Consider the following 72089-nt stretch of genomic DNA (forward strand, 5'->3'; position numbering starts at 1 on the left):
GGACAAAAGGACAAGTCTACAAACTTGCTTTACTTAGCAAGATTCGGGAGAAACGCGCCGACTGTACATTCTCTACCCTCATTATATTCTTGGAGTTTTGACTTCCTCTGCTGCTCCCCAGCCACAGATAGGTATCTAAACACGGGGAAGGCAGAGTGTTTTCACAGCTGTGAGCACCGTGTTACACCTATGGGCTGCAGGCCACACAGGGGGAGCACAGCCGCTCCACTATTGAAATAATAAGATGCTGCTTAAATCAAAAGGTTTTAATTGTGTTGCTTTACATTCAGTTCTCTACCTAGACAGAAAAAAAAATGTTGTTAGCAAAAGGAGAGTAGTTAGATTTCTTTGGGGGAGTCAGAGCAGGAAAGAATGCAATCTTATGAAACCACCAACACTTTGCAGCTCTTTGTCTATACTTGACAGTGTATACATGGCTCTGCATTTTGCAATTACCAATGCTCCTCAGAAATCTAAGCACCTGGTGGGGCAAAATGGAACTTCAGGAATTATTTTTTGTCTCTTCTGAAGTATCACTAAGAAGATGAAGACAAAAGAGAGGAGTCCAAATTCTGAGATTTCAATTTTTTCCCAAATGAAGATGTCATCTCCTTCACAACTGAATATTGCACTTAAAATGTCTGAATTTCATCTGAAAAACAAACTACCTGTATTTGATCTGAATTTCAACTGAAAAACAAATTACCTGTATTTGACATAGGGTTCAATGTATTTTTAGCACATTCAGAATCTCACTTCACTATCTTAGTTTGGCTCATATTGGCCAATGTCATCTGTCCAGTGGCCTTAGAGAGCACTTACTGCCCTTTGTCTATGGAGGGGAAGATCAGCACCACAAAAATGATCTTGCAATTGGTACTGTTTGCAGTGCCAGATGAAAGACAATGATTCTGAAACACTTAGGAAGCTATTGCCCAAATCTACAACTTCTGGAAATTCATGTAGATCCATTACAATGAATGGAGTTTTGCCAATAGGCCAACTGATGACCTGCCTGTTAAAACAAAAGAAACCCAGCCTTGATCATTCTTTTATTGTTCTGATTCTTTTGCAGATTTAGAAAATGTAACAAAACTTCTTAAAATAACCCCACCATTTATTATTCCAGGAGCAATGTTTTCTTAATAATAGTCAAAGTGTGTCTGGAATTTTGAAACACGATTTATTTTCCCACAACACGCCAGGCAATCAAAAAAGTTACATTCCATATCCAGAAAAAAAATCGTGGCTGTTACAAAACAAGAAAAAGTAAATCATTAAAAAAAAAAAAATATTGCTAAGCCTAAAAATCTATAAAATAACACTGACCTTTTTATATACCTCATAAACAGCACAGAAAAATTCCTGCTTCTGCCAAACACTCCAGTTTGCAACCGTGTTCCAAATTTTCATTAGCACAGCAACCATGCTGCCTGATACCCACTGGCCCAAACCGTTTTCACATTCTTCCTTTGGAAAAAAAAAAAAAAAAAAAAAAAAAAAAAAAAAAAAAAAGAGAGGGGAAAAGTAACTAAAAACCAACCAGACAGGTTTATTCTATATCAACATGACTCCTCTAGTAGTGAAACATCTACAAGTGATGCAGTTAGAGCTGAAATGTGTCCAAGCCAGAAGCCCAGGTTATTCAGATTTTGGAAAAGATTGTCTTAGACATAAACCCTTTCCTCTAAGGTTCTTCAAACCTGGTATCTGTTGTTAGAACAGCACGTGCATGGACTGGTAAACAAGGAGAGTATATTTAAGACAATTTTGAGAATAACTTAAAGAATAAATATGTTTGTAGATTATTATTTTCAGAAGACTGCAGGGAAACATTTGGAAGCTAAATTGTTATGTTAATTATGCCTATTTTTTTTTTATAATACTCAGTCCAAACACATTGAAAAATTTCTCAGTTTCTCTACCATGACATGAAAACAAGATGCCATAGAAAGCCTCTGGGTTTCTGAGTTTCTTACTATAAAAAGAAATTTAGGGAGCAGAAGGAAGAGATAAAAATACTGACTGTATAAGATTCAAATTAGGATTCTGATTTTACCAATCCCAAAATTCCAGATCATTTGATCTAGGATTTTCAACCAATAAGCAGATATCCCTTCCAAATACACTCTCAGTTTGAAGGTCATGGTAATTACCTGTTTCTCTCATGAGACATTTTGATATGTGAGATGTTCCAGAACAAGAAAAGTAGTTGGTGGCTGTTCAAGTTTTTCATGCTGCTCATATTGGAATAAAAAAAGAGTGTGCTAGAATGATTCTTACTAAAACAAAATAGGAATGAGATAGACTTCCCTTATTCTTTTTCTGATGCAAAATATGAAAATCAATCCAAACTAACAACCAAAAAAACCCCCAACCAACCAATTAAAAACAACCCAAAAGATGGGAAATAGGAATAGACAAGAAGAGGAAAGAAAAACCTGTTGGTTCAATTTTTTTCCAGTTCTCTTCCCTGTAATATATAGATGGAAAACAAAACTAATGAAGGGGGCTTTGGGTTGCTGTATGACATTTAGGTGTCACCAAAAAAGTCTATTAAATCCTCACCAAATATTGTTTCAGCTGCCTCAGAGCACAGTCTGCAGTCACATAATGTTGAAGGTACCTGATTCCTCATCAGCAATGTTCGACACCTCTTGGGCCCGGGTCCTGTTACAAGAGAAACAGTTTAAAGGAACTGGAAGTGAAAATAATCTTTGTAGCAGATGATGTGGACAACATAAGCTCATTGTTAGAAAATACTGGAAATTAACAAAAGGGAACCAAAACCGCACCTTTGTATAAAGCGAGCTAAGGATTATGTCAGAAGACAAAGAATGCCAAATAATGGGGAAAAAAAAAAGGAATAATCAAATTTAATTTAAAGGTGCAGTTTTAAAGGAAAGAATTTCATCTGTTAGACTAGTAAGAAAAAAGCATGAAATTCATAATTACATATAAATTTATTCTAGTCAGAAACATATTTAACAATGCCATGTAAGTGAGTAGCAGGATAATTGGTAATATGTGGCTAAATAGGTAACAATTTATTATTTCAATATTAAATACAACCAAGATTTCTTGTTTTCCTAGTTCTTTCTTTCACAAGGACAGTCATAATCCATCAAGTCCCAAATTTGGCATGGGTCTCTATGCAACTTTATGATTAAATTCCACACTCAAAATTCACAAAGAATAAACCCGATGAAGTGCACGTGCATCTTAAGAGAAAGGGACAAATGAATCCATTGTCTATTGAAGCAGTTTTATAATATCTAAACATATGCTGAAAAAAGCTGCAAGCCATTAAAATAAATCATACAGGCTTTAATTACAATCTAAATCTGCATTATTAAAGTAATAAAATGACCCTAAAATAAATGTTATGGAAGTCATGTTGTCCCTACAAATGAACACAGCATGACAGAGTGATACAATAAAACACCCTAACATTAACATGTTGTATGTAGCACTGTGGCTTCCCACAGAGCTAAATCAACAAGACCTAACTCTTCACTTCCATAGCTGTGGGCAAAATTCTCCTCTCCCTTAATTTGCCTGTGTTGGCCACATTCATCAGAGTTTCAGGAGCCTGTGTGGGGCAACATGACCCTGCAGGGCCCAGCCTCCTCCCCAGGGTCCCTGGAGACCTCCAGTTCTGGGGGATGTCAAGGCACAAACCCCACCAGGAGCCAGATGGGGCAATGCAGAGCTGGGGAGTAACTCAGCTTAACTGCAAAAAGAGTCCCAGTTTAAACAAGAAATTTTGGCTTTACTGTGTGGCAGCCAATTACAACGGTGGAGTCATTGTTGAGATTATACATGTGAAGAACATTATTCATATGACATTTACATATGAGAATTTGGAGGGTCAGCCATAACTGTGGGTTGGTTTTTTTTTCTTCTGGGCAAGCAGTGATCTCCAAATGCATGATCTGATATTATTTCCTAAAATAATCTGCTATTTTAGAATACTCGATATGCGATCATGATATTTATGATCTGTTGCAGAGCATCTACTGAAGTCTAGAAGCATTTTAACCACAGTATTTGCTGCCATTTCCTAAATCATCACATCCCACATTGATTCTGACAATAAAAGAAAGGATGACAAGGGCACTGAAATACTTGAATGGGAACAGAAGGACAGAGTTCTTACTTAACCATGTATTTGCCATGGACTATGAGATAGCACAAATAAATAATTTCCCCTCCTCTGCAACCCAGACAGGGAAATGTCCAAATCCTTCAGTCCAATTTAAGCACATTAGGGCAACTCCTCAGGAGGGTCCCTTTACAAACAAACACTCACTGGTGTAGTACCTTCTGCCAAACCCCACAAGATCCTTTCTGGATTCCTTCTGAGCACTCATCCTTTCACTTGAGACATGGCAAACGAGACCAATCTCACCTGGCTACATCTGCCTCTGAGGTACAAAGCCATAAGGTCTCCCCAAGGTTCCTTTTCCCCAGATTAACACCCACAGCTCCCTCAGCCACTCATCAGAGGTGTTTTCTAGATCCTTCATTGCCCTTCTTGGGACAGGCTCCAGCACATCAAAGTCCTTTTTGAAGCCAGGGGCTCAAAACAGAATGCAGCACTCGAGGTGCAGCCTCCCTGTACTGCAATATTGGCTCAGAAAGAGATTTCTGACTTCTCCACTGTTCCCTCCTCCCCTCCAAGAGCAAGCACATGAAAAATAGATGAGAAAAGGAGCACATATCCTCTGTACCATAAAACATGAGATTGAAACAGACATCAGACCGCTTAACCTTGTTGAACACACAGCAGAGATCAGCAGGGTTTTCTGCCATATCATACTGGGCCTAAAGTGCTCAGGCCTGAGTAGAACAAAAAGCTGCTCATAGCTCCTGCACTAAGTGTGGCAGCCTTAATTGCTGATTCCTTGAATCATGTTGGGCTTCCACTGAGGCAGGCAGGACACTGGGCATTCATTCTTCTTCAGATGCATTGGTAAGAAAAATATGAGTGTGTGAGAAAAGAAAGGGAGCAAAGGCTGTAAAGAGGCTGTGAAAGTGTGACTGACAGATGAGCAAACTACCAGAGCATAATTAAAAACTACTACATGGTGAGGGTCCCAAAACTGCACACCATGATACAACTGTATTCTATATCTTCATTATAATTTTAGGATATTGATTAAGATTATTGATTGCACTTGAGTGAGAGTGCAGACTGATGCCTATCTGTTTAAAATATGCTAAAATTCTCATCAGCTTCACTGAAGGCACAATGGTTAGGCATAATTAAAACATTTTCATTTCTCACAGTAGCATATAAGTCTTGAAAGTTAAAATATATTAGAAGGCTGAATGCTTAACAGATGGCTTTTATAGCTACATTCATAATTGAATGACTTGCAAAACAACCAAGCCTTAGATTTTGGACAACATGATCAGATAAAATATTTTTTTTTTCTATTGAAATTGCTGTATTTACTATATGGTAAAATGTTGATTTTTCCAGTTTCACTCCGGAAAAATAAAACCATTCCACAAGATTCAAATATTATGTTTTTAATGTGCTCAGATTATCCTACTTGACCTTGCAATGCAAGAGGGTAGGGGAGCTCACACACTTCATCCCCACTGCACAATTCTGCCTTTGGAAAATGTCTCTCAGCAAACTCCCAGTCTTTTTCTGTGCAAAGTCAAAATGCTCTGCTTAAACCACAGGTGACCACCTCAAACCAAAAGGCAGCTTTACAAATTTCTACCTCTCTTCTTCCTAATTACCACACCCATGTTTCTGTAGGTTTATAACTTTTTCATGACCTGAAGGACAGAGGAATCACAAGTTCACCAATGCTAGCTGGCTTTTCTCCCTCTCCAGGGGTGATGTAAGGGGAGGCAGAGTTTTATATGTTGGTCAGTAAATTAAAGCTCAAGATCAGATGCCAGCAGAGGCTCTGTGTAACAGGAGTGTGCAATGCAAGAGCCTCTGTAAAAGGCACCTTACTGAAAATAAAATGTGTAAATTAATTCCCATGTTGGAAGCTGGCTCAGAGCAGCAAGGATACTGCAAATTCACACTGCTGTTCACTGCACATTCATTTTTTAGGTGGAGGACTCTAATTGAGTGCAATCTTAGAACACACATACTGTAATGATTATGGCACCCTCCTAGAAGGGGAGAGATCAGATTTCAGCTGGGAGCTGTAACAGGGGTCTCCTCCTTCCATGCAACCATTCCAAAATGCCAAAACACAAACTCTGTGTGCAGTTCAGTCATGCTCTGTGGTGCCTGCCAGATGAACTCCTGAAGGTGAGCTGTGTGAAGTACCAAAACTGCTCACTGAGACTTAGGCAGGAATTAGAGGCAGCTGCATTCAACTTAGGTGGCTGAGAGCACGTCTAGGAACAGAAAGAGAGGCACTACTGGGACTTTCCTAGAAAGCTTTGGCACCTGGAAGCATTACACACTTCTGAGGGCAGGTAGAATTGAATTTTTTGCAGACAAAAGTACATGGAAGTGTTGAACCTGCTGCCCTATGTAATTTGCTTTAGTGATGGCCCATCTATTAAGGCATGTATAAAACAGCTGAAACCTCATTTCATACCTGATGCCTTTCTCATTAGTGTTAACTTACAAAATCCTGCTCATGTCAGCCCTGCAAATGCAGATTTTGGACAGATGACAGTGTCTAATTAATGTTAGATGTTACCTAACCTTTCATGGACACATTAGTAGGAAGAATTCATTCTTCTTTACCTTTTAACTTGCTAAAGAGAAAACAATCATATAAAAATAAATATGCCTGTCATACTTTAGAGACCACTTTTAATGGCTCTGATTAACTTAGTCCTTGTTACTTTTTTTTCCAAGATATTTACGTAGATTAGACATTTAGATAGAAATTTTTTTCATTTTAATCTCTGATAAATGCTTTGTAACATTTTAAATGCACAAAAGCATTTGGATTCCCTTTTCTTTCATTTCACTTAAGATTTTGGCAAAAGTCTTCTTCTTACTGCATTGTATCTATACAGTCTATCATTTTATTCTTTGGAGAAATGACTTCAGTCAGGTCTCAGCAGCTATAAAATCTGTTCTTTTATAATTTCAGGGTATCAGTGGGATTAATCACTCTTAACCAGCTATTTTATAGCTGTGGTGTGAGAATGTCTAAGGTTTATTTGGAGTATTGCAGTGTTTTTGTCAGGATAAAGCACAGTAGACCATGTCAGCCATAGAAAAATATTACTCACTTCCTTCTCATCACTCTTAATTGGGATCAAGTGGTTTCAGGTCAATCACTTTGGTCAAGAAAATTTATGAAAAATACAGGTCTATTTATACTTGATAGAGGTAACTAATGTTTTTTACAGACAGTCATTATAATGAAAGCCTTTTATTCCTCATCCCTCACTGCATCACTGTGAGAGATTCTAGAGAGGAGGTGAATGTCAGGATTGTAATATTGATTTCCCTGGGTTTTCTGGCATATGCTCAGGGCAGCACATAGCTCAGTACCACTCACTTGTTAATCATCAAACAAACACATACAACACAAAGCTTGTTTCTGTTGCTAAATTTGTGAGATTTGACCAGATGGCAATCTCAGCCTGACAGGTGTGTCCTGAAAATTCATTTAAATATTTGTAAATAGTGGCACCATTCCTGCTTTAGGTGATTAATAACTGCTGATCCTGTCACTCTCTTTAACATCATTTCAGTTAACAAATGTTGAACTTCATAACTCAAAGGAAACTTTAACAAATATCTTTTCAGCCTTAACTTACCTGTCTTCATTAATTATCCAGCAACTTCTTTCCCACAAGCAGTGAACAGCATTTATTAGGTTGTGAAAATTCCATCTCTAATTCACACAACTACAGGAAGTCAGGTTTTGCTTATCAGTCTAGCAAACATGAGTCACTGGGCTGAAAGTTTTGGATTTCTGTCTGCATCATGGTGAAATATCCAACACAGTTCATTAATTTAAAAAAATATAATTTAAATACATTTAATTCTTATTAAATATCTATTTCTCTGGGAAAAGTTGTGGGGCTTTTTATATGAAGGGAAGGGAACTTCTGGGAAGGGAAGGGAAGTTCCGTGAGGGAACTTCCGTGAGGGAACTTCCGTGAGGGAACTTCCGGGAAGGGAAGGGAAGTTCTGTGAAGGGAACTTCCAGGAAGGGAAGTTCTGTGAGGGAAGTTCCGGGAAGGGAAGTTCCGTGAGGGAACTTCCGGGAAGGGAACTTCCGGGAAGGGAACTTCCGGGAAGGGAAGTTCTGTGAGGGAAGTTCCGGGAAGGGAAGTTCCGTGAGGGAACTTCCGGGAAGGGAACTTCCGGGAAGGGAACTTCCGGGAAGGGCAGAATGACTTTGGGAGCAGAGGGCAGGGAAGAGTGCAGAACCAGGTTTTGAGAATAGAAGAGCAGAAATGGAAGGGAAAAAATTTGACACAAAAGGAAGGGTATTACAGATGATACAAGAGGACAATTTGTGGGAAGGAGCAATAGAGCAATGGGAGAGACTTTGGGACAGAAGTGGACACCTAAGTTGGGCAGAATAAATGGGAGAGAGAAGGAGCAGACAGAACTGTGAGAGAACAGGCACTTCCAAGACCCAAGGCTGTAACTGGGACATCACTTTTCTAGGGGCAAAACATGTGCTTCCATTCCCCTCTAGTGGCAGGTACACTTTAAAATACCACACCCATCAGTTAGCATTTTACTCCCGTGGGGTTCAAGGTGACACAGTCACCGAATCTTTAAAACCTGCCAGTGACTTATGTAGGGTGATCGTACTGCTTGCATTACCCCCTCATCCTTCCTTATTTTTTTAACCTTTTAAAAACCTTTGAAACTGCAATGAAAAAATTACATTGCTATTAAATATGCAAAATCAAACAGGAGAAGTCAGGAAATGAAGCCTGTCTTTCAAAACCTACCAAAGGGCATAGCTAGGGAAATGCACTTTTTAGTAATGCACAGACATTTCCCAAAGAGTGACAAATCTGTGTGGTTGCAGACTGGTTGGTTCCCACTGAAAGAGCAGCTAATTATTACTGCTATCCCATAACATATATTGGGAAATTGCCACTTGGCATTCTGGCACTATGCCTTCTGTGCAATGATATCTTTAATTTGCATGTTAATAAATGTCAAAGCATGCCTTCTGCTCTGATTTGATTTCCACTTTTTTTTTGTGATCATATTCATATTTTTCCACATACGTATTTCCTGCATCACACCAACCAAAGTATTCATCTGGAAAAGTCATAAAAAATTAGTTTATTTCACTCAATTTGGATTTTTTTAGAGAAATAGGTATTCCAGTATACACAGGGATTCACATTATGGAGGACTTAAACACTAATCACATCAAATACAAGATTTTTATATATCCTGCACATTCCAGAGAACCACTCTTCAATAAGTCCTTTTGTTCTCTTCTTATTCCAGATCTTATTTTCAGAAATAAAATTGCTTAAATGAAAATTGCAGTAAAAGGGGAACTATGCTGCTTACTCTTTCTATGTATTATGTTGATATTTTTACTGAGATTGAATAAAGCACTTCAAAGTGAGTTAATTTTTGCCTTGGAGTTTTGTGTGAAATTAAAGTGAAAGTAATTATTGTAATCACTAAAAATTAGTAACTGTTTGCATTTTACAAATGACCTGATTTGAAAGTTAATTGAGAGCAGGCATAATTTGTAGGGTTTATCAAGTGACCCAAACTACAAGCTCAGCCTAATAGCTTCTGTAGGAATCCCTACTTTTTTTTTCTTTTCTTATTGTTTAAAGAAACTCACCAGGGGGACCATATTCTAAGAGTTAACAAACCATATTAATTCCATTCACCGTAATTGTTCTTATCCTGAGTTTCATGACAGACATCTAGAACCCTTGCCTTCACAAATCTGAGTAATTGTGTTTTGATCCCAGAAAGCTTTTTGAAGCAGTACTTTATACTTCAGAACACTACGTTTTCTACTTGAAACCCTGATTTTCACTAAGCACACAAAATCACTGCCAAAGGCTGCACCTGAAGTTGCAGCACAGTCAGAAGGTCGAGCTTAGCAGTCTGATTTCTAAAGTTCAGGTTGCTAAGTCAACCAGAAAAGAGAGCTTCAAAGACAAATGTGATAAATGGTTTGGAAAGCCTTAAACCACCAAATGTCAAGATTTTAAGAAAAGTAAACAGAAAGGAAGTTCATTTTTTCTGAGACTACTATGGCTTACTTTCAGTTGTAAGGCAGGGAAAACACTCTCTGCTCTTTAATTGTATGCTCATAAAGTTTTAATTAGCAAAGTTTCAAAACATGGCAATCGCACTGCTGAAAATCAGCCACAGTTTTGATTTATAAGTCTGTAAAGGATTACTTGGTAGCAATCAGGATGGATTGCAGTGCTTAAGCCCAGAAAGCTCTAATATGTTATAAACACAAGCAAATGATGCAGTAATTGCCCTTGATTGCACTACTTAGAAGATTTCTAGAGGCAAGCCAAAGAGAAGTTGATAGTACCTATGTGCCTATGGCAAACAGTTTGTAACAAGATCAAATCCATGCAGGAAATCCTGGAGCACTGTTTCCTTTTTCCTCAATGCAGGTGATACTCAAAAAGCCAGCTCTGGGACAGAGCATCATCAGATGTGAGGACTTGTGAAACTATCACCACCCAAAATGGGCAGTGGAAGGAGAGAGTGGGTTTCCACAGGTCTGGCAAAATCAAGAGAACCATGAATGCAGATACCACAGTCACAGAGGAGTGGTTTTCCTCCCTACCTTGTCTGTCTGATGGGAGCAAGCTTTCCTTTTATTATATCCATAAACCTTGTCATTAGCCAGCAAGAGAAAGGGGATGGGTGAAAATTGGGAGGGAGTTGTGCAATCTGTTAGGCTATGACAATACATTCAAAGCAACTTCTGTGCAAGCAGTAAACAAAATAGTTCACATAGCCATTATTTATCAATCTGAAAAATCCGCACTACTAAAGAACAAGGTAAAACTCTTCCTTTCCCCTTTACAGATACCCACTTACTAAGGAAGGACTTCCATAGTGTGGCCATTTCCAAGTTACAAATATAAATTTCCATAAGCTTACACTGCATGAAGAGATTACTAATTTGCCTCTGTGTAATGACCTTTATAATTTATTTCCTAATTGAATTTCTAAGAGCAAAATTTTCCTGAAGCCTGGGGCTGGAGGGGGCTCTGCTCAGGAACCTGAGGCAACTCCTCCTCCTCCTCCTCCCCTCCATGAATTTACCTCAGAGGCACCAAACTTTAGGAAATCACAGCTGCTCTGGAGACCTAATATCCACACGTGTTAAACTTAGCAAATAATTACACACAAATTTGCAATTCCTTGAACTGCTGCTCTTTCAGGTGGCTGTGTTTTCAAATATTTCACAAGCCATTGGAGATATTGGATTTGACACACAACTATCAGTACTAACTTCAGTGGTAACAATACTGTTTAATTTCTTACCAGCATATTAAATCTCTGGGCATAGTTAAAGCTGATAACACAAGTCAGTCTGATGGAATTCCTGATGACATCATAAGGAATTCTGATAGCTGCAAAAAACTTTTTACTCTGGAACCACATGCTTCCAGCATCAGATAAAATGCCTGTTCAATTTTACTGTCAGATTTGAGAATACTATTTCTTGAACTGATATTGGGCTCCTTAATGTTTCTAAAGAATTATTTGAAATCAAGAAAGAGTCATACCCCAGCAAATTCCCAGTGAAGAGCTCCCTGTGGAGCTACAAGGATTTCCCTGCTATAAGAATTTCACAATCTCATTAGAAAGCATTTCCACAGCTCTTTGAGCTCTAATCCCAAACGTAAAGAGCTAGATAAAAAGAATGTGGATTTAATAATTTTTATGTCAGCCATTCTCTTTTTTTATAGATCGTTTATATTGACCCAAAAAAAGATTAAGGTGGCCAGTAAACTCCTAAATTCAAAAGTAGCAGCATTTCTCAGGTGGCTCAGCTCTTGGCTAAGTTTGCAGAAATCTATAAATTTATATTTTTTTAGGACAAGTCACAAAGACTCAATTACATATTTCATTGTTTATTCTTCTCTTCAAAGCCTTAAGTAAAGCCAATATGCATATCTATAAATCAAATGCAAAAGTACATATCAAAAAAAAAAAGAAAAAAGAGACATTGCTTTTAATAGCCTTAAAGAAGGCTTAAAGAAGGACAAATAATTGCCTTAAAGAAGAACAATTATTTTCCTCCAGTTAGTATCTGCAGCAATAAAATAACTAAGATCAAACATGCTTCATGTCCTGAGAATCTTGTTTAATATTAAATATAAAACATTTGAGAAATGCACCACCTTTAGTATCTCCTGATTATTTTCTTTTTCCTTCTTTTGGTCACCACAATAAGTTACCAATTCAAGATCACAAACATAGCACTCCAGCTTCCATTTGATTCATGTGTATACATAAAGCAGGCCAGTTCCTGAGTTCCTTTATTTAAGGATAACTGGCTGCAGTCCCAGAAGGAAAATGAGTAAGTCAAATCATATCTGAAGTCTTATGATCTTGTTTATGATGACTATGATCTTGGACAAGTGGCCTGGTGGTGCTGAACAAAAATTATATAAGTGGGCATAGTTATTCACTTCAGCATTTATCTGGAAATGCCATAATCTTTAAAAAAAAATATAGTCACTTTTATCCTTAAAATAAAATTTTAAAATAAAAAATACATAAGTGGCCATAGCTATTCACTTCAGCATTTATCTGGAAATGCCATTTTTTTTTTTTAAATAGTCACTTTTATCCTTAAACCCTGTTTGATCTATATTACTGTACATGCACACAAAGGGGAAAAAAGAGAAGTTTTATGTTCTATAAATGTTATATGTTCCTATAATACTATATTCCGCTGAGGTTAAAGAAATGATTGTAAATATTCCCTTGAAAAATTTAAAGAACCCTGTCTTCAAAATAAATGGATGCATGTTTATTTGCTATGAAACACAGAAATTTGTTTATGTCACATATATAAAGTGATTCTCTTTTGATTTAAACACAACTAAGACCTACTCTCAGTCTGAGGGAGTTCAAAGGAGCCACCAGTTACCTCAAACACAATCAAAAAATGTTCTTTGGAGGGATTTGTACATTTTGAGGCCAGAATTACACTTCTGATTATCTAGTGTGATTTCCTGCATAACAATTAAAACACAGTTTCCTGTACAGACCCTCACCAAGTGATTTCTTCATCAAGCCTTTATTTTCTGATTTAACTAGACCACACAGTTTATAAAAGAATTGGGTTCATTTTATTCAATATTGACTTCTATTTAAAGTTCTCCCATGTAGGAAAGGAACCAGGTGACTCCTTTGAGTACCAGATTGAAAATGAGATGGTCAGCACAAAGCACCCCTCAGAGCTTTGCATTTTCCTGTATTGCTTCTCCTCTGAAGGAACAATCAATGCTAAGAATTTCTTTGGCTTGCTTTCAGCTGCAGCATGGGCTGCTCTGTGCACTGCCCTGCAGTTCTCTTTTTGCATTCACTTTCTGACTCTTGCTTGTACACACATACCCCACCACTAAAAATATTCCCTGTATGTACTCAGACCCCAGGGAAAAGTTCAGAATCCAGCCTGGTGCTCTGGGCACTTGCAGGCTGAGGAGAGGCTCCCTAAGTAATAGGAGGATAAAGTGCTTCTGACATTTTGCTAACTGACCTCTCATGCTTATCAGTTCCAATGAGATCTCCAGCTCCTAACATCATAACAGTGAGATTCAGTCAAAAGTAAGAGTAATACATAAAAATCTTAATTTTAGACTTTTTAACCTATGTCTATCCCATTCCAAAGCTTAAGCAATTGCAAAAGTGTTAATAAAAGCATTGTGCTTTACTTTTAGTGGTTAAATAATACTGAATAATTATGAAATAGACATAAATACTTCAATACTATGAAATATTTACTGAAATAAATAAGACCAAAAAAAACCCATAAAACAATGCATAAATATCTCCATCCATAAGCTAAACAATGTTTTTGAGGCAGATGTTTTGGTTTCCCAGAATGAAACTTGGGAAACTACAGTCTTTCCTTGAAGACTACAGTTCTGTCACTTTTTATTTTACAATGACAAGGGGAAAGATAACACTTGGGTTAGAATCTGATCTTCACCAGAGAGCACAGATAACAGCCAGAGGGAAGGCAATAGCTGAGATTTGTTTCAGAGATCTTCCTAGCCAGCAATGGGAACACCCTTGCTTACCAGTAGAAACCAGGAGAAAACAAAACACACCCAGTGATGAGCACTGTGAGAGTGAATCTGAAGCTACAAAACTTTCTGACATGAATTTAACTGAATTTCAGACACTATCTGGGTAGCTTTATATTTTTCTGACAAGCACCTTTTTCTCTTTGCCCACAGCTGCTGCACAAGCTCCAGCTGCAAAGATGACCCTCCATCTCACTTGCTGCTGAGAAGATAATTCAGAGCTCAGTGAGGTGGGTCACAATGACCCGAAATTTCAGACCTTCCAGCACTCTCCAAGTATTCCCAGCTCCTTCACCACCCATGGGGGTATTTGACTCCAGTAAAACAGAGAATATCCTGAGTTGGAAGGATATAAGGATCATTGGCTCCAAGTCCTGGCTCTGCAGAGGACAAGCACCAAACCCAGTTTGGGCTGTCTGCTAATGGCCTGACCTTTCATCACACACTCAGCTTCTTTCACCACCACTTGTGACCCAGCCCAACCAAAACTCACCTGCACTTGTTCAGGACACCTCAGCAAACTCTCTCCTTCCTGCTTTCAGCTCCTACCATCTCTAGTCAGGTTGGCCTTAAAGCAGATCAGCTGATTTAAAAAGTACTTTCTTCTCTCTCCTCAGTAATTTAGAAGCTTTGCCTTGCTGGACTCTCTTATTAATTTCAGGCCTTGGCTATCAACCTATATTAGCATCAACAACAGCCTCTTCCACAGCTTTTAAAGGATTTTTTGTTCAGTTGTGCTGTAACATTAACTATTTCCTTCAAATATGGGTACCCTCAAGTCACACTTTGCTAGTGTTTCTATTAACAGCCTTAAAGGCTCTTGTTCTGATTAGCAACCCAAATAAAATTTCAGCTTCCTGTTGCTGTTGTTCAGTTCTTGACAATTTTTCTCACACTTTTGCACCTAAGAAAATAGACATGTGAGCAGGAAAACATTTCAGAGGCTATAGGAAGGTCAGCTGGAGAGCAGATTACTGGAAAAATCAAAGACAGAAGAAGCATTAGAATTGAGTATCAGTAAGGCCTCAATGTCAACTTCAATGCTTTTTGATATTTAAAACCCTCACCCCAAACCCCCTCAAATTTTTTTGTTTTATTTTCTGTTTTTCTTTTGACTTCTTTTATTTGACACCTCACCTTTTTTTGTATTTTTCCCAAATGAGAACTGGAAAAAAAAAACAGTCACTTGTACAGGGTCTTCTCCCCAGATCCCCAACCCTGGGGGATCTTCTGGGACTGGGGACTCCCCTGGGCAGACAAGCACTTTCCCATCACCTGTAAGTCTTTGAGGCAGCAAATTCTGTTAAAAATTTATTTCAAAAGATCTGGGGACCTGGACTGGGGGCAGTCAAACCCAGAATTAGAGTACTTTGGTGCTATTTCAAGAATACCACTGGGATGGCACCTGCTTACCTTAGCTTAGCCTGTTTTTAACTTAATTCAGCTGGAGAGCAAACTTTGCTGCACACAGATCTGTCTCCAAAAAAACTAACATAACATTTAAAAAAGAAACAAGGTAATTGGAAATGCTTCTCTGTCTGGTTATTTGCTGACTTAAACTAATTTCCAAGGAGACATTCTGAAAGCTGTCCAATAGCTTCTGGCATTTAGGAGGGAGGCCACACTTACTTTATATGGGTCAGCTCTGCCCTCAGATATGTGATTTTAATTTCAGTGAGATTCCTATGCTATACACCATCGTCCAAGAACAAAATTAATTAAGCCCTTTGTGCCCAATTATCAGTTCTCTTAAGCTGTGCTGAATTACATCTCTTCTTCCCAAAAATATCTGTACAGAAAATTAGGAACAAATTCACTGACAGATACTTCTCTGGGAAAAAAACAAACACATGAACAAAACAAATGAACAAAAACACCCACCAAAAAAATCCCAACATGCCCCCCAAACAATAAAAAATCAAACAAAACCTACAAAAAAAGACAGGAAAACCCTCCTCCCTTCAATCCCATTATATTTCAATGTGAATAGAACTAAACCCTCACTGTTTGTGCACAGTTGAACTCATTGTGATGAGAATAGCAGTCCTGTGATTGCCACTCTTGAGTCTTATTTTGAATAATTTTATTGGCAGTCTGGTTGCTGTCTGTAAAGATGAGGCCACATCTGGTCAAGTGCACAGTCAGTGGGTTCAAGGCTCCAGCTCCCAAATGAATATTGCTACATTCAGACACTTTAGTGACCAGTTTCTCTTTTTCTAGACCCTAGATGTAGAGAATTAAAGAGCATTTACCTCCCAGAAGCTGTTGCCTTCTTAGCCCATCTGGGTAATGGGATGTATAATTTACACCACATAAAACTGTGACATCTGGAAAGGAAAAGGCCAGGCTGATAAGATCACACATACAAGCAGAGGGAATCAGCTTTTGATCAGCCTTTCACAGTTTGTGGGCTGGCTTGGGGTTTTTTTTAATAGTTTGTTTTGCCTTTAAATAGTGGAGTTGAAGTAAATGAGTGTTAAAAAGAAGTTGAAAAACAGACAAATAAAGCATTTCCAAGAAATAAAAGCATCTTCAGTTCACACTGCAAACAATTTAAAATGCGAGTGTGATGAGCAACCACAGTCAGGGTTTCTCTAAAAGACAAGCATGAACAACCCAAGAATATAATGCAAGCCTAAACTTCACAGGCATAAAGATCTGTATTTCAGTATTATCAGAGGATGAATGCTGTTATGTCATTACCATTGGAGAGGCTCCTACTTTCTAACACTCACATATTTATTACAGAATGTAAAGATGATCTTTAAAGTAACGGCATTTTACTAAGAGGGTTACATCACTAATAACTCCAAAAAACCCACACAGTTATTCCAGTTCTGTTCCTCACAGTAAATTAACATGCACACTCAGTTTCTTATGTTTATCAGTCCAAGAGTAGGCATTTTCTGGTTATTTCCCCTCTTTATTTTATTGGAGATGACTCACAAGAGACACAAAAACCCTCTCATTGTTCCCATGTCCAGCATCCCCTCTTTGCAGTCAGACCAGCTGGACAGTGACATGAAAAACAAGTTAATACAAGTTAGTTCCATGTTAAAATTCTTCCTTATCTCATGACAAGCACAATACCAGAAATCTTACAGGAAATGCCACCACCTCTATCATTTTGTTTCTACCTCTGTCCAGTATCTGATTTACATCAATACAATGTAATGAACATCAGAATTCTTAATTATTTAGGTTTATCTCAAATCTATTTTATTTTGTTATTGAAACACCTCCCTGACGACTACATCTTAATATATTTAAGGGCATGAATAACCCAAGTAAATAGTCCCAAGGGACATCAGAGACACATGAATTTATTATGAGTTAAATACAGCCTAAAACAAGATAGGAACTTAAATGGATCATAGAAATAATAGAAATATCCAGAAAATTCATAACCAATCCTTGAAGTGCCCATATGCCTAAATAATAATAATAATAATAATAATAATAATAATAATAATAATAATAATAATAATCCATCTTTTTCTCTGCATGTTTGGGTTCTGTATCTGTTCTCATAAACACAGACATTTAATGCCATCTCCTGTTCCCACACTGATGGTTATATTTGCTGCATAATAATTTCTTAAACACCAGTCCAAGAGATCAAGAGTTGAGTGATCAAGATCACCCAACAAGAGTTCTTGTTTTATTAACAACAAGAACTAATTGCACTGACACATCAAATACAACCTTGGCTTTCTTGACGCTGTTTAAATTGTTTAAAAGCAGTAATATTTCTTCCAGCTGGGGAAAAGCAAGACCAAGCTGTACCTAGGTTTTCAAATATTTTCTTTATATAAAAGCACAAACAACTTTTTCCTCAGAGAGTCTAGAATAATTGTTTTGGAGAGTGAACCAATCATAAAATCATTGTGAAAATTATTCCTGAAGAAAGAGCACTGATAGCTAGGACATGAGCCCTACACCAGGGTCAATTGTAACTAAAGCCATATCCTGGCATCCAGAAGCATCCTTGGCACATCCTGGCAATGCCCTAACTTCAAAACAGGGAGCCTAGCATGAACCATTTCCTCTTCCCATCTTCCCACACCCTGCTTTCTACAACAAGTGAACTCAGATTGGGTTTAGAAGGTTTCCTAAATGAATAATTTTTGCTATGACAGAAAAGTTTCAGTATCAGAAGATTAAGTAAATATGCAATAGTTTTTTAACTCATTCAGAAAAATGCTGGTCAGCTACAAAGATCTTTACAAGGGCTACTTAATGACAATATGTGCATCAGGATGCAGGTAACTATTGCACAGAGAAGTTATTGTCCTTTTAAACCATCAATACTGAATCTGCACAGGCACAGCAGATATTTGCACCAAAAGAACAAAAATCTAGGGAAGATGTAGCAGATACATTTCTGCTTTTCTGTGTTTAGGGTTCCACATCCACCTATTGATTTCAACATGCTGCTGATTTAGCTTTAACTTTTTTTTTGCAGAATTTTTTGCCCCTGACTGACCAAAATCTTTGGCAGCATCGCTGCTTGGAAAACGGAAATTGCACTGCCAAAATAATTGCCTAGGATAAGGATAGATCCAGTCTCTGGAAAAAGCATCATGCTTGCAAATTGCCAGTTTTCACCTGTCCAATACACTGTGCACTTTGGCTTAACACAGCCTAAACTGACTCCAGTGAAAACAGAAAAACTCAAGACCAAAGCTCTGACTTGGGAAGGCAACTAAGAGTGTCCTGTCCCATTTGGGAATGGAGGCCTGGAGAATAAAGTGTGTGCTGAGTGTACCCAAAATAGCTGTGTGCAAGTAGGGGTGAAAAGGGGGTTTACTTAGTAAGTGCTAAGCTCAATATTTTAATAATTCCTTTGACTTTTGTTGGCTACTTTAGGGTAGTTTGGATTTGCTTTTTTGAGGTCCTGTGCAATTTCCGTTTGTCAGGTGCTTCAGATTCCTAAAAATAAGCTCTTCCTGTGGCTTAAATTATCTTTTTTTTTTTCCTTCACTATTTAAGTGTTGGAATTCTGCAGAAACTAGAACTTGGCTTATACTTTAGTATAGTCTCCTTTCAGAAAATCTTTCATTCACAGAATGTAAGGAAAAAGGGTCCATGCAGTTATCCACACTCATCCACTGTCACCTCCTGTAAAAATGGTCCTGTGTTAATGTCAATAATTTTCTTCATTCATAAGTTCTATGAGAAGCAGCAAAAAGGGACTGTTCATATCCTCAAAATGTAAGAATTTGGGGCTCTGGTTCTAGAAATCTTTTCTTTAGCCCTCCACTAAAAAAAAGCTGTGCTCAGGTGAGGTTTTCTTCCTCCTCACCTCCCATTGGTTCAGATGCAGTTCTCGTTTCCAGTCATACTAAATGTTCACAACTATTTCTGGAGATTCTTTTGGGACCTTATCAAACATGAACTGCCTCCAGCATCTCAAGAGAGCTGGAGTTCTCAAGTCACCTCCCTGTTTCATTGCTAGTCTGAGCAGGATAGAAGCCCCACCTGGAAATTAATCCCAACTTTAATTATCAACTTGCTTTAACTGTTACATTATTAAACAGAAAAAGTTAACAGAGCACCAAAGTTCCTGGCAAATATGCTGGTTCTCAGTATAGGCAAGATTCTAATATGAAGCCTTTTTTGAAAATGCAAATTTTGAAAAAAGCAGAAATCCGCAACTCCGGCTCGCTCTCGCTTAGCAACTTTTCAGCTTGAGCCCAGACAATGCAGATATTGTTCTACCTTCAGCTGACAGCAGGAATATCTGGGATGTTCAACAACACATGGAGCCATCTGATGAGAGATTAGCCAGCCAGCTGAAGGCAGACAACCTCCTCCAAGAGCAACCTCTGTGAGCCTCATCCTGCAAGGTGCAGAGAGCCTCGACTCCCGCTGGCTGCAGTGGGAATTGAAAGCAGACAAAAAGTTGCAGGAGATGATCAATATCTCTGAGACATGGGCCCTGAAGGGGCTCAGATTTCAAATGCCTGGCTCTCACTGCAGATGTGCAACAGGAATAAAACTTCCTACAGCTCTGAGGGGCTGTTACATTGGAACAGAACGTGGCCAAATCTTAATGGTTAAAGGGACATTAGATCCCCCTAAAACGTAGGAGCCAGGGAGACAGATGAGCAAGTTTTAAAACTAGGTTGAAAGTAAAGTTCATAAATGCACTGGCCAAGAGTGATAGTGAATTTTCCTGTGGTTCAAATTACAAAATCTTCTCTCCTCAAAGGAGCCATGGAGAAAAAACAGCTGCAGAAGCCACCAAATGGAAGGTACACAGCAAACAGAGCTCTCAGGCAGTTTTAAACACAAGGCCAGCACTTCTGTAGAGGTACATCTATGATGCCAGCAGCATAGGCAGTGACAGAGTTAAGATAATGTGCCTTCAGCTGACAGGGACTCCATCTAATTGTGGTGCTCAGGGGCGTTTCTGTCTCTCAAGGCTTTGACAGCAGAGAGCAGATGCTGCTCACACAGCCCTCTCCTTCCCTCGGGGCAAATCATGACAGAAATGGGATTCTCTGTTTCAGGAGGATGCCCTAGTCAAGAGCTTATTTAATCTTGTTCCCTTTTTGGCACTTCTACAGATTCTTGCACTACTCCTGGTTGTGTGTGGCATGACTTCAAGGAAAGGATTAAGACCTTCCCCTTCTCAGCCCATTTCCCACCATTTTGCTACTGTATTTCAGCTTGGTTCTCAAAGCACAGTCCTTCAGAAGACAGATTGAAGACTTGAGAACACAGATGAACCCTGCATCTACTTCTTGGTTTTAATTTTATTTTTTCCCCATCCAAGAGCTCTATGCAACAGGCTGTTATACAAAAGATTTGCACTAAAACTAATTTTTATTAAAATTAGTATGACCATGATACACTTAGATAAGCTCTGTTCTCCTACCTTCTGTCAGCTTTTTATCTAGCTGGTTTTTTGGGGGTGTTTTTTGTTTTTTTTAATCATTTGCACTGTTAAGTCTGTACCTAGTCACATTAGTTGGTCATTTCTAAAACATGATAATTTTTTTGTTTATTTACTTGTTTTGAAATGTTATGTCAACAACTCTTGGATATTACAGAAGACTTTCTCTTAAAAAGCTGCATAAATAAGCAATTGCTCATACACATTATTTGAGGGCAGGACAAGGATCCACTTTACAAATTCATGACCCAACATATAGAGAAGTGAAAATAGGTAGCTAAGCAAGGTATATGAAAGAAGAAAAATGACATATGAAACCAAATAAAAAAAAAGATCCTTTCAACAAAAGACCACTAAATATGTATGGCTATTCCAGATGTTTCCTGAGATGAAACAAAACATGCAGCCATTGTTAACAGATTGATGATAGAGGATTAAAATGGATGGAAAAAAAAGAATTCCAAGGCACTGAATATATGTGACACCTGAAGGCTTCAAGGTGAGGCTGGGAGCCCAAGAGAACAGAGGTTACAGGACACTGATCATCCATCAGGTACAAGCCCAGGGCTAAAGGAAGCCCACAAGCAGGGAAAACATTAAGGAGCATTCATGGAGAGGAGGGGAATGAGCATGGCCAAACGCGTGGAAGAATTACTGCACTTTCTTCATGGATTTACTTTTACCTCCAGGAAGATAAAGAGCAAGGTCCCAGGGCATTTGAATGCCTTGTGGCTTAGGATCCAAGGTTTTGGAACTGATTAGAAAGCCCACAAAGCCTGCATTTTTCACCTCTGCAGTAATAAGAACCTAAAGTTACAAGCAGCTGAATTGATTCTGTAACAGATAAAAACCAGCATATGGCATTTTGATGTCTTTGTTTTAATCCTGCAGTTCCCACTTGTAACATTACAATACATAAAGTCCTCTAATAGTTGTCCATCTTTGTTCATTACTCTTGGAAGTGTTTAGCTAAACGAGAAAAATGCACATTTTTTACAAGTTCCCATCCCGTGTTTCAGCACAAAAGAACAGGCTTGCTTGTGTCTCCCAACCAAACAGGGCTTAACTGTACTGCAGCTCCTAAATTTTATCCAGCTCCCCTCCTGCCCTCCACATCAGGATTGAAATCTCTACTGTTTAACTTCACTTGTTGCTGTGACTTTCCATTTTGGGTGTTGAACAAATTTAGAATCTCTGGATTATTTTTTTTTCCACTTTCATCCACTCACCAGTATTTATTTTGAATCCTGGCACTTTGATACTGGGGGAAAAAATACTAGACCCCAGTAAAATCAGAGGTATTAGATTCAGGGACACCACTGTTTCCCATATTCTGTCTATTTTTGCCATGAGGGTAAGTTGCAGCTGAGTGAAAACAGACTCAAATTCCTATTCCAGAACAAACAGGTCTTTCTGTTCCCAAATACATTTTTAGCTTATCATGAAAAATGATATGATGATATGAGACTCCTATCCAAGATAATAAAGATGAGCTCCAACTATGTAGAGCCAACTTGAGAGCCTAAATGAGTAGGGAAGAAGGTGACAGTTTTTCCTCTGTGTGCTATATTCTACATTTATATATATTAATATTATTCTATCTTAATTGTTCACAAAAAAATGGACTCTGAAGTGGTGATTACCAGTCAGGACTGAAATCTTGAAGCCACCACACACATTGTCATGAAAATGAGCTCAGGAGCTTTAAAAAGCCCCACCAAACAAAACAAATAAAATTCCAAGGAACAGCCTCACTAAGCCAGCATGGTACTGGAGATCCAGAGAAAGGTAATGCAACCTCTTTCACCTCAACATTTATTTCAGAATGCTTGCAAAAACCTGAAAATTCTTCTAGATTGACCAGTGAGTACAGAGCTGCTGATTCTCTTTTCCTGACACAGAATCTTGATTGGCACCCACAGGTGAATATCAGCCACTCTTTAAATAATTGTCACTGTTCAGACTCTTACATTTTACTATCAAACCTACTTCTGGCTTTAAAGATGGCATCCTAGCTAAGTGATCTGACCTGGTTAAACTGCTCTTAGCTACTCCACTTCCCCTGGAAAGGAAATTAACCCAAAGCTTCCACAGGGATGTGAAGACTGATTAAATTTATCTGCATTTTCTCCTGCCAAAGCAAAAACACTTCATAGTGATGGGGGGGGGGGGGGGGGGCATAAATGTGTCCAGTTTCAGTGAGAAATGGAAATACTTGACTGTTCTTATAAAACATTCCAGAATAAAAGTGAAAAAATTCTACAAATAGAAGTGAAAATTTTTATATAGTTCTTCACAGTGAGAAGTGGCAATATTTTCTATTTACGCTTCACTCACTGGAGAGGTTTCAAAACCACCATCCCCATGCTGTTTCCAGCTACCACTGAAATCCCACAACTCTGTGGAGTTCTTGCAATAGAAGTCTTACCTGATTCTCACAGCTGAAGGTGGATCCAAACTGAAGCTTTCTAGTTTTCCTCATGAAAAAATTAAAGAGCATCTCCCTGGGCAGGTAAGAGCACAGGACTAAGAATCACACACAATTATTATCTATTTTACACACCATAGTATCTGAGCACTTAAACAAGATGAGCATCAGTTTCTCATTTTTTAAGATTAAGTTTCATTAAATGTGGTCATTCATTACCACAGTTTTTTAAGACCCAGGTAGTGTCACAAGCACACTTAAAATTAAAACTACCTGAAAACTAATTTATTAGCAAGATAAAATATATTAGGGGAGAGCTACTCAAGAACACAGTAAAAAGAAAAATTATTCTCAGTCTCAAGAGAAGGAAAAGAGAGAGCCTTGGGGAATAAGATAAATGCAGGTGGATGTGTGGGATTCTTTCTCTACTTTACTCTTTTATAAATTTCCCTCTCCACTCCAGGTAGTGGAATAAGGCTGAAATTTCTGGCATAAATGCCTTTGCTGACACAGAAGGAGAATTGAAACCTACTCACCAAAAACATCAAACACTGACACAGATTCATGGTACAAAAATAAAATAAATTAGTTAGAATCCCAAAGAGGTTTGCAACAACCAAGCTTAAAACCTTGATGCTGCTTTGTTCTGTGCTAAGTTGTGTCATCTTTGTCCTTTCTATTCTGCAGGAACCATTATCAGTGCACCTCATCCAGGGCTCTGCTGCCTCTCCCAAATCCCACAGCAGATTTAGGATTTACTGAGGGTAATTCAGTAGTGCTGTATCTCCTTAGAGGAAAAAGGACAAAAGCAAGCCCAGTAAATCCAAAGCAGAAAGAAACAGAACAGAGTCAGGCTAGGAAGGATTTTCTAGGCTTTTTTTTTTTTTTTAAGTTCATTGCTGGAAAGATTTTAGGTTCAGAGGTACAATCATGATAATTTAGCCTAAATATTATGGTCTCTTATGCAGCACCTCCATTTTGATTTGTAACCCACTGAGCAACCTGGTCACTTGCCCTCTCAGCAGCCTCTGCAGGGGTGAGAATACCATCTATCTCCTGAGATCTCTTGATCTCCAAAAGCTGGATGCCAGCCTTGGGGATACTTGGCTATTTGTCAAATAGTATTAAAAACCAGGCCCCATACTCATACTTCACATGAGAAATAACTGAGCAAAGCAAATGTCATTTTGGGTAAATCTAGTGAAAGTTTCCCTCTTTCTTTTTAAAATCAGAACTATCTCCTTCTTACTGTCAGGCCCAAGTCAAAGCTAGCACATTTTAGCCCATGAAGAAACTTCAGGGGTGAAAAACCTGCCATTACATTGAAGTGCCAACATAATTTTTCAGGGCACTTAATGAGACAGAAAATATTTACAAATGAACACCAACAAATTAGTATTGATATTATCCTTACAGACACGTTGAAACTTTAATTATTGAACTATATAAGATCTTGAACTCTAACTATTCAGTTAGGAGTGTCTGCCTGAGACCCTCTCACCCCATCTTGTCCTTACTTCTTTTTTCCACCCTCTGCTGCAATTAAAGCTCCATTAATAGCTCTAAAGAAAACCTTCCAAAGCAGCACCTTCCTCTTGCCCACCTAATATCCTTCCTTGCCAACCTCAGCAGCTCCTCTACCTTTCTAAGCATAACTCTCTTAATTTTTCCTTCTAAGCCCAGAATGTCACATATTTTTGTGTTCAAAAAGGGGTCTGAATTCATGAATTGTGGGTGCCTTGGGAGTACCCTAAAACAACTTTTCATAAAATACTTCCCATGTTAATCGAAGTCCCTGATTCTCTCCAAAATTTACACAGCTACATTGGAAGAAGCTGAACTGTTATTTTGGAAAAATAGCTTTTTTTACAAAACAATCACTTTATAAAACACTGAAAGCTTTAGTTGTGGTGATCAGCATTACTGTAGAGTGATGCGGTTAAGAATTAGATCAGGACAGTTTAAAGCTGACTTAAAAATACAATTTTCTAAGGTGGGAAAAAGATTAGAAAAAAATATTTTTTCTTATTTTACATTAAACTCTTAAGTATCAGGAGTATCTTTATAAATACATTATGGTATGGAAGAAATCTATCATTAGGTATTTGGTAGCTGTTTTTGGTACTAAATTAGGCTGACCTCTGGAAACATGTTTTGCTCTTTATGCCTCAGTCCCTACCCCATCTCCCTCTTGCAAAATATTTACAATAGGATCCTATTCACTTATTACTTCATGAGGACACTGTGTATTTATTTTTGCCAGCAGAAATCCCAAAGTATGTCTCTATTTCCTAAGAATAATCTTTTCAACAGCAGTAAAGAGGAAGGAATACTGGATCAGCAGCAGTGAAAAGAGCTGTCAGAAGATATCAATGAAAACATTCCAGGCAACCCCTGTACTCTAAACTATGCACTTCCACTTGGAAGCAGCTGTTTTTTAAATTAAAAAAAAAATCTCTATCTGTTTGATATTTATGTTTTGTTAATAATTTAACAGAGCTGGTAGTGCCATGGTGGCATCAGTGCCATCACTGCAGTGGTACCCACAGCTGCAGAGTCTGGAGGAAGCTGTGGCCTGCTGGTACCAGGCTGGCTCCCAGCTGAGAACACTTCTCTTCAGTGCAGGATTTCTTTCCTCCTTGCAGCAGTATCATTTCCCTCCTCATGCAGGGGCAAACAGTCCCCAGCTGTGCAGACAGCCATTATTAAAATACCAGATTATGAAAATTGACTGATTCGTCGCTCTGCAAATCCTCTCCAAAAGAAGGCAAAACATATTCAGATTAAAAAAATAAATGTTAGAAGCAGTGAATGCTACAATCAGCCATTTTAACTCAGCAATAAGACCTGTTTGCAAGCTTTCTTTCCCTGTCCAATAGCCTAAAGACTCTCCAAGTGCTCTCAATTTATTTTATTTTAGATTATTTTCAAGCTGCTAATTTAGATGATGCTCAATCTCTCCAGCTGATTAATTGCCACCTCTTACCCCACTGCATGGAAACCTCACCATTTTCACTGGAGACCCTCCTGTGAGTGAAATCAGGCCCACCAGCACTGCTGCCTGCTTACTGTGATCCTCCTCAAGCCTCTCAGCCCATTTGAAATCTGCAGTCATTTGCAACACATCCAACTCTGTTCATATTCTCATAATTCCAACACCTTCTGTGAAGGAGTGAGCCATGATCCCCAAATTAGCAGCTTCCCAGAGCTCAAACACAGCAAGGCAGTGATGAAAACAGCAGGCTGAGCACCAAAGAGCATCATTTCACAGCTCTGAAATGTGATTAAAAAACTTACAAATGACACATAACCCCTGCTGCAAACCAGACTGAGTGGCATCCTCCCTTTCCAAAGGAGCTTTAATCTGGTGTGCTGGAAATCCTGACATGCCAAGTGTAACACTTTCAAATGGTGCTAGAGCACAAACACTGTGCACTTAAAATAGGTTACACACAGATATGTATGGAGAGAGAGCCAGAGGGAGAGAGAGATGGCTCATAAAACAGGCTCAGAGTACTTCATTCTGCTGCCTCAGACAATTCCTTTAATGCAAAGTATTTCTGCTCCAAGAAAGAGGCTTGAAGAAGGCCTTACAGAGAGTAGCCCTTTTAATGTGCATATTTATGACTTTCCCTCATGAAGAATTGTGCCTGGCTATGCCAATCCTTCCAAGGATGCCTCTTTCCTCATCACATGTGCTAGTTTTTCCAGACCTTTCTGCAGGCAGAGTGATTCCTGCTCCCAACTACTTCCACATTAAAAAATAAATTAATTAAAGGAATTTTTGGAGTTTCAAGCTCCAAGCTCCCCTTCTCCCTGTCCATTTCTTTACTCCAGTGCACTGGAAAAAGCTCCTTGCCACACATTAGTGGCTAAAAATAGTTTGAATTAAGATTTTTTCCCCTCCCTTCCTCTGTATTTGTTCATGGGATTTAAATGACTGTAAGAAGACAAATGACATATTAGGATGTATTCAGCTTTTAGCAGGTTACCTAAGAAGATTTTTCAGCAGAGTTTATGTCCTGTCAGATCTTATGCATGATAACTATTGAGTATTTATGTAATACTATTTATTCATGAAGACCTTTGCTTTATCCTTCCAATTTCCTTCTCTTTTGACCTAAAAGGTACTCCTATGAGTTAAACATGGACAGATGTCTCTCAGCTCCTCTGAAAACACCTGAGTCACAGCACTGAGCAGCAATGGTCATCTTGGAAACATTGCTACAACAGAATTATGGCTCTAAACATTGAATCTGATTAATTAGAGGCTTTGTGAACATTTCTAATAAAGGTTGCAAAGAGTCACATCTTTTTCTCACTTAGGCCCAATGCAACCTTTTTTTTACCCCTCTGGATTTCATTTAAAATTAATTACCACTAACTATACCTCTCACATAAATAAATAAATAACAAATCTTAGTCTAAGATTAATCCATCAAATTATCTTACAGAGAACATTTTGTGTTCTCCTGCACCTCACACTCTTCACATGAGCCTTTCTGGCCATATGCAACTCTACCCCAGCACAATCCCATCATACCATTTCACTAAATAACCTAATTTAAGTTCCTCAGTAGCCAGGGCTGAACACACCTTAAACAATAAAACATATTTCATCTTTACCTGGTCTTTTAGCCACTTTCAGCAGGAGTGTTTCCACTGCTGACCTCCAGATCAACTGTGGAACAGGAGAGAAAGAACAAGAGAGCAGCATCAGCAGCCAGTACATTCCCCACCTGGAAGAGATAACAGAAACCACCACGAGAAACACCTGTGGTCAAACAGCTCCTGTTGGGGCTCTGATGGATCATTGCTGTACAGGTGCATCCCACAGCCCTCAGGATCCACTTTAAACACTCCACAGAACTCCTGGCAATGACAAATTTTATTTCCCTCTCCACTTACAAGCAGAACCCTGCCATATGCTCTACACACATAAAACACAGACATGCCCATGGAGTCAGAAATAATGACAAGGACAGAGTTTAGCAGCAGCTCTGCAGCATGGCAGGGATTCCAAAAGGAATCCTCAGATCCAAGTGTGCCATTGAAATCTTTGAAAGAATCTACCCAAAATCTGAATAAGAATAATAAAACAAAAAATAACACAGCATAAGCCATAAATTATTGTCCTGTAGCAATGAGAAATCTTTACTGAAAGGGATGTAGACTCTGCACTCTCTCCTTGCCTGTTGCTGGAGTTTCTAAGCTGGTACAATGTCTCTGGCTGAAAACATCTATCAGCTGCCCAGAATTTACCTGAGAGACTTAAATACAACCTAAAGTTGTCACTTGCAAAAACCTGGAGTGAAAAGATAGAACGCCTAGACATCTTCTGATAAAGAGAAATCAATGTACAGAACAATTGTCCTCCCCTGTTTCCCTTCATGACCATTTGGAAACACCATCCACTGGTTCTCATCACTACTTGTGAACTGCTTTTAGGGGATTTGTGAAAGGCAAACCTAACAAGAAAGCAAGTATTATGTGGCCTAAATTCTCTGTAAAAGTGTCCACACCAACAACAGAAAATGTTTCCATCTGTATGCTCTCATTTAATTTCTAAATATCCTTACCTCTGTGATCAAAGGTAAGGAAACTTAGATTCCAATTAATTTTGTAAATTCCACTGTTTCCCCATTTCCCCTCCAAGCAAATAAATTCTCTTTCCTGTGGTGGTGACAGTGGGGCAAAAGCACACTGACAGTTCTAACACTCACCCAAGGGATTCCCTGAGCCAGGCACTTTTTAGGGGAAAATCAAGGGAAGGTGACAGGCAGGCTCAGTCTGGGTGATATTTGACACATTCCTGGCCACCTCTCTTCCATTGGTACACAGGAAAGCCTTTTATGGGTTTAATTCCCAAGAGTAAAAACAATAATCCCAGTGGATGTACTGGCTTCTTGCTGCTGAAGTCACCTCCCTGAAGTGAAGAGAGTTTTGCTGATAGAATGCAGTGTAATTTATGAGCCACTTCAGGCACAGTTTGTCCAAATGTCTTTTGAAAACTTGGTCTGGCAAGTACAAGAGCTACATTAGCACTATGCTGCTAAAACTGCCTCAAGGGTTATCAAACTATGCATCTATCATCCATGGAAACTGGGGGTGGAAAAGAGCTCCTAGGTGCTTAGCTCATCTCTCTGCCAACACAGAACTGCTCCACGCTGTGTTCTGCAAGGTTTGTCCAGTTTTTAATCGAGTAAAGAAGCTCCCACCATTTCTCCCAATGGAGAAATTATTCTCTATCATAAAAGATTTCAGTGCAAAGAAACAGTTCCTGACACTTAGCCTAAAATATTCCCTTGCTGACATTTTTACATTCATCTCTATTATATGCACACATATATTTATATGCATATGCTATACAACAAAAGCCAAACTGCTCCCACTTACATCATACAGGCCTTGAAAAGTCAGCCACATTGCCTTGGTGTAAGGCTGGAAAGAATTTGTTCTCACATTTTGTTCTTCAGGAAATCTTGGTGGGGGTAACAGCTTGATTTTCATGACACACATTAAAAGAATAAACTATATAAACTGTCAGAAAACCTCACATCAAATGAAAATCTGCAATCCTGCATCAGCCAGGCCCTGGTTTAAAGTTATTTTAAAAAGTATAAGGTGCTGGGGAGTGTGTAGGTAGTAGAATTATGTCATTTACCAGGAAAGAGATGCACTCTCTACAAATTTTTCTCATGGCAACAAGTTCATTCTGAACTTCTTGCAGAAGTTCATTTCTGCAAGAAGTGAATTTCTCTTGAACCAAGAGCTGCTGCTTCTTGGTTCTTCAAGTCCATTACAAGGTACCACAAACAAAACCAGCAACAACCACATTGTAGACATGCAGATTCCTTGGCTCCTCACAGTAGTATTTAATGTTCTGTATTTACACTTAATTTCTGACCAGCCCATCTTTAAGCATATGGAACTGCTGCAGCTCTATGGCACATGTGACCCAGGGATTAATAAATCCCACGTCACCCACTGCACAATGGTTTTGCTAATCTTGTTTTCCTAGATTTCCCTAAAAATAATCTTTTTAAGAAAAGCATGTTCCTTTCAAAAGTTCAAAATTCCTTTCAAAGCAGGAACTAGCAAAGCAATTTGTCTTTAGGTTTTAATCTGGATCACTTTCATTATTGATCAGATTGTTTAATGCAATTTTCTGAAAATTGTACCACAAGTAGTTCTAGAAAGGGTCTGTATGCTTCACAGTTAACATCTTTATGTGTGAAATAAAAGCTGTATTTGAGCCCTGGTAGATATTAAAAACAGATGATTTTTTTCTGACTTTCACTGAAAAGTCCTTCAATTTGCTCTTTAGGTTTGCCAAAATTACTTGTGACATTTTATGCATTGGCACAATAACTATGGGTCATTTTCAATAACCCATGGCTAGCCCCATAGAAAGAGATGAAGCAAATTCCCTTATTTCTCATGGGAAACTTTAAGGTCAGTGTTAAGGCTGTAGAAAGATGGAAGGGTTAAAATTCCACCACCAGAACTTCTCCAGCAATTACAGATGGAAAGCAAAAGAAATCAATGTTAATTACACCAGTCCTGCAGGAAGGGGGAACAAAATTTGCACAATGAAAAAATATCTTGCTCTCTCTCCTTTTTCAACTGGCCAACTGAAATACTTTATTATCCTCTTTTTGATATGGTAGCCCTGACCCAGCTCTGGCCATCCTTACCTCCTGGTTTTCAATAAAAGTGCTACTATGCTGAAGATGCAGGAATAGTGAGAGGGGCCCACCAAACCTCACAGGAGGTTCACTGACCTCACTCTCTTGATCTCTCACAAGCCACTGTCACAGCTGAGACCAAGAGCTGGGCTGAGCCATCTCCTGATGGTTTGGGTGTCACTAATTAAGGTCATGGAATTTACAATAGAGGAGAAATTTGGGCAATTCCTACTGAGCAACAGCACCTGGTACTGCAGAGCAGATCCCATCTCACCCCAGTTCCACCCTTTGGGTTTGTCAGTCCATTCATTCAGCCTCCAGGTGACACCAGCGCAGAACAAGCCACATCAGCAGAGCTGCAGGGACAGAAGGCTTTGGATTTGAGGAATTCCTTTTACACAGCTCTGTATGTCTCCAGATCCCCTAAAAGAAAAGCAGGCCAGCAGTCTGACAAAAAACATGCTGCCTGAGCTACTGCATTTTGAGTTTGCAGTGCCATGGAGATTATGAATGCCCAAATCAGCACTTTTTTTTTTCTTTTCCCCTGTTTTTTAAACCTAAAATACTTTCCCTTATGGACCTAGTTTGTCCTTGTGACCTGCAGAGTGTGGCAGTTCTGCAAAAACAGGCCTTCAACAGTGGCTTTGTGAGAGGCTAAGTATGGTTCATTGAGTCAAGCCAGAAGTTCCTCTGTTTATTTATTTAACTTTGCTAATGCAAACTAACCCCCTCAGAGCTTACCTGCAACTGGAGGCTAGGATTTTTCTTGGTTTTGGTTGTGTTGGATTTCTATTTTACTTTTTCGGTTAAAAAAAAAAATCAAAAACCTCAGATAAAATTAATCCCACAGTAATACTGCTGTAAATCAGTGTACAGATTGTAGTTAGATGCTGTTGCAACCAGAAATTATGATTATGTTAACAGTTATCTCATTCAAACTAATTTCTCTGAGAATGGAACCTGAAAATCTGAGTAATGCAATCCTGGAGAAAGGTCTCTGTTATTCTTGCAAAACTGAGCTGCTTTGCTTGCAGATAAGGGGCGAGTTAGCTAAAAAGAACTGGTCTGAAATAGTAAAAAGGGCAAAACCACAAAGATACCTAAACCAGAAATTTGTGATGAAATGACATTTTTGTTGACTCCACAGAGATGTTTGAGAAAAAAACAATTAAAGATAAATATCTGAGATGAGGCAGACATGAAGGTGTTATCTGTGGGAAGGATTGTCCAGAAAGTCACAGGTATTTTGAGATTCTTAAAGTAAATCTGAAATGTAACTGTGAAATAACATTAGGTACTTCTGCCACTGCTGCTGCATGTGAAAGAAAACATAAAGCTGTAGAATGGTTCTCCCAAGTACCATTACAGGTATATTTGAGAGATGGAGTTTTGCCAAAAAATCTATAAGTCTTCCGTGTTCCTCCCTTATCACCTTTATCTGTGAAATTAGATATTGTATTGAAGAAACTGGATTATTCAAACAGCACAGAAAATCCATCTCACAGTGTTCAAGTGCATGGTGGTAAGGCTTTGGTTTGTTATCATTTTTCATGCTTTGTAAGAAAACCACCAGGGGCATGCTTTGCAATGCAAACTTTTTGAGATTTTTGTGGTAACTGTAACTTTAGGAGACAAATTGCCTTTATAAAGGAGGAGGGTCCAAGACAAAATATGAGTCTATTCCCAAGCAACTGACATTTCCATTCATATTGAAAGATTTTGGCAAGAAATTTCAAAGTTTTGCTGAAAACTGAAAGAGCTCTTGCTGCAGAATCTGAAGGAAAAGCAATGGCTGATGAATGACCAGGTTGCAGGAGTAACACTCTTCCAGTAAGAGTGCTTGGCAGGTATCTGCAATTCTGAGGGGCATGAGGCTGGAGCAGGGATCCAAATGCTGCTTATCCACATCCCTGGATAAAGCACTCTTACTGTAAGGCTTTGCATTTTCAGCTAGAAACATTTACACAGCTGGGATATTTGCCCTACTCTTGTGGGAGAAGCATGGTATGGTGGGTTCCCCATCCCTGGAAATGTTCAAGGCCAGGCTGGATGGGGCTCTGAGCAACCTGGTCTAGGGGAATGTGCCCCTGCCCAAAGCAGGAGGGTTGGAACAAAATGATCTTTGAGGTCTCTTCCAAGCCAAACCATTCTGTGATTTTGGGATATTGCACAAAATGTGATGAATGGTCACTGTGGATCATTTAAAAGAGCAAGAGACTTCAAGTGCACAGTCTGGAACTGGTCCACAATTCTCATAGAGAGGCAACAATATTAGTGACAGTGATAAAAAGAAGTAAATTAATTTCAAAGTTGCAAGATTTTACCCATATTTGTATTGGTAAATATGGGGATCTTCTCTTGTCACTGAACATCATTGCTCTGATTCAGTTCCTGCTGGGAGAGGTGCTATCACCTAGCACCAATGCTATAATTCAGGGTTAGTTTGAAAGCTTAGGGAAATTCCTAATTCATTTCACACATATGAGAAAGCATTTTGGAAAGTGGAGCCTGGCTAGTTTTGTCATTTTTACACGTCTTCCTTGTAGCCTCCTTTTATTATTACTTTATCTTATGGTTGAAAAAGTTGATTTTGCTTTTCATCTTCTGCAGCCTAAACATTTCAGGAAGCATGAGCAAAAAGACATTGATTTTTCATATTGGATGGCTTCTGCTGAGCTCCAAATTTAGAGCTATATGCTGGCAAATACCCCACTCCTCTCCAATTTTTTCTTTTTAATGAGATACCCAGAGTAAGTGCTTTCTCAGATTATTGCCTCCCAACTTGCATGATTTAATCATGTCTTTAGTTTGGATTCTATATTTGAAATCTAAACTTGGAAGTTTCACCCTCCAAGTCCTTAGAATAGTGACTAGTATGAATTACTCACTGGATCTGCATTTTTCTCTCAAATTGCACGGGGCTGGTGTTCAGATCAACATTTCTATTCCTGTTTTTTGTGATCCCAGTAGTCCTCTGAAGAAGCTACAGTGGTTGTATGAGGGACTGAACATGGCTGTGTCTGCCTCCTCCTCTCTCAGACCTCTGACCTTGGATAAATACCTTGGCTGCAAAAATTTAAACCTGTTCAGGTGAAAGCACAGAGGTGGCAATTCCCTTTCACAGCCTGGGATAAAACCCATACATTTTACACCAAATTTGTATCTTTATCACTGTGCACTCCAGAAAGGGCCTTGAGGGGCTTCAAGGAATGTTGAGGTCACCCAGCCAGCACATCTGAACAGGGCTGAGGTTGTACCAGAGCTTTTTCAGGTGTCCAGCACAATGTCACAGCATACATGCAAAGGAATGAGGGAAATGATACCAGAAACTAAGGACAGAAATCATTTTACAGAAATACAGCCCTGACAACAGTGCAAGAAAAGCCATCATCTCCTCCAGGTTCCAATACATCTGAATGCTGAAACCATATTTGTCTTTGGCATCTGGCAATGTCATTTAATACATTCTTATGGACCTGCATGCAGTTAAGCATGCACTGTATATTATTTTATGATGTTTGGATTGGAATCCTAGTTTCTGGGTACAAGTATTCATGTTTTTGCAGATTCTTGTGTAAAGCTGGGAGAACCTGTTTCCAATTTCATGACCGTTTATCGCTAATCCAAAATGACTGCAGCATTACCTACAGACAGGAAGCTGGATGAGGTCTTGTGTGTTTTGGATTCATCCTGCTCTTCCCAGGAAACTCTGTTAAACTAGTTTTATGCTTACATGAGAGGAAGACAGAAATTGCTAATGGACATGACTGTGCCTAATCTATATATAGTTTTACAAAATAGATTTAAAACTGAGATGGGTCTTGTAGCAGCTCTTCATCTATATGAGCTGAAATAATAATTTCAGCATTCCATTCACGTTTCTGCTTTTGCTTTCTGAAAGCTCAAACAGCACAAAAGCACCCTGCACTCACTAGTCCAGCCAAAATTCAGGAATCCTATTGGTTTTAGTCTCTGGGTCTAATGATGAACTTTTCCTGAAATAAACAAAATCTTGCAGCAAAGCAGTTCTTTTGTACAATTCACACTACCATCTGGCAAGAGATTATGGTGGACTGCAGTCATATTACATGTAAAAAAAAAACATATTGTAGAATATTCCCATGAGGAGCAAAAACCAATGTTAACAAGAGGACAGATTAAACTGTCCTCCAGAACTGGGAACTGCCTAAGAAAGATATACTTATCATTTTATAAACTTCTAAAACTTTAGAGGCTCATTTTGGCCAACAGCTTATTTAGAATTCTTCTAATAATTCTTGTGAGAAGACGACTTCTGCTGATTTATGGCAGTCCAAGATTGTGATGGATAGAAATACCTGTCAGATTACTCTCTTAATAATTCTGGAATTTTATGTTTAATCATAATCATACTGTAAAGGTGCACATATTCTTTTCCTCTTAGAAAGTTAATGATTTCATTGGAATTTTGCCAAAAAGTATTAGAATCCTACTTGTCTGAAAAGGATTTGAACTGATTGGATTGTTTATTATTCTGTTCAAATACTTTGCTCATTATGTTACTCATGCAAGGTTTTCAAGGAACATGTATTGTTGAATACAATTCAACGGTTAGAAAAATTACTCTAAGTTTAACTTCCAATTAATTGAACCTGTAGTTAGTTAGTGGCAAGCTTAAGCAATAGCAAACAACCCTCAAAGTTGCATCTTCATTTGGTAGCATTTGATATTTGGGAAATCTATATGACCCATTCAGCATTGCAGGGAGAAAAATGAAAATGTGAACTTAAAAAACACTGTACATAACAGTTAGAGAACAAGAAAAGATATTAGTAGGGCTGTGAATAAAAATCCATTTTCAGAAACCATTTAAAACTATTTAATACAGTAGTGTCATGCATTATTTAGGCCCTTTGCTGTCTTTTACAAACTTTCCTTAAGAACAATAAATTTCAGTCAACCAAATCCTAATGCCTGCCTCTAACTCCTTCCCTCATAACAACCCCATACCTAGATTTTATTCCCTGAGAAAAAGCTGTACCTACAACTTGCTTCTTTCTCTTGTGAGAAAGTTAAAGAAGAAAACCCCCTTTATGAAGGGGACTAATCTCAGTGCTTCTGAACATGATGGAGATCTCTGAAGACTGTTTTCTAGTGCTTTCTTAGTCTATAGGATAAAATCTGGCACTTTTTTTCTATTGAAAACAACTCATGGTTATTTGACAACATAATCATGGATTACACCATGCTTTGGTGTTCTTTAAATGATTTACATTTTTCTACATTACTTTATAAATGCCTTCAGGGTTTTTCCCAATAATTTTATTATTGGATTGTTATGTATTTAGTTACAGTAGATTATGATTTCCCTGGCTAGCTTTTTCCACTGTCCAACCTTGAAAAGGCTGGAAATGTAAAAATCAACAAAGAATATATGTCAAAGTACGTTCACAATCGATTTGTAAACCCCTAGAAATAATTCCATTCATAGGAAACTAAGAACAAAGCCATGTTTGTCCCTTGCCACTTGAGCTCTAGAGTGTGAAGCCCACCAGAATTCAGTAGCTGTGAAGCCACAGGCACTACTCACTATCCTGAAGGGAAAATAACCTGAGGCAGCTCTCACAGCTCCCCATGTCCATTCAGCACAACCTCCCCTCTCCTCAGAAATACTCTGTCCCTCAGGATCAGTATTTTTCAGGCAGATTCTGGGTGATTTTAGGAAAAAAAGATGAGAGCCACGTCTACTTGACCGGAGGGTATCAACAGAAACCAAGCACCTCAAAAGGGAAAACCACTGTCCATCACCTTCCCCAAAAGCAAAAGCACTTCAGCATGAAAGGGAAGTGCTAAATAAGAATTTCTGGGGTGTGCAAGAATGAATTACCTTGACAAGCTGGGGAGGCACATGAGGATCCAGAAATCATGAGAATGGCTGTGACCAATATGTAGCAAGTCATAAAAGACTCCACATCTTCTGTCTTTTCTTCCTGCAAAACAAGGGACTTGATTAATGATCACAGTTCCACACTTAGTGCCAGGTGCCATATCCAGAAGAAAGGAGGAGAGAAAATGCTCAGTTCATGGGAAAACATCACAGTTCAAACTACCTACAGGACTATCAAAGACCCAGAGAACAGTTCATGGATGAAATGAAGGAAGAAGAATCAAAAGGTGCCTGTTCCACTTCCAGCTTCTAGGACCTCTTGGTGACACTTTAAAGAAGATAATCAACTTTGTTGAGCCCCAATAGCCACAAGATGTTTTTACATTCCAAATTACTATACAGCTTGTTGAGAAATAGGCTCAGTCCCTTCTGCTAAATATTTCACATGGAGTAAATAGCCAGCAGAGGAAAAAGAGTGTGTGAAATCCTCAGGCACCTTCCTGACTGTTCAGATTTTTAAGTCATTATCATTATTATTATTGAAAAGTGTTTCTCTTCAAATAGCACAGATTTGTCAAAACAAAACAATTTGTATGAATGCATCAATTTAAAGTTCTCCATTTCCAAAACACAAATTGTGTTGCAACCTGAAGATTTTTTGCTACTACCCATCTCTCCTGTATCTTAAAGGTCAGATATTCATCTCAGGAATGCAGATTTAAGTCCTAGTTTGACTCAGAGATAAGAGGTCTTGAATCTGTGTCACACAATGCAGAAGTCATCTATGACCTTAACCAAATTATAGAATGGTCTCATTCATAATTATTTTTTCTTAATTGCTATTGTTATCCAGACACAAAGTAGGACAAGTTCTACATCCCAGTTTTATCTTTACTTTTTTTTCCCTGTGGGCTGGGAAATCTATTTCCTGTTCAGCTTTAGGCACAACTTCCTCTCCCCTGCCCCATTTGTCCATCGTAGGACTTGCTGTACCTTCAGTTATTTTCCCTAAAGAATACTTTTTTCTTTTTCCTAAAGCTGCCATCAGGGAATTAGTGCTCCAGGTTCATTTTCAAGCAATTTCCAGGGATTAAATGTGTCTGTCAAAGCAAGTGCAGTGCTCCCTGTTAGTTATATTCAACCTGTGAAGGCAGAGCTTGGCCCAAGTACTGCAAATCCAGCAGCCCTGAGTTCTGAACCTTGCTGGCTTCTCATTTCAGGAGACAAACCAGCCTTTCCCACAGCAACCTGCTCCATGTTTAAACCAAAAAAAAGCCCACCAACCAAACACATGGGTTTCTGAACTCACTGAAAAGATATAAGACCAGATTCATCAATAAGTTCCAGCTGCTTTGCACTCCTTTGGCAGCAGAAAACAGCTGTAAAGCTGGTTTATCTGTGTTTAGCCAAGCCCACGGATATTTTGCATCACTGGGGTATGGAAAAGTCAGGACTTTATACTGAATCTGAACAGTTGAAAATATTATACTGCTACTACACAAAGCACAGGGAGTTGAGACACAAAGGTACCTTCAGCCTGCTGTACACTATTATTTTGGACTAAATCTTGTCACAGGTTGCCCAGAAGGGGAGGGGGAATCTCAATTTTGTTCTTCTCAGTCATGTATCTGAAAAATGCTCCACACTTGTGCTTCTTTAAAGATACTCAAGACAACAAATAACCCCATTTAAATGTTCCACCAAAAATATCAGTTTTTAATGATACTTCGAATGCATTTTGTTATACCACATATTTGAAATATTATGAAAATTGGCAAAGTTGTCCCATTTTAAACAGACTATTTTATACAGGGGATATATATTTTAAATACATGTGCAATAAATTTTAAGCAAATGCGTTGCAAGTATATAGAAAACCTATATTTTTTTCCATGTGCAAACCAATGATCCCTGTTACAGCCATTTTATTGCTCACTGCAGACAGTTATGCAAAGCAGACTGCATTCATTTTATTTTTTTTTTTCTCCTAGAAATCTGGAAAATTTTTGCAGATCCCTCACTTACCGTTAGCACGATAACTGAACACTATTACAGACACCATGTAGCTGCAATGTAAAAGCTGCCTCTTGAGCTCCACTGACAGAGCTGGGTGCTTTAACATGAGCTCTTAAAAAGCTGGAAAGCAAATCAGTCCTACTTGGGTTCATGTCCTCGCTCCTCAGAGATCCATATCTTTATATCCTTGACTTAATCACGCCGCATCTGAAAGCTTCCACTCACAGTTTCCTCTCAGTACTGGAAATATCTGCATCAGAAGCAGAGGGCCACAGTTAAAATAACCTGGTGACTAAGCCAAGGATTACTTGCAAAATCCCCCTAATGTTGGTGGAGTGATTTCATTTCACAACCAATTTGTTGTCGCTTCCAAATTTTCAAGTGTTTCGAGCTCTGAAAGAACCAGAGCTCTGGGTTTAGCACTTGGGATCATGGATCTTTCTTGGCTGTAAAGCAGCTTTTGTTTGTTAAGAATGAATTCCCAGCTGAAAAAAAAAAATAAATTAGTCATATGCTATAGTAAAACCAAACAACTGATATGCCTGAGATGCAGAGTTCCAAAACATTTTGTGGCACCTCTCAGGTGCCCAAACAATAAGGAATTAGGAATCAGAAGAAAGACAGATTTGTTCTCCAATTGTGCAAACTTTTGATCCTACTTGTACAAAAAACTATTCTCTTCAGGGGCAAATCTATTTCTGGAACTTTAAAAGATTTTTTGATTGTCATCTCATCCTGTTATTTTTATTTTATTTCAACAGCCAGCTATTTTAGTATTTCAGTTTCTACATCATTGCAGACAAGATGTGTCCTCTTTTGACAGATCCGAAATACCAGGGTGTGCAGAACATGCAGTCATTTTATGGCTTTTTCAGATAATAAATTTTACTCTCCACACAAGAAATTGTTTAAATCATATCCAGACACAAGCTTACTTAGGAGGCTCCTGCCTTGAGCCATTGAACAGTATCTTCCCAACTGCTGGGGAAAGAACAATGCTCAGTTTCCCCCATCAAACCCCATCCTGACCACAGCCAGTAGATGACACCTCAGACTTACTGAGAAATCCTCTCTGAGGCTTCAGGCTCTTTGTAGCCATTTCTGCAGCCTGTGTGTGTGCACCAAGTGGAAATGAAGAAGCCTGGCATCTGAACAGACACAAAAATTTGTGTGGCTTCATAAACAGTCACGAAGACACAAATGTGGCTCTGGAATCACCAGCTCAGTAGATGACAGGACCTTTAATTGCTTACATGGCAAAATACTTCATTACCTAATAATTCATGAGTTCCACAGTAATCAGCAGCTCTGAGCCACAGCACTTTCCCTCCAGCTCTTAAGAAATGCTGCCTTCTAAGAGAAATGATCAAAGTTGGCATTCTCTCTTTCTTCTTCTTATTTCAGTGGTGTGGTAAAGGATTTCTGGAAGTTCTACAGTGACTTTAGACGCAAAGAAAAAATAAAGATATTGAAATGGTGACTGCAATGCACATGATGGTAAACATCCCAGCTTAAACTAATCCAGGTAACAACAGCCTAGAATGCACAACATTATGGGGCTGTGATTCCTGCACATAACCACAGCTGGGGAAGGGTCTGTACTCTGTTTTGATGTATAAAAAACTTGTGCTATCTCTGCTCCAATGTTATTTTATCATGCTAAGCAGGATGACTTACGACAGGGATGCAAGCACATGCCAAATGCCTCTGGTTTTATACATGGATTTACTCTTATAATTACATGCCACACCCTGACTGTGGTGCTGGGAGCCAGTGCATCCCAGTGGGTATGAGATTCCTTGGGAACATCTCCCAAAATGGGAAAGTTCTGTAAAATTCATCTATCTTTGTATATTTAAATGACAGGTATGACACACAAAACCCCATGCATATTTATATCTATTTATAGAGAGAGTGCATGTCTGCAACTGTATAGACATACCTTATCAATCATATAAATTTCAGACATATCTGTTATTCATATGATTGGATGCCACCATTGTTAATGAGTAAATCATCTTGCAAAACTTACATTAATCTATATCAGCATGGCATAAATTGCCATAGATCAGAGTTAAGGTCATGTGTGTATCTTTATTTCTCCTTTGAAAGTCAAATTTATTTTAGTATTTTCTTTCTTATTTGTTTGTTTTTTGTTTTTGAGGGATAAATGGCTTTTCCCAATCTTCTTGAGCAGAGAGAACATGCACCATCATTACTGTACATGTATTCTAAATTTCTGGTACATGTTTTCTAAATTTCTCTGAGTACAATGAGACTGACTGCCACCCTTCCTCGACTGCCTCCAAAAATGAGCCAGTTGTGGCCACATCTCTGAAGATGCTTCAGTACAACTCTTCTGGAATGAACCATCTTCTTATGCACTAAAAATATACAGGGCCAGAAATTAGTGTGTATCTGTGCTTCCACTTACCATCTCCCCAGTCACCCAGAGGCTGCCTCAGAGTCCAAGTTCACAATGAAACTCCAAAAAAGCCATATGATGGTGTTTCCATCCAACATCAGGAGAATGTCTACCTCTCCCACACTGCCAACTGACTCTGAAGAAAACAAGCAAGAATTGTTTTTTCTAATGGATCAAGCCAACTCGGCCCCTTTTTTTATCACTACCTGCAGTGAAAGATCTCACAAACATCCGGAAGCATAATCCAAGCTGTGCTAAGCACTTTGGGAATTGCCTCCTGTATTATTAAACATGCATTCATTTTGGCTTCCTTTTCTGCAAAGTATTTTTGTGTACATCAGTTTTTGTCAGGGAGCAACTGCCCCTCTGAATGCAGCACCTGAACAAATACTTTTGCATATATGTCTGTAAATATCTAAATTAAATTAATGTGAATGAGCAGTGGAACTGCTGCTTTGACCACCCTGTCAGTAAAGCAAGCCCTGTGTTCAAGAAATGTGACCAGAAAGAAATTAAATGAAAAGCCCTGTAGGTCAGCCAAAAGATCTGGCTTGTGTCTTACTGTCTTCCTCAAGCAGGAGCAGCCCAGATATTTCTAAGTCTGGTGTCCAGGTACATAGCCAAAACCAATGCTACTTCTGCTGGAGAAGAAGACAGGAAAAGGTGTTATACATTCTAAAGATCTCAGAAGGCTTGGTAGTCTCCTCTCTCTTTGTCCTTGGTGTGTCACACACTCTTATCCCAGGATAATTTACTTCCCACTGATTTTTTTCAGGTGCTGCAAACAGGTACGACATTGCTCTAGAGTACAGGCTTAAGAAAAAAACAACAACCAGCCCCTCCTAAAAACCCCCACGAGTCTACTTAATTCTGTATTGGCAAAATTCAGAGTAATAAATGAACATTTTTGCTTCAGAACCTTTACAAACCATTCCATAACGCAAGTCTATTCAAATTATTTACTGTACTGTCATAATTTCAAAAAGTAGACACTGTCATGAGTATTACAGTCAAAAAGGGAAAGAAATATCTATGAAGTCCTGAAGTCCTTTTCAGGACATTTTTGTTTCCTTATTTTAAAAAATGGTTGAGAAAAATAACTTGATTTCCACTTATTACCACATAATCTAGGTTTACATGCATAATGTATCATTAGAAAGTCTCCTGGACATTCACAAAACCAATTCATATAAACTTTCAGATTTTTTGCAACTATCTTCCATAATTCATCATTACTTACACTTTCTCTTCTTTGATAGTCAGTGAAAAAGCATTTAACTAGTCTTTAAACCAAAATCAAATTTTCTTCATCACTTCTCTGTTTTAACTTCTCTCCCCATGCTCTTGATTTCTTTTTTTTTTTTTTCCAAACCTTTAGGCTTGACAAGATCTTTTGGAAATTACATTAACAAGTATCTTCCCTAAAAAGCACACGTGATTTATTCAACCCTGCCTCTCTACAGCAATTCTGTGCCATAAATTGAGATCCAGTTGCAGCTATTCTTCTGAGAGTTTCAGATGGCAGGCAGCTCCAAACATGGGCAGGTAGCATTTCAAGTTGAGTGTGAGCTGCCTACAACAGAAATATCTCACATCCAGTCAGGAACTAATCCAGATCAAACTGATGCAACTCTTGAACCTCTTCCCACACAGTCAGCTTGCCAATTTCAATAACTTAATAAGAAGATATCCTTGCCAAAGGACGTTTTGAGACATGAAACAATATAATTCTCTTTTAATCATGCAGCAAAAGGGCACGTGTACTCCAACGTTCTTGTGATGGATACAGCTGTATCAGTAATAAAACAGAGACAAACATTGTGTGAGTGCATCTTTCAAGCCTGTGGGGAGCACAAGTGACAGAATTCTGTGTACATAACAAATGTGTGGATTCCCTGGGCAACAGACCTAAACAATACTTTATACCAGACCCCTTCCTTTGAAAATTACAAAATTTCTTAACCATTCCAGCAAAATCATTGTGTTCAAAATTCACCATGTCTGTTCCATGGCCAGGTTTTCACTTATTGTCAAGATAATTATTCTAGAATTAAACTGAATTCCAAGGAACACATGAGCCAACAGAAGAAGCAAAATACTCCAGTTCTTCACCACAGATTGATTTTGAAGGTCATGTTTGGGTTGTTTAGCTAAAAGCAGCCCAGGAGGGCCATGCTGTATCCTCACTCACCCTCAGGAGTGCACAAGGTGATCGTGCTTGAAGGGTTGGAAAGAGCAGACTGAAGCTCAAATGGATCAATTAAGATGTTTATAGGAAAAGGCTTTATGACCCTGTGTTCTCTAATAAACTTTTCTCATTATAAAAAGGCAATGAAATTATTCAGTTTAATAAATCCTCTGGAGTTTTATATAAAATATAATATTAAATAATGAGAAAAGAAATAGTCTGCTGCTTTTTTTTTTTTTTTTTTTCTAAACAGATGGTTCCAGAAAACCACTGGAAGAAATGCATTCAAAATATTCTTCGCTTTTGTGAAAAAAATGAAAATGTCTCATCTAAACTACTTTGTACTGGGGGTTCAATGAGAAAAATTCCAGAGCCTGTATGGAAAATGAGCATGGAAAAAGCATGCACTGTCCTGGCAAGACAATGGGGAAAAGTGTATCACAAAATCCCCTGCCATAACCTCACCTGGCCTGCAGTTCAGCCAAGAGATCACCTGGCTGCAAGGCTATGAAAGCTTCATTTCATCACTGACACTCAGGAGCATCTCTGCAGCCATTTTACAGGGTCTGCAGAGAGAACTGAGGGAAGAAAGGAGCAAAGGTAGAGATGGGGGTCACAAACAGTAGAGAATGATGAAATTTATTTTTTCCACAAAGCTGGTCTTTTGTGTGTGTCAGTAACATTTCTTAGTGATAAAAAATGCCAAAAGGAACATTAAAAAAAATCAAAGAGTGGAATGATAAAACAAGGCATTTCCCCATTGCTGTGGTACAGTGGGAAACATAAAAAGTTAGACTCACACCAGGGTGCTCCAGGATGCAGTCATAAAAATTAAAAGTACTCCAGGAGAGCAACAGCATTCTCAGGGCTAAAAAACTTAGGAGTTTTATTCCAACATATTTAAAACCAATGTATTCTCTTCTTATTTTTTCCATCTTTCAACTCAGAGGAAAACGGTCTGATGGTGATTTACCCATCAGTAACTCCACTTTGGAGCTACAAGTACCAAAATCCTATCAGCAGCAAGCAGTTTCCATTGTGTTGTTGACTGTTTCCCTTGCTTTCTTATGGCAAAGGTTGGTTCAACAAAGATGAGGAGCTTAGGCTGACTAACTTAGACTGAGCCATCTAACTTAGGGCAGGTAAATACATCTTGCCTAAGGTGACCTGTGTGTTTAAATGCCCATCTGTTGCCTGCACACACATACCCCATCACAGTTCTGCAGGCCAGAATATGAAATATTGTGTCATGATGGCTTCAGGCACAGCCTCTGTATAATCATTTTCTACACACACCTGACACACTGCATCTTTTGAAGGAAAGAGTCTTCCACAGCCCTCTCTCCAAGGCAATGTTCGAGTTATCCCATATAAATTGGGGTAGAGCCTTTAGAACATGCACTGTATTCCTGTCTCATATGCTAATTTAACCAAGGTGTTTCTACAGTATCACTGTATTTCTGTGTTATTTCTGGGACCTGTTGAGCTGGATACATGCAGAATTGCAGAAAAGGACTATTTAACAACATCACAATCAAAACAGGCATTGTTTGGCCAGATTCTACTTGACTCTACTTCCTGGATGAGCTGCTCATGAAACATCCTTTGAAATGCACTGCAACAATAAAATGTACCCTGTAATACTTCCTTTTTAACATTTTTCTAACAGAAAGAAGTATTTCAGGAACACTGCATACCATTTTCACCACTGATTTACATTCTCTATCACAGGTGGAATGTTGTGGTTGTTCCCCTTTTAGATTAACCCATTTTCTCCTGAACACTAAGGGCAAGTCATCTGCCTGTTGTTTCACAGCTCAGGCCATTATTTAACATGTCCCATTTGTTCCTATATCTTTTATCCACCTGAGAAAAGCTACTTGTAAAGGCACTAGTTTTATTTGGCTATTAATGGGGGAGTTTTTTGTTTTGTTTTGCCTCCAGACAAGTATTCAATCAAGCTCCTGCAAAAAGATTCTAAGCATAGAGGTGAGCCCTCTCACTCTGTTCATCATATTTGGTACACACACAGTACTTCCACTGGAAGAGATTTTGTACCTAACTTCAGTGACTTAATAAAAACATCCATAACTTTTCCAGTAGATTCCTTCTAGGTTGCACGAGCCTGAAATTTTGGGGAAGATACAGAAGAGATCTGTCTTTTACTGTCCATCATAACAACCTTTTTTTTTTTTTATCCCAGATCTTTATTTCCTAACACACATCCACACATACTTTTGCTTGCAGACGTATTTTAAGATACAAGACAGAAAGTCAAGAGCTTCTTTCATTCCTGCAGCTGAAAGGAACCAGTTTAACACTTCCCAACACAACTTTCTCCAAAAGACAGACCACTGAACATGACCCTGAGTACTTGCTCAAGGTTATAGATTCCCTCTGTGCTACATTCTTCAGAAAGCACTCCACTTCTGGCTTAAAAACTTAAAGATGCAAAGAAAACTCTACAGTTTTGTGAAAATTCCACTCTGGGTAAATTTTAAGGCATCCCTTTAATGTCTGCCTAATGTCCATGCCCATAAAGTGATTATAGCTTCCCTTGAGCACAAACAGTATTAAAAGGCCAATTAATAACAGAAAGGGTTTTATGAGAAGCAATTAAATTGCACCTTTACTAATAATTTGAGGTTCTCAACATGCAAGCCATATATTTGCAGATGCTGATATAACCTCATGCAAAAAACTCCCACTTTCTGCCCTTCACTAGCTATGTAGATGTATTTCTTCTTTTTCTGAAAATATATATAGGTGCATTTCATCTTTAGCTTTAAAACCCTGATATTCACTGACACTTGAAATCTCTTCTATTTTCTTTTTACTCTTGTCTATCTCTGAAATTTCAGAACACAGGCATGAAAGCCATATCCAGTAAGGATCCAAGGCAGAATGATATATTTCCTCACCAGACTCCAAACTGACACATTATATTTTTCTGGCAACTCTGAGTGCCCTCACTCTCCACAGCAGCACACGTGACTGAGCCATGTGTACCAGCTCACTGCCTTTTGGAATTGTCCTCCTACACCACTGGCTTTTTCACTTCACAGCTTCACAAATCCAGCATTAAAAGGACATGAAAGTGACCAAGGACAAAACACCCCCTGGAGAAAGAGGATTCATTTCCTGATACTTCCTTTGAGACAAGCATTCTACAGACTGTATTTCTCAGCTTACTCATCTCTCAGACAGCACACATTGCATCCACAGCACCATCTACATGATTATTTATTAAGTATTTAGAGATGTCATTTTCTGCCAAGTTGGCATTTGGGATACCAGTTCTTTTAAGGTGAATTTAAATAAGTCTGACCTTCTTTGTGCCTCAGTCCTTCAGCTTTAAAATGGAAATTATTCTCTTTATCCCCTCCTAATTAGCAAGATACACAGTGATAAAACAAAAACTCAGAGGCTACACAGAACTTCCTCTACTTCCTGAAAAAGAAATAAAGCTTTGTGGCCTCATTAGTCTGATTCATTACTCTATCATGATTTTGCTCATACAAGTATTGGAATGAAATACACATTTTGAGATTAAAAACCAAGTTGATACTTAATGGCCATCCCAGTTTAAGAGGCAGCTGAAATTCCTTGTCCCTGAAGGATCTACTGAAGACCACTTAACACTATCAGAAATCCTCCTCTAAACCTTTTATGGATCACCACCTTCAACTAGTGTCCTACTCTTCCAGTGTCTCCTTGTAATAATCTACACCCCAAATATTCTATCCAACCCCAGCAGAATAAATAAATGTGGAAAGGCAATCATCTCCGAGTCCAACCTCAGACACTGATGGCTGTGCTCACCCAGTGTGTTTTCAGAAGTAAAGCAGAATCAGAAGCTCTCACCACAGGCTCAGCCTCGTGCCACTGTTTGCTGTTCTCTGAATGCTGTCAATAGCTGCACTCCTTGAATTAATTCAGACTGTAAATGAGAAGCATAAAGTGAGATGGGATCACTGCCTCCTCTCCCAAAGTGTGTAAGAAACCTCTGGCCCAGTAAATTAAGTTTCTGAAAAGGTTTGTAAATCAGAGTTCTGCAGCCATGGGCTTTTACTATTACAGGCTGTTACATTTTAAACACATAGTTTTAAGGCAATACTTTCATACCATAAGAATGGGAATCCTCTGGCTGAGCAACTTCAAGTTACAGGGGGACTGAATCAGCTCTGGCAAGTTCAGCCTCAAAAAAAAGGTTACTCAAGCCTCTTTTAACTCTCTATTTTGTACACACCTAAGCCTTAATAAATACTTTCCTGCAGTGCTGTTTGAGCACTGTTGTTGTTGTTATAGAAACTTGCAGATATTTATTGCTGATTTTGAGACATTAGCAGTTTCCTGAGGATGGCTCATTGCAGCTGCAGGCAGCAGAGTTTGTAAATTCTCAGTTACTAGCAGCTCCAATTATAAGAAACCCCCACCTGACATTATTTACTAGTTCTTCCTACAGCTGTTGATGGCACGTGTGAACCCTGAAAACCAGTTTCATGTGCTGAGGCCTGAGCACTGCATCAAGACTCTGTGCTGTGAGACAGAGGAGCAGGAGCACAGCTGCTCCTCCCCACTGATGCTGCAGCCCCTGGGGACCCCAGATGACTGAGGGGAACCTGTCAGTCACCTCTGAAGTCTCTTGGCCACCTGCCCTAATTCTTCCAACTTTCCAGTTATCACAGGCTCTTTCTTGTTTTGTTAGTAATCAGGGTTATAATCACAGCATTCATTTCTTAAACTTTGCCTGTGGAGAGCCAAATTCTTCTCCCACTTGCACTCCCTGAATTTGAAGCCATCCTGGATTTGAAATGGAGAGCGTATCTGTAGGACTCTCCATTTGGTGATGACAATACAGAAAAGGGAGAGATCAGATAAGAGTATCAAGAATTAATCAGAAGCATAAGATGCCTTCTTCATAGTTATTCAAAGCCTTGAGGCCATTTTGGAGCAATTTTTCTGCAATCATTTGGTGATTACATTTTGGCCCTCTGTGTTTGTCATTCATTTATGTACTTAATTACATGTTAGTGATAGAAGAAATATATCACATATTCCTCTTTGGTGAGTTTATCTTCATTAAATAGAAATTATTCTACAGATAGCAACAACAGTAAGAAAATTCTGATGGTTTTGGTTTGTCCCCTTGGGCATGACAAATACTGAAAATGCTCATTGCCACACCATATGCTGTGTGGGGAAAAGAATTCAAAAGGAATTTTCACTGTGACCCTGGGAATGAAGCCACAAGTCACGTGCTCTTGAACATGTAGAGTGAAGGCATTCTTGAATAATCAAATCCATTAATGTTCATCCAGCAATAGCCCCCAGTCACAGTTCCAGTCCTGAAAGATCTGAGTAAAACCTTCAAGTGTATTTGAGATTCAGGAAGAGCTACTGAAAGCTGTAAGGATTCTTTTTTTCCTGGCACTTTGAAGGTGGGGATATGCCTTTTGACATATCAAAACTTTTCATTTTTCAGACAAAAGCTATCTTCATTAATATTTGCCCAGCACTGTTGTAAGGCAGCTTACAACAGCACAAAGGGCTCGTTCTCATGTACAAACTCCTTAAGCAAAATCCAGATAGAGGGGGAGTCAGTGTAGCCTCACAATAGGTAGCTGTCTCCCTTACCAACAGCCAGAGACTTCAGGGCTCACAGCTCTCAAGAAGCTGTGGCTAACACTGCTGTTTCACTTTCTTTTTACAAGCATACCAATGTGGGAGATGGTGGTGTCGAAGAATCGTGGTTAATTCCTTTTTTCATGAAGTCCTGCCTGACTGAGGCAAGACCAGCTGGGTTGGGATAAGGCAGGAGCAATGAGAAGCTGTTCTGGGTGAAGCTTTGAATGCACTTTACCCAACCTCTCACAGCAATCCAGCCAAGTGAGCTAGCAAGCTCACTGAGTGAGATAGCTTCAAGTTTTCCTCCTTCACCTTGCATACAAGGAATAAACATGGAAAATCTGTCCTGGCTGAAGGGAGATAGCCAGCCTACTTATCACTTGAGTTTGAGAGATGCAGGACTTTTGTTTATCTCCTCCAGTGTCTCACAAGAGTTTGGTCACCCATTTATGGGCCCATCAGCTACATCCTTGCATGCTCTCCAATCCTTATTAGCTCCATGCATCATCCTCTGAGCTTCCTCCTACCTACCATGTGCAAAAGGAAGCTACCACACACACTGAGCTGGTGGAGCTGCAGTGGGAATGTTCAGTTTTCCTCTTGTAAGGGAATCCTCTGCAATCCTCACATCTCCTTCACTGCCTTTCACAGTTTCTAGAGGTGTAACAATTTATGTGATTGGATGCCTCATCCATTTTTATACATGACGACAGAAAGATTCTTCCCTTTACAGCAATATATACATAATTAAGCAGTTCTGGATTCAGCTATAGAAAAATAAAAATGGATGGGTGCCCACACCCATTTTTCATGATTTGTCCACGCTCCAAAATGGCCCAGTAGGATTGACTGAACAAATATGATACCAGCCATTACTTGCAGCTGGAATAGACCAGGACAAATCAAGTGAAACATCTTTCCATTTCACTGCAATTAAAACCTGCTGGAACAGAATCAGTGCTGTATTAATGAATCCAAATCTTTACTGTTGTGGTGTTGGAACAGACAGATTCCAGAAGAGGAAATGGGAAGGCAGCCATCAACCTCAGGATGACAAGAGAAGAAATATTTTTTTTCTGTAGAATCCTTATGAGGACACTGAAATAATGCTCTGTCACAAGAAAGGAAAATTAGGGGGAGGAAAAAAGTAAAGGCAAGAGAAAAGGAGAAGTTTCAGGAGCCTTTCCATCAGATTCCAAACATCTTCCTTTTTCTTAAACTAAGAGCAAGTGATGATTTTCTGTACAGGAAAATTAATTTTTTTCCTCCCCCACAAATATACAGTACGATTCCTTGTTTAGTGACACTTCTTATTAATGCTCTTTTATGGATACTTTGGAAAGATATTATGAGAAAGGAACAATCCATGTGTAGACATGAATGATACATGTGCTGCAAATAGCTTAAAATCTAGAAATTGGAAGGTAGGATAGCTATAAACAACTTAGCTGATGGATTATGTAATATTTAAAGCCATTGATTAACCAATTATCGATAATTTATTAAACCCTGAAGTACCTCAAGAAAGCAACTGCCACACAAATCTTAACTAGAGAAAGACATGTACCAAAAGAGAGGAAAAAGGACAAGAGCTAATCCATACTGTCTGTTGGAAATTTTTAAGACTTGTGTGTTGGCAGGCTGTCCATGGGAGAGAAGGGAGGAAGGGTAAGAGCCAAATTGCTGAGATGAGAAGCTTTCTAAATAGGAAATCCCCATAACCTCCCATGGAAATCTTGACCTGAGGAACAAACAGCCAGTTGTATGCCCCACATCTTAGTATGGGGTTAGAGGCCAGACCTTAGATAACAGGTCCCAGACATGGTGGGATTTAGAGATAATCACCAACAGCTTGAGTTGCACCTGGATGAGGACAGGAAACTAGTGCAGAAACATGAGCACAAGCATTATCCTCTCTCAGAAGCTCACCTCACAGATGGGAGTGCTCTGTAATAGCTGTAAATTCCCCAAAGATTGGCTTTAATTAGAGCCTAACCTTGCCAGGAGAGGGATGGAGAGCCATCACCCACCCAGCAGGAGTGATCCCAGTCTCCTGCCTGGCTGGAGATGATGAAAGGCACCACTGCTCGCTGCTGCTACTCCAGACTGCAAAGCCAGTGACAGACCTGAAAGGCAAGGCTACAAAACTTCATCATGGTGAGAAGAATGATTATGAAATAAGAAGGATGAGAATTCCTAAAATCAGCCTGAGCTGGCCTACCCTAATTCCTCTCTGGCAAAGCACCACAGGCATTTAAACTCTTTCCTCATTTATGGTCACAGGATTTTATCATGCAATTTAAATACTACAGCAATACAAGAGCCACATCTTATGGACACTTAGGTTATATCTATACAACAAAAACCCTCAGCAATACTTTGTTTCCACGTCTGCATCCTAACTGCAACCCAGCTACACCAAGGGCAGGTTCATCCATGCACCAGAGCTGTCTTCCATGTCCTGGTTTCAAAGGAGCCTCAGGTGCAAAGCCCATAAAGGAGACAGAATGCCCCTCAGCAGGCACCCTCTTTGAATGGCACCAGAGAGCATCCCCTGGCCTCCCCTCAGCCTGCTGCTGTGCACACAGCTGCTCCTGCCAGTGCTTCCCCACACCTAGAAGTCCTTTTGTTACTCTAAGATGTATAAAGTGATTTTGCAGTCTGCATTTTTGAAGCCCACAGAATACCGTAGTAAGAGATTTAGGCATAAAACCAAACCTAGATTCCAAATGCACAAACTATCTGCTCTTGAACTCAGGGCATGCTAAGCTGCATGCAGCCCTGTGCCCTCCAAGGTGCTGCATCAACTTCCATTCCCAGCAGGGATGAACCACACCCCAGCTCTGCACATTCTTCAAATGTCTCTCCAAGCCAACAAAGCATCGCTGCTGGTTTATCAATGTTGAACCAGGCACAGCTCAATCTCAGCTGGATCCTCACCTGGTCCCAAAGTAATGGCCAAATTTAACCTTGAGCACATAAACTCAATTTAGTATAACTGTGAGACCATCATTTTACTGAGGAAAAACATTAAGAGTGAAGAATTTCTGTTATGAAAAGAAGACAAAAATCAAAATATTAGTTTAATGACTCTGCAGTTTAAAATCTTCCTCAGAGTTTCCTGGAAAGTCTATGTGAAAAAAAGGAAACAAACTAGGAAAAGACAATTAAACCCTAAAGGAAAAAAAAAAAAAAGGAAAAAATCCAAACTAGAAGAGGAGCTTCATGAAAATCTGGAAAGGAGAACCTCTAGGGAAGCTGAGTCACTGCTCAAGTACAATGTGTATTTGATCAAATGGAACTTTTTTGCCCACTTTTCACATATAAGGATTATATGAAAACAAAAAGAGACCTCCAGGTACCTTACAGATATAAATGGCAAACCTTGGGTAAAAAAGCCAAGAGAATGAGGAGGTCATTCAGTGCCTCAATGTGAGTCAGGTCCAGAACTGAATCAACGAAATAACAAAATGGAAACTGCCTCTCAGAGACCATTAGTAGGACTGGAACTGGACCTTCCTGAGATGCCATTCACATTAATTATGGAGCAGTGAGGTGGCTGAACCCTGGACATGGGTTTATCTCTGCTCCAGGGATGGCTGCCTCCAGCAGAAGGGTGAAGGAGTGGTGTGGGGGTAATTTCTTAAACTTCTGCAGACAGCTTAGTCTGCACTTTCACCATGAATTACTTTATTTATAAGACAAGCCCACTTTGATTTCTTTTGGAAACTTACCATTTCTGCTTTCTTCCTACTGTTTTCTGGGAGAAAGCAACTTATTTTATATTAAGGATGTACGGAGCTGCTCCATTTGCAAGGGAAATGTGTTGGAACCCAAAAGCTTCAGAGGAATGCAGGAGGAGGAAGAAAACCTTTGCACTTATTCTATCATAGTGTAAACAATCTAAAAAAGAAGGGCTTGTCCAAATCAAGTGAAAGCTCAAATACACTGCAGAGAAAATGGAGAAACAGGAAAAATTCAGCATACTCAGGGAGAAAGATGCTTTGAGCACATTTCCGAGACTTTACCACAGCATTTGTGGTAAATGTAACCCTGCAAATCCAAATTTACCCAGAGTATTCAAGCTCCTGTGCTTTGCCATGCAATTGCATCCTACCCATCACAAGACCCGTGGCTGCTTCAGCAGCAAGCATTTCAGCTAATGAGGGTGCACAATGGAAAAAATTAAAGGTTTTTTGCATTATTTCCAAACATTTCCAAACACAAACCTTTCACAAAAGTAACTTGTGACTGGTCTATGTAAGGATATGTTCTCCCTCTGTAGTCAAAGCTACTAAGGAAAAAAAAAGTAACACAGTAGTTTGAATTTAAAATGTATCATTTTAAGTGGACACAGAGATGAGTTTTTTGGTTTGGTTTTGTTGTGGTTTGTTTTCCTCCTTTCAGGCTGTTGTTTCAAGTTTTCGGAGGAGCAAACTAAGGAGCCAAGAACGGAAGGCAGCTTTGCTGTGTACCGCTGCCATCTAGTGACCTATCTCTCTGTGAGAACGGGACTCCAACAGCAGCGTCACCGTGCCAGCACTGTCCCGGGTATACCCTTCATTTCAGCTTCAGCAGGATGTTAAACCATTATTTCAGTTCACAGCTCCTGTTGCACTGCATAGGTACTCAAAGCAAAGAATAAATTCCAGTTAATGGTGGTGGCATATGTGTGATCCTATCACAGTAATGGAACATTTATTCACTTTGCATAATTGCTGTATCTATAAATCACCCATAGGAGAATGGTCCTTTAAGAGAAAGAGAGAGAGTTGTTTTTTTTTTTTTTCTGTGAAGGCAAAATTAATCCATGAGAAAATCAATTGTATTAGTAAAACATAATTAACATCCACAGACTTCATTATTTGCCTATGACATTGCCTTAAATGAGCTTCAATGGCACGCACAAGAGCAGAGATTATGGTCATGTGTTTCTTCCAGCTGCTTGTGATAAGCTCTCCATGAAAACTCAATTTTGAACAGCTTCTGGCAATGACAGCGATTTAGGAAATGCAAGGGCAAGTTGTGGCACAACATGATTAAGAGAGGGTCTGTCTGAGCTGCCTAAGAGAGGTCCCATGAAACACCACAGTGACACTGCTGGCTCTGGGCTAACTCAGCTGAGCCAGCCCTCCCTGTCCCAGAACTGAGGGTGTAGGTCTGAATGAACAAGGATTTGAGAGACCCTGCTATTTCAGAGCCAGTTCTGCAAGTGAAAGGAAGATGTGGGAGAAGGGGCAGAACCCAAGAAGCAGGCTGTTAACATATAGGAGCAATAAATGTAATAGCCATAGCCTAATACCACAGCCCAGACTGTATCTTCATTTCTTTTATGCTCTAGACTTCTGGGAGGTATCACACAGTCCTGTATGTGGCTGAAAGTAATTTACAAGCCCATGGCAAGGGCCAAAATCAAGTAAACCTATATCAGAGTGTTCCTAACAGGGAAACTCATAAAGGTATATTGGAAAAAAAAAAAAAAAGCTATTCAGCAAATTACACAGCCCATTCTCTAAGGAGGTCATTGAAGTCAAATAAATTTCATAGGTCTTTCCTATGCAATAATTTAGATGGAGTTAATATGCCCCAGAACACCAATAACAGCTAGATGCAGAGGTCATTTATTCACATTTTATCAATAGGATCTTTATGAGATGCAGGCTCCTTCTTCAAGATCCACCCCATGCCAACAACCCAGAACATCAATGCTGTCCAGAAACCCAGCTCAGTGCAATCATCCATTTCAGACTGCTGACTGAGCAATATGAAGCTAGAAAATGTCTTGGGGAGATACTCAGCCCTCTGCCTCCACCTCAAGCCAAAACTAACTCCAGACTTGCTGGGAGAAGGAAAAGGCTGCCGTGTCCCAGCCATGAGAGGTTTTCATATGAAGTATGATAGCATCGTGTTTCCTCTGAATAATGACTTACTTCAGCTTAATGCTTGTTTCTTCTTTGCCTGGGGTTCATCATTTCAGTAACACAATGATGGTTTTTGTTCTGCATACCCTGGACCAAACAGACATTTCTGATGCTTCACTACACAGGATGCAAGCAGATCAAAAATTAGTTGAACAAAACACATAATTGGCTAATTGACTATATCCCCTTCTCCTAACATGGATTTTACTACAATTTCAACTGGGGTGGCTTTTCAATGGACTTAAGACAATGTTGTTTGAGTACACAAGATGAAAATATTGCCACACAACAGACAAGTCAAGCTCACTTGTTAAAATATATCTATGCACAGCATGAAAGTCTAAAGGCCTCATATAATCAGCTGATGAGTGCTCCATTGTCCAAGTTTAGAAAGATTTCCTTTAAGGTCCACCTACAGAACAAATATTCAGAGCAGTCATACTGGGGAGTGCTGCTGATCCCACCGCTTCCATAACCAGCTGAGAAAAATCACTTTCAGAAATCACATAGCTCATAATGGAAAGTTCTCCTTAAAAAGTCAGTAATGTGTTTGATCCAGCTGGACAAAAAGCCTGAAAAAAATCAAACAAGATTTGGCCTGAAGATCTAGAATATTTAGGATTTCTCTGTTTTCATTTGTAAACGCTAAAACCATTTTCTCGGCACATTCAGAAATTCTGCTTCTATAAACACGTTAGGGTTTCAGGAAGACTTTTCAGTTATTCTGCTAATAAAAACATCACCTCCTCCCTGTCCCCCAGTGATTTCCAGGGAGCTGCTACAGCTTGTTTCCTCCAAACTACCATCATCCTCCACCCCCGCCTACCACCCATTAGGAGCCTGACACAGATATCAAATATGGGGCATAATGGGCATTAAATGAAGACCTCCCAGCTGTCTCCTGACAGTTTCATTGCATAATGGTGGCCTTTGCATGTCTTATTCACCAAATAAAAAAAGACAAAACTATACAATTTCAAGCTGCAGATCAAAAAAAATAAAAGTCTATGATATATTTGGGGGGGCAGGTTGGGGGTCTTCATTTACTTGCATATGTAGATGCTCTTAAAAGGCTTCCCTTGGTGCTTCCTATATGTGTAATATTTTATTTCTTAATAGTCATTCTTGCTTTCTTTCTTGCTGAAAAGTGATAGTTCACTTTGAAAGCAGAGATTTATACTGCAGACTCTTCATTTAAACCTTATGTAAAGAAATAAAATCTTTATGTCCACACATATTTGAGCTCCTACCTTCATACATTTATAGCGTGTTACATTTCCCAGCTTTCCCATATTTAATGTTTTACAGCCTGTTCTCCAGATTCAGGTAGTAAAAGGCTCGAAGGCCAGAAAGCAGGCAGCAGCTCACCATTTAATTAGAAAAGAACCAACACAGAGTTCTCCAAACTGCACAGTTGCACAGAGGTACTAGCAAGACCTCTCACTAGAATAAGAACACTCTGACCTATGACTTCCGCCAAAATATTTTAATTTAGAGAGTTTTAAAATGCTTTAAGTGAATCCCTGCTGGACCCTGTGTTGTCTCATCAGTATGTAGAAATAGCAGTGGAGGGGAAAAAGAAAGAACAGGAAAGGGAAAGAACTATACACTAAATAGAAAAAAGTCTGGGTAAGAAGAACTAACTATTCCTCCATTTCCAGAAGGCTTCACTCCCACTCCATTTGGCTATGCATCTCCCAGCCAAGATGTGTGACATTTTCTGCGGGTGGCAGCACAGTTGTGTTGGTATTTAGCCTGCATCTGACAAGCCTGTGCATTTGGAAGAATCAAAGAATCATAGAATATACAGAGTTGGAAGGGACCCATGGGATTATTGGTCCTGCACAGGACCAGTCCCGGGAGTCACACCATGAGCCTGAGAGCATTGCTCAAATGCTTTGTCAACTCTGTCAGGTTGGTGCTGTGACACTGCCCTGGGCAGCTGTTCAGTGCCCAAACACCCTCTGGGTGAAGAAACTTCTCCTGACATCCAACCTAAACCTCCCTGGTTCACTTCATGCCATTTCCTTGAGTCCTGTCCCTGGTCATGAGAGGGAAGAGGTCGGTGCCTGTCCCTCCTGTTCCCCTCATGAGGATGTTGAAGACCACAATGTCTCCCCTCAGCCTCCTCTTCTTCAGGCTGAACAAACCAAGTGATCTCAGCCACTCCTCATTATGGCTTCTCTTCCAGAGCCTCCACCATCCTCATGCCTCTCCTTTGATGGTCTCTAGTTGCTCAATGGCTTTTGTCATACTGTGGTGCCCAAAAGTGCACACAGGATTCAAGGTGGGGCCATTCCAGTGCAGAATTTGCTAATAAGAGAGAGTTATCAAAAAGAACTTATTACCAATATTTCACACTTGCAGAGTCTGACCACATCCTTTCTATCCTTTCCACTTTCACACTCCATGGTTTTTTTTCCCCCACTTCACACTATATTTCCTGAAACATGAAACAGAGTATAGGAAAATGCCATCAGTCTCAGGAAAATTACATGGTACCTTTCCCTTGCTCCAAAAGAGGACTAAATATCAACTCTGCAATACATTTCAGATGTTTGTCTAGCCTAGAAACATCCTCTGTCCCAAAACAACCTCCAAGGCTCCACACAGCCATCTGAGGGTAAACCATGCTGGCACTTCCCCCACCTTATTGGATCCATGGCAGGAACCTCCTCCAACACGTCCATACACAGCCTTGCAGGGCACACACTGGAAAAACAAATGGGAAAATGGGCACCACAGCCTGGGTCTTGTCCGTAAGTTAATGGCTCAGAAAGTGGGTACACAAGTGCTGACAGTAAAGCTGTGCCTGGCCCACAGCCTGCAGGTTACTCCTTAAAGTACATGGCTAAAATTTTCCTTTAGTTTTTCCATGTAGATCACGCTTTCCAAACCTCTTATTCCTGTTGTTATCCTCGCAGCTCTCTCTCTTATTCTCCTCTTTACCTCTTTCCCTCCCCCTCCACCATGCCCCAAATTAGGTCATTAACACAGGGCAAATTAGGTCATTAATACATTAACACATGCTGCCAAGCAACACTACTGCTGATGACCACGGCAATGCCTGCCCACAAGTTTTTTGGGTTTTTTTCAAATACTTCTGAGGACAAGGTTCTTTCTCTGCCAAAACATGACAATGGTGACTATGGCTCAGCCTCCAACCTGCTCTGACTCACAGATCTTCCTCTGTGCTACAGCTCACTGGAACATTACCCAGGTTTATGCCTCAGGTTTAAGCATTGCTTTTACATTACACTACATTTCTTAGGTGAATTCCTCAAGTTCCTGCAGAAATCCAAGCATAAAACTGGGATGAAATTGCAAATAGCTGAGATTCCAGGTGTGACCAGTAGCAGTGGCTGTTGCAAGCAGCATCTCTGCTCTTCATGGTGCACAACATAGGCCAGAGGTTTTGCTGTCCCAAGGCTGCAAGAATGGTGGAAAACATAATACCTCACTCCCTAACCCTTCATCCAAGGTTCCTTTGAAACCAGGGTATAGAGACCATTGGGAAAAAAAGAGCTGCTGTCCTCCAGGAAGTGGGGTGTTCCAGGGACTCCCATTTTAGAGATTATCAGCCAAGCTCTCCATTAATGCCACCAGTATAACCAAAGTTTAGGAGGTAAAATACCAAAAGCCTGCTCTCAGTGCCCAGCGTCGAAGAGAGAGAATGATACCTTGTTTGCAAGCAGTTACGTTAGGGTAGAGGGAGTTATCCTGTGTGGACTTATTCTGACATAAATCCTTGCCTCTGATTGTAATAAAAGCTCTTTATGGTGACTTTTCACCAAGCAAACTTCTGTCACAAGTCTTTCAGAATTACAAGCCTCCTTTCCCACACCCTGCCTCAACAAGAGGGAATGGAGGAGAACAGAATTTCTTTTGCTGCAGGCAAAATGGCTTTGTGTGCTCCATGTATTTTGGCTTGGGGTTTCTGCACAAAATTCAACAAAGTTTTCATATAAATTCTCCTAGGTTTGGAGGCAACAGCTTATAGTGGCAGCCTGAGGCAGGTCAGCTGTGGATTTGAGGGGCTGCAAGGAAAATGTTTCCTCTAATTGAAACCCACACTGACTCCTGTATGGAAAAGCATTGCAGAGACACAAGAGGACACTGAGTCCAGCAGAGATGCTGCCTAAGCAGCCCAAGGAGGAGATGGGCTCTGGCAGGTTTCACTAAAATCAGGGAGCAAGTTGTGCTCCTTCCTCGGAGGAGAGAAGCGCAGCGCACGTCCCTGCCTGGCAGGCTGTGAAGTGACAGCCTTATCTCTGAAAGCACAGATACTCCAGGGAGTCTGCTGTGCAAAATCCCTCCATCAAACTAATCCCTAGGAGTTTCCAAGGAGTCCCAAACCTCTCTGGTCTGTCAGAAATGGATGCTTAGCTATTGCTAAGGCTGTTCTAGAAGGATGCAGAGAGCCAGCTGTATGACTTTGGCAACAATCAGTGAACCACCACAAAAGGTTGTCTTTTTTTAATGGAGTTAATTTATATGAGTATTGTCACTGCTGCTCTCTTCCAGAAGCTCAATTTGCAACAGTGGCTCGATCTCAGACTACAAAAAAAGGGAAAAAGAGCACATAAATGTGTATCATGTGATGAACTCACCCATCACATGAAAGCTCCCTCCACATGACAAGCTGTCTGAGACATCCTGCTATGCATACACAATAAAAACTGTGGGAAACTGGGACTCAGAGAAGTGCTTACTTTGTTTACAAAGTTGGAAACTTTGTCTTTATTCAGCTGAGGTTTTACACAGACTAATGTACCCTCAGCTCCAGACAGAGACTTACACATATTCCCCTGTATAAATTTCTACAAGCTCCAATTACCATATGTAACTACACATGTTGGAACAACCAAAGCAAATTTTTCACAGAGTACAGCTACTGTGGGCTACAGTGAGTAAAACTAGAGTCTTGCAATCAAGAAATGCCAGATCTGCATAGCCAGAAAGGAAAACCATCTTCACAAGATATTAGTTCATAAATTTGGGTAAAAAAATACAAAATTGTTGTCATGCAGGACATGGGACCCAGCTGAGGGATACAGGCAAGCAGCAGAGCAGATTGCTGGGAAATTCTAATTAAAAGTCCATGCTGATCCCAGAAAAGCAGATAAAAATATATTACCTTCTAAGAGAAAACAAGCTTTCTGTTCTCCTGTACCTTTTACCAGCAAGTATTGAATTCAGCAATAAACATATATATATGCTCAGACCCCACACTATTAAGAACATTACCAAACATTTATAATGTCATTTATAATATCATATTATAACCATGTTATTTATTGTAATATCATATGACTGAGCTAAAACTTCCTGCCAATCCCATTATACATTACAGGAATCCACAAAGCTGCAACTTAAAGGTAGTGGTCCAAAACCTGCTGTCATTGATTTCTGAATCTGCTCATAGCAGCTACACTGACAAACCCTGACACAGCACTGCCCCACATTTCAAGGGGACAACTCCAACCTCTCTCACTTAGTTTGTCCCTGAGGTCCCTATAAAACAGCAGCTATACTGACTGAGAAACTTGAAATTCATATAGAGAGACCACCAAAATCACTGCCTCCCCCTGAAATCAGTGTTTTCCTTTGATTTTCAAGAAAAGCAAGCCTTCCAGCCACAACCTTCAGATTTCAGATGGAAAAAACACTTAGAATTTCCTTAGAGAAAGTAAAGCGTAAGTCCTTTAAAATTTGTTATGAAGTAATCCTTAGGAATAGATAATTTACTAGAATTCTAAAATAATTTCTGTAAAATTCCATAGAATTAGAAAGTGAGCATCTGTTCTAAATGACTTTTTAATTGCCATATAGAACTGGAGAAGCAGAATATCTTTTCTTGTTCATTTTTATAGGCTGGTAGATAATACATATAGAAAGATGATGAAATTCTATTAAATGCCACAGCACTTTTTCATGCAGGAGTCTTACTCTTTTCTCTCTCTGATCGTGCCTTATTTGAGGAGGGGAACGTGTTCTGCAGCCAAGTCTCCATTATTTGCTTTGGACAGTCAATTTTGCAGCTGAGCCCATAAGGTTTCTCTATATAATTATAAAGCATGTCTGACTGCTTCAGTGGTGGGTGGACAATTACAGATGTCAAAACTTTTCTTCCAGATAATAACAAAACTGCAAGGAGAGCAAACCTGTTATATGAACCTCCAAATTAAATAGCCAACATCATATCAATTCTTCATCTGAAACACCCTGCTGGGCAGCACACATGGAAATTACCTTATTTGAAAGAAAGAGCTGTTAGGCAGGGTAAATATTAGCACTATCTGGCATGAAAATCTTGCTTTGGCATAAGTTTCAGGTCAAGAAAGAATAAACAATGACAGAAGGAAAACTCCCAGCTGAATACATTATGCTAGTTAAAGAAAGTAAAAGGTGAAAACTCCTTCCAAGACCTTTTGTTTTTTAGACATCTTGTGAATTACCTGAACCAGATTCCATTTCAGCCATTCATTCAAGTATCATCTTAAGTATAATTTAAAAAGCATCAACCTCACTCAAAGCATAGTTTTATTTCAGATATGCACCCATCAAACTAAGTACTCTCAACACACTCAAATGCTCCTGAGGTTGCTTGCCTGAAGTCCTCCCCATTAACTTACAGTTAGCTCTTCCAAAATTTAATCTTTCTATTAGAGCAATAATAGTTCTGTAAACAAAAAGCATTTTATGATTGTTTCTGTATGTATCAAGATGTGCTTGGCACTGCAGTCTGCAAAAGAGAATTTCCTGTTTACAAGCTCATTTTCTGTCCCGAATGTGAATGCATACTTGAGCAAAACCCTTCCACACAACTCCTCATCTTATTTCAAATGAGAAACTATTTTGATGAGCATTTTTGCTTTAAGTTAACCATAATTATTGCAACAGTTTGACCTCTTCTTTTCTTAAAAAAAAAGAAACAAAAGAAAAAGTATTGACAAATTAACAACAAAATATGGATATTACAACATAATATATGAATCTAAACAACTTTATAGATCTGAGAAGTCCTGTTTGGTTCAATGAGACAACTCTGCCCCGTTGTTGGCCATGTGTAAATGCAGCCAAAGCCTTTGTTTGTCAGGTTTTTCTCAACAGCTGTTAAGCATCAGTCTCATAAGTCTGACTTTTTGTTATACTTATAATAATCCATACATTATTTTAGACAAAAGACTCATGGAATTATGCAGAGACATTAATTTACCTTATTTTCCCATTTCAAGATATCAAACAAAGGCTTTTTTTTCTCTTTACTTTTTATTTCCCATCTCCTCATGAAGAACATGCATTAGTTATGCTCTCACTACAGAATCATAAAAGTTCCAAGTTAATATGTGTTACATTCATGAACCTGAGTATTCATGCTGTGAAGGAAAGGAGCCAAAGCCACCAGGATAGAAATGAGGGTGAAATAAAGAAGTAGAAGGTGAGGAGTATGATTGTGCTGTCCACATAGCACTTGAAACACTGACCTGGAGCTGTTCCTGAGGACCATGGCAGAACCTGGGCCCCACATGATCAACCCAGGCTGCTGGGTAAGTCTGCCCAAATTCCCATCCCATTTTCCTGAAACAAGTCTAACTTTGCTGTCTTCAACCTAATCATTTCAGACTTACAGTAGAATAAAGGATTTATCATCAGGTTTAAAAGAACATTTGGATGTAAACTAGCCTCAAGGCAATCACATAAACCCTTTTCAGCATTGTGATAGAACCCCAAAGTGCTGCGTACATTACTCAGGTCCAAAGTCAGCAGAAATTCAGAGAAATGTTGTATTTACTTACTTGGATATTATTCACCCAAAACAGCTGCCAGGTACAGAGCCTATTATTTTGTCAGTTACAAATTTCTAGTCTTAGAAACCTGTTTCATACTATTAATTTGCCATATGGTAGTAACTTCTATTTAAAATTCATATTCTAAAGCACAGAAAAGCCTTAGATGTGTTGCAGAAAACAGCCACTGAATTAATGTCTCAACCAAGTCATTTTCTAGGGGTTTTGGACAAACTTTCAATAGTGCTTTTTATAATAGTTTTCCTTTACCCAGAAAAGCAAACAATTTTTGTGCAAAACAATAAACCCAGTGGGGTGAGGCTGCATAAGGAACAGTAAAGCCAATCACAGCACAAAGGGCAGGGCCACTCAGGTCTGTTGGGACCTGGTTGACTTCTCTTTCTTCCTCACCTCTATGACTGAACTTAAGGTTTGCTGTCCCCCTGATTATAAAATACTCAGTCACAAGATAAATGTCAATAGGTTTGAACTTGCTCCACAGGATCCATAACTCCACTAAGAAATGCTTAAAAGATTTGAAAATTGAAATCTGGTGAAAAGCCATGCAACAACATAGCTCCAGGCAGGACTAGTTGCTCAATACTTAGGGAGCATAATCCCTAATAATTTAAATTAATTATTCAACAATGATGGATCTCCATTAGATCATCCACATCTCATCCCTCTGTACCCTTACGTGGGGTATGCTGGGATTAATCTGCTGTGGGAAGCACAGTTTAAATACCATATGGAGGAAAGCAGAGCCACAGCTTGGGAATGGTAGGCAGAGCAAGCCAAATGAATATCTTTTCAAATGCACACATGTTTGGCAATCAGGTTGCACATGAACATTGTCAGGTGCAATTTCTTTTGCTTTGCAAATACCTTGGTAACTAGAGCAAAACCTCATGAGCATCTCAGCTCAGGAAGCAGAGGTGTGAGAAGTGAGCTAATCCTCTGCTAACAGAGGCACAGAGGACACAGCAAAAAGGGGAACCTTTGGCTGTTGCTCTCCATCACTTTAATTGCACCAACAAAAACTGAGCATCTTCACCACTTCTCCGCTGACTTTTGCACAGCTACAGACCATCAGTGTCTGACAACTGCCATGCTTTATACAAAGTCAAGCAGGTCAAAGCCTAGCTTACATGAAATCAATCAGGATTTAGGAAATAGAAATGAAACTGTCACCCCTCAAAGGGCTGATCTAAGAGATCTACTTCATTTGTAAATATATAAAGCCATGTATCTAGTCAAGAGGATAAAGCTTCTTGCAAAACAGAGCTGCAACAACTGCTTTGCTTTAGGTGGTTAAGCTGTGCTCTCATGCAAGAATGCAATTGGCAGGGCACTTACCCTCTCTGTGTGGGAGACCCAAGTCATTTTCTTTTACATCTGCCTCCACCCATGAGAATGAACCATCTACCAGACTGCACAAAGGGCATTCTTCAGCCTTTCAGTTGAATCATTGCTCTGTTTTCCTGTAAAATATAAGTCTCAGTGATACAGAAAAGGAAAAAAAAGCATGCAAGAGACCATGCTTCTAAAGTCTGGTAGTTATGTCACTTACTAAGAAAAGGACAGTCCTGGTTCTAGTCCCAAGACTATGCCTGTAATCCCCATCATGGCATAAAACATATGAACACTACTTCAGACCTTCCATCCCTTCTCCTTGAAAAGAAAACAAATTTTTCTGTTCAGTTACTTAAAATAAAAGTTATTTTCAGAAATACTCAGTGGATATGCACCCACACAAGTCACTTTCCTCCTGAGCAAAGTGCCTAAACCCCAGACAATTATTAGAGCTGGACACAACCTCCTGTATTTTTGTCTTCTGCAACTCTTATTAACCATCTTGAAGCATTTCCTCACTCAGCACATTCCCCTTCTGAGATACCTTCACTGCATACTGCTCGAGGATGTCAAGGCACACAACATTTGGATTCTGGATTCCAGTTTGGAACTAGGTGCTCAAAGATTAAAATCCTCACCTCTGTAGCAAATGCCTGCTACATTTTGCACCCTCTGGAAAATAAAACCAATATGCACATTTTTAGCAGCCAGAGTCTGGAAGCAAGCTCTCCTCTAGATTTCCATCTTCCATCTTTTTCTCTTGTCCCTTGTTCCCTGCAGTTTCCCTCCTCTTTCAGTCTGTCCTCCCAGTATTTTATCAGATGGGCAAGCAGCAGGTGCTCATTGCTGGGGCTGTGCTGATGAGGCAGGATATACTTATCTTATGACTGCCTCCATCATGAGAAGCCAGGGTTTCCTGCCTTCTGTTGGTAGAAGAATTCATTGGGAGTCCACATCCTCACTAAATACTGCTTCTTTCACCACACATCCAGAAATTTAAAATTTCTAAACCATGAACTCTCACCAAATGTAACTGAGTTCACCAGCAGATTCGGAAGATTGTTTACAAGTCAAAATCTTTGTCCATGTGTACATTTACGTGCTATTTTTGACAATAGCACACAAATGTACACATGGACAAAGATTTTTGACTTCTAAACAATCAGGCTTAATGAGGAGATGAGGCTGGGGCAGAGAAAGAGAGGAATAGGAATTATGCAAATAGTTGGACACTTCTAAAGATGAGATTCACCCACCATTTACACTCCAAGCCTTTTGAGCACATGCTCAACAAACCAACTCAGCAGCCAGAGACTGAGCAAACAGGGCTGGGGAGTGGGTCCAAGGCCTGGCACATCCTCCAGGATGCTCAAACCTCAGCAGGACCCCACTTTGGGCTGAGCACTCTGCAGGACAGGGCTGTGAGGACAGGTGTGACCCTGAACAAGGAACACTTTCCAGGGGTACTTTGGATGCAGTCCCTCTCTTTGGTGGTTTTGCTGTGCTGGTGCAAGCTAGGCTGGGCCAGTTGGCCTCAGGAGCAGAAACAAATCCTGTAGAAGTAGCCAGAGAAATTGGAACAACATCATGTGTTAATGTTGGCCCAGCTTATTGTTCATGAAGGGTGGATGGATAAGTGGGGGGAGTGTAGCTCTGTCCACCACTGGAGACCTTTGGCTCTTCCCACACCAGCAGCTCTGAGCCTGCATTGCTGTGAGGACATTCCCAGCTCCAGGAACTCAGTGTTCCCAGATCCTGAGCTGATCTGTTCATGGGAAAATGTTCAAAATATCCCTCATTGACAATGATCTCATGTTTTTCCATAAGTGCTCTTTTCTTTTTCAATCCTTCTGTGAAAAACTGAGATTCAAAAACTTGAAGACAACATTGACAGGTCCCATAAACAGCATTTGCTGCTGCCCATAGGGGTTAAGTCAGTGCTCAGTGACCTCAGTCACAAACTGGAAGACAGGAGTAGTAACAGGAATTAGTCAGAGACCCTTAGCCCTGGACTTGAACCTTTTTCTCCCCATATTTGCACTGTTGGCAAAATATAGATACAGAAACACACATGCAAACAAAAATTTGCATAAATATCAATACACATATATAGACATCTATCAACACATTTACACAATAGTTGTATTTGTATCTACCCAATTTCTTAAACATATGCTGAGTATAAAGATCTAATTACATATGAGTATTTCTGTTAGTTTGTTTAGACATACACTCATGTGCAAATACACAATACAAATAAGATACATTAAATACTGGTTAGGGAGCAGCTCATGACATACATCCTGAAATATTTTGGCAAAGGTACTCTGAAGGATGGAACTGGAAGAGTGATGTGCTAGAAAAGTGCCCACAGGTGCTGGCCTGACCTCCTGTTTCCCTGTGCTAGCCTGTATCACACACATGTATGTACACACACAAAAACTCCCACAAAAGACAATATGAGTTTTGATGCAGAAGCAGCCCTTTACAAGCATTTCAGCAAAAACAGAGCAAGTTTTGGGTCATTTTGGTGAGTGACAGAATAATTCCTCTAGCTAACATGAAGAATTCTATTCTAATTATTCTTGGATTCTTAGAAATAAAAACTTTCCCAGACTAAAAAGTAGAACATAGAGTCAGGTAATCACATTCTCCAGCCCTCAGTCACATATCCAGAAATGAAAAGACTTGAAAAGAATGCACTTTATTTCAAGACTTTATTTGACAGTATCTATTTTTTAAAGCTGGCCTTTTCTTTAGGCTTCTATTTCCAGATAGGCTGGAAATATGCTTCCAGATACTATTTCCAATATAGTTCATGTTTTAAAGAGATAAATTCAGGTGCATATTGCTTTTCTGCAAGTTTCTGTCTCTTAATTTTACCTATCCTGGTAGCAGGTAAGCATTGGAAATGCTTCCCTTTCCTTTGGTCACACACAGTTTTGTACCCTGTGGCACACTTGCTACGAGGACACCGAAACCAATTTCCCTTCCCTTCAGGTAAAAGTCTAGCCTTAAAATTTGGATCCACTGCTCTAAGGTATGTTCTCCTCTCTTCATACACCCTGGACTCCAACTGTCATACTCACAGCAGTGTTGGCATTAAAAGGCTTTACATTATTGTCAGTGATAGCATTAACCATTAGTATTAAGATTAAAACCTCTGGCTTCATTCTTACTGAGCCCACCATGCTGCTATTTTAGCAGCAGGATTTTTAATTCTCAGTTAGATACAGTTCTACTCTTAGCTTAAAAGGCAATGCCTTTCCCAAGTGTCCTCTTATTTAATTATCATTGATTGATAACAACAGAGAACTTCTCCTGCAACTACTTTCCCACAAAATGCAGCTCAGACACTTTAGCAAGAAACTCTTCAGTCACTGGTGATGATTTTTCCAAGATAGCTAAAACTTCCTGTTTTCTCAAAGTCTGTGTTTACTAACCTTTGAAATATGCTCTGACTGCTCCTTTTCAGTCCCTACAACAGGCAATATGCTAAAAAGTAAAATTCCTCAGGATTTTAGCCAGTTTAAAAGTATGGCAGTGTGATCATGCACATGCAACATATAGAAAAATAAATGGTGTTATATTTCTCTTAAAAATAAATTTTAAAAGGATATAGAAGCTCACTACCATTTTGAAATAAACCTGATGATAGCTGAGTCTGTAGAATTTTGTTTTCTGACAAGCTGAGCACTTTTATTTGAGACTTTTAATCAGAAATTTGTAAAGCTGGGGGAAAAGCAGCTGGGCATTTCAGAAAGGGAAGGAGAAGGCTCATAAATTAACCAGTTGGCACAATCCTAACTATAGTATCACGAACAGTGCTGTTATAATATTATTGCTGTAGGTTAATGTGATCCTTTATACAGCCTTTTTTTCCTCCACAGTAGCCCATTTTCAAGAAGTAAAATGGTTTCATTTGAATTGCAAATCCCAACACATATATAGTTTGATTCTTTTGGAGCAGGATGAGTGACAGTGGTATATTAGAGTTAACAAACCTTACCCACTTTTAAATACATTTCTGGTATTGAGAGCTAACAGAGCTGAAATCTGAATGGGTAAAGGCTCTGCTCTGGCATTCATTCCTTTATTGGAGCCTTGAAAGGACCGTATGGAGGGAACCCGATAGAAATTTTGTGTTGCTGCTAAATAGAACTCAGTCCAAGGTAGAAAAATAAAAGCTTAGGTCTGTCGTCTTTTATAGCATTTCATTCCTGGGGGCCACTGCTTTCAAAACTGAAACTAGGGGCTGTGCAGCCTCTTTGATTCCACTGGTCCCTCAGCTTAATGGACTACAGGCCTTGCAAAATTGCTGAATTCAGCCTTTTGAAAGATTCTGTGCTTCCTGTACAGAAATCCATTAGCACGTGTAACAGCAACAGAAGATTAAAAAAAAAAGAAAAAAAAAAAAGGAAGCTTCAGGAAAATGTGCAGTGGGAAGTAGATAATAATCTCCTTCCAACAGTCCTTCTCACTTGGGAAGCTGTTTTTTTAGGTCCAGTACAGAAGTTTAACCTGCACACTGCCATTAGCAACAACCAAAGGCATACCATAGACACGCAGGCACAGAGCAGCCAAACAACATGAATCTGACAGAGGCAGGTCAGACTGAATTCATTTGCTACTCTTAACTTTTTTTCAAGAAAATTCTGGATCCCAAAGGGATATACAAGCATAATTTTATAGGAGGGAGAAATCAAATGTATAATAGGAGAAATAGGACCCAGCCAAAGCTGTGCTCAGGTGCTCTGTCAGAAATGCCTGTCCAAGCAGGAATTCAAGGCAGAATTGTTGAGTATCACCCTCAAAGCACTTCCAAAACTTAAGGAAAAAATTAGCAGTAAGACATTTGTACAAATAATACAAATCTTCTTCTTGTAACCAAGCTACCCATCTGTTGAAAGCATGGAGAAGCAGAGCACTCGCTCCACAGCACGGGCACAGACTCTAACGCAATGTGTCCCCACAAAGGCCTTGCACCTTTTCATTGTTAATCTTCCATTCAGCCATTGGTCTTTGATGTGCTCTGAAAGCAGAAGAAATTTACTCATCCACCCTTCAGGCTGCAGCAGCTGTGACACTGCAGAGCAGCACAAAGGGACTGCTCTGTGGCCAGGGGATGGCAGAGACCTGCCTCCATTTGAGGCTGATAACTCATCCTGCCATTTAGAGCTCCAGTGTTCAACAAACAACAGATTTACACTCAAAAATGGGAGCTATTCAAGTGAGAGATACACAATATATAAAAAGAATGACTTGCATACAGGAGCAGACATTAATTTAGATACACCTCAACATCAGCTCAGTTGAAGAGTGTCTGATCCCATGATCACACATTCTGACACACATTTCAACAGTGTTCAAAGTCTTGATCCTAAACAAAGAAATCTTTTCTACTCTTTCCTATTTCTGTAAGACTAACACCTGCAAAATTATTTGAATTTTACTCCTCACCATGCATATGATTTTAAATGCTGGCTGCAAATGTAGAACCTAAGATTTTTTAATGCTCTCGTACCCTGCCAAAATAAGCCAAAGTCATCCCTAATAACATAAATATGTTATTATCTGGGGCATCCTGCATTTATTCTACCAGTTACTCTAACAATCACTAACCTGAAGACCATGGAAACATCAATTTTAAATGCTTCAGGAATAAATTTCCAACATAGGGTGAATAAGTGAAAGTCCACTCAGTCATGGGGTGGACTTTCATGCTTTCTTTACTGGTGAAGCCTGAGCAGTGGCTTTGATTCCTTCATCAACCTTAGAACCAGACAGAAAGCCAAGAAAAATGTGCCTAGATTGCTACTGCAAATGCTGCACAGACAATAGCTTTTTCACACACCACTTCTTTTAAACATTGTCTTCAGTTTTATATTTCAGGGGTTTCCAAGAGATGAATGACAGATGTAGCAAGCAGTTTTAGCTGCCAAAGCAAACGCTGGTCACTTCACTCATTGTCCAAAGCCTTGGACTAAACACATTCAGGATGTGAAGGATGCTAGGAGAAATTCCACGCTACAAAATGTATTATGGGTTTTGCAATATCTGTCTTTGAAAAAAAAGACAGTCTGAATGTGAAAATCACTTTTAAAAAACTGGTCTTAAATCTCTCTCTTTGGCAGCACAGACTGTAGAAGTCAGAGACAGAAAAGACCTTACAAGAAATCTACATGTTTCCTCATGAACATCATTTCTTCCAACACAGTTACCCCTAATATACTGTTGTTTCAAATCTATGTTTATGAAAAAATCTGGATGATCCTCATAGAAAAATCTGTAGCCAATATATTGGATCACACTTTTCCTCAGAGTCTCCCTGACCTTTCCCAGTTTCATTATTCAATGCTTTTCATAAATATTCCAAGCACAAATGCTTTTGTTTTACTAGTTACTGTTTAAGACTGAACACAAATGGAGACAGTTAAGCTTTATGGGACCACCTGTACATAGTTAGTATATTTTGATTTATACATTTTTAAAAAATAAATATTCATTTTGCATCAGAGGTGATTGTGCATAGGGTTGGAATTTGATGGTCAAATTCAAGGAGCTAGAAAAAGAGTGGAAGCAGCTGACAATAGAAGAATAATTTCTTTTCCTGTATTCATTAATTTGCCTACTAGGAACAATTTTAAAGGAGGAAATACCACCTTCCAATTAAACTGGGTACTTTTCACTTGCAATGTTCTTTGCCTCCTAAACAGGCAAAAGTTCTTTGTCAGGTAACATGAAAAATAAAGAGCTATTTTTCACAGTTTATCAGCCAAGGTTTTATACAATCTTATGATAATTCAGGCTGTCCCTTTAGGATTGAAGAATACCACTAGTGGTAGGGTAGTAACAGAACCAATATAATGGAAGAATTGTCAGTGGAATTTCCACACAGGAAGGGTTTCTAAACAACAAACAAAACAACCAGCTCATTACTTGCATTTCTCTTATTACCTGCCAACAAAATGGCAGTGAAATCTGAAAAACCCAGGTTTTGAAGGCATGTTCTAAACAATACTTCCATCATTCAAGCCAGAACCCCAGAAGCTTTTTTTTTCCCTGTGATGTTTTATAAAATAATAAAAAAAAAATTGAGGGAAATCAGAGATTGTTAACAAGACTGCTTCAAAGTAGGCCTCTTATTTTGGCTCCTCTCTAATTCTTAGGCTGACAAGTGAATCTGGTGAATTAATGTTAGAGATTTGAACAATAAACACTCTGTGCCTTTTCTGTCGCTTCAGTGATGCAAAGCCTAATTAGATGGTTAACTAGGCATATGGCTACTTTGCATCATTGTAGAAGCAGAAAGCATCTGATGTGCACACTGCTTCTAGAAATTTAAAAGCACTGTAATTGTTGGAACTTAATCTTCCTAGATGCCGGTAACAAATGGTTGGGGTTGTAGAAACATGGAGCACATTACAGGTTTTTCTTTATTTCTTGTAAATATCAACAGTATAAGCAGAAAACTGAATATATACAGTGATTATTTTTTATTGCAGACTCATAAATAAGTCAGAGTCAAGCAATAGAAATATACTGAGTGAAAAGCAACTATTTTAGATAGTACTTGGCTTCGTTAACAACTAAGTTAACTATCACATTTTGAAAGCAAATTCCAGCTCTAGATTGGTG

Source organism: Agelaius tricolor, unplaced genomic scaffold (assembly GCF_023055355.1).
Source record: "Agelaius tricolor isolate 1412-34295 unplaced genomic scaffold, bAgeTri1.0.p SCAF_34, whole genome shotgun sequence".
Taxonomy (NCBI): Eukaryota; Metazoa; Chordata; class Aves; order Passeriformes; family Icteridae; genus Agelaius; species Agelaius tricolor.